Source organism: Canis lupus, chromosome 32, assembly GCF_048164855.1.
Source record: "Canis lupus baileyi chromosome 32, mCanLup2.hap1, whole genome shotgun sequence".
NCBI lineage: Eukaryota > Metazoa > Chordata > Mammalia > Carnivora > Canidae > Canis > Canis lupus.
In genome coordinates, this window is record NC_132869.1 from 9,773,094 (window position 1) to 9,845,182 (window position 72,089).

General features: G+C 38.1%; 1 long non-coding RNA gene across 2 annotated transcripts; it reads left to right on the plus strand.

The window, feature by feature from the left end:
- Positions 1-1,780: 1,780 nt before the first annotated feature.
- On the plus strand, positions 1,781-47,669 carry LOC140622996 (uncharacterized). Of its 2 annotated transcripts, XR_012022667.1 has the most exons (6): positions 1,781-2,067; positions 20,919-21,000; positions 26,198-26,289; positions 32,115-32,213; positions 43,569-44,648; positions 45,690-47,669. It is a non-coding gene; the product is annotated as an uncharacterized lncRNA (long non-coding RNA). The 2 variants fall into 2 exon arrangements; XR_012022666.1 differs by lacking the exon at positions 26,198-26,289.
- Positions 47,670-72,089: the final 24,420 nt, after the last annotated feature.

A 72,089-nucleotide genomic window follows, 5' to 3' on the forward strand; every position in this document is an offset into this window, starting at 1 on the left:
AGTGGTTTAGTGCCTGCCTTTGGCCCAGGGCATGATCCTGGAGTCCCGGGATCAAGTCGCATGTTGGGCTCCCAGCATGGAGTCTGCTTCTCCCTCTACCTGTGTCTCTGCCTCTCTCTCTCTCTCTCTCTCTCTCTCACTTGAATAAATAAATACAATCTTTAAAATATATATATGGCTTACCTGTACCCTTGAGAAATTGAAAATTAAGTAAAAGAATCACAGAGTGTAATACTTCTAGACTAAGTGCTACTGCAGAATAATACACATTTTTATTTCTAAATAGGATAGGATATAAGGATTAAGGAAGACAAAACAGAGAAGGTAGTTTTTGAGCTGGGCTATTCATATCTAATGACTAGGTGACTGCTAGGTAAAAATGAAAAGAAAGGCCATTTCAAGAGAAGTCTAGCATGAAAATTGTGGCTGGGAAGCATCTGGTTAGAGCAGAAGGGTCATAAGTACAGATGAGTGGTTGAAAGCAAAAACCAGATAGAGTTGCTGAGTGAAGTGAACACCAGTTGCATCTATACTGTTTATATTCTGTAGGCCATGGAGGTCCACAGGAGCCTAATATGACAATCCGTGTGTTCTTGCCTCTGTGTTCCTAACCTCTGAAGGTCTCCCTCTACCATGCTAGCTACACTAAGCCTTTACAGGTATGTTCTTCCTTACATAGCTTTATTGTGGGCAGGGCCCAAAGTTGATGTTTCTTTCTCTCTGCCTTCCTGATGAATCATTCCCATCTCAAATTCAGCTGTCACTTCCCTATTAATGACAAATCTGATCACGTCTGTGTATCTTTCTGTCATCTTGAATCTCTTTTCCTCACAACCTACAGGTCATCTCCACTAGAGTGTGTGATGGCTTTGTGATGTGTGAGAGTGTCTGAGATGAACTGCCTCCCCTACACTCCTTCCTAGTATGTGTCTCATTAGGGTAGGCTACAAGGAGAGCTGGCGGGCAAGAGGGAGGCAGCACCCGCTTTGCTGTGTACACAAATATCTTCTCCCAGTTACCCAGTCAAACTACTCAAACTGTAGCCTCGATACTGCAGTGAAGGATGTAATTAAATTCCCAAATCAGTTGATTTGAGTTTCTCAAAAGGAAGATTATCTTGGGGACATGGGTGGGGAAGGGAGGCTCACTTAATTGGGTAGAAACGTTTTTCTTTTTTAATTAAATTTTTAATTTTAATTCCAGTATAGTGTTATATTAGTTTCAGGTGTGTGATATAGTGACTCTACAATTCTGTACATTACTCAGTGCTCATCATCTATTGCACCCATACCCCCCACCTCCCTTCTGGTAACTATCAGTTTGTTTTCTATACTGAAGGGTCTGTTGTTTAGTTTCTCTCTCTCTCTCTTTCTCTCTCCCTCTCTCTCTTTCTCTCTTTTCTTCCTCCCTATGTTCATTTATTTCTTAAATTTTATATGTGAGTGAAATCATATGGTATTTCTCTTTCTCCGACTTGTTTCGCTTAGCATTAGATTTTCTAGATCCACCCATGTTGTTGGAAAGATTTCATTCTTTTTTATGGCTGAATAATAGACCACCTCTTCTTTATCCATGCATCTATTGATGGATACTTGGGCTGCTTCCTTTCATGATTTGGCTATTGTAAATAATGCTGCAATGAACATAGGGGTACAATGTATCCCCCTGAATCAGTGTTTTTGTTTTTGTTTGGTGAATACCCAGTAGTGTGACTATTGGATTACAGGGTAGCTCTATTTTTAACTTCTTGAGGAACATCCATACTGCTTTCCACAGTGGCTGCACCAGTTTGCATTCCCATCAACAGTGCACAAGGATTCCCTTTTCTCCACATCCTCGCCAACATTTGCTGTTTTTTGTGTGGTGGAAGCCCTTTAAAGACAGAATAGGCCTTCCCGGAAGATCAGCAACACCAAGCATGCCAGTATGCTTTCCCTTCCTCTGGACTTTTCTTTCCTTGGATTTCAAGCTTCAGCTAGAGCTCATGGAACTCCTGCCTCCTTGTGATCTCTCCCTGAATGCCTGCTCTGTGGACTTCAGGCTTGCTTAGCCAGTCTCCACAACTGTGTAAGTCAGTTCCATACATTAAGTAATATATATTTATAATTATATAAGTATAAAATTATGAGGTATATAGTCTATTTTATATGTATATGTACATATATACATACATACATATGAACAATTATATATACAGATGTAAGAGATATATCTCTCTCTCCTACTGGTCCTACTTTTCTGGTGGAATGGTTGAAACCTGACTGGTACAGAATATTACACACTCACTTTCAATTATCCAGAATTCAATGTGTTATCCTTTTCCTTCTTCATCTAACTGATGCACAATTTCCTGGAATTTGAAAAACAAGGCCAGTTTTGTCCTTTCTATCTTCTTCTCAATTATAACAGGAGCATCCCCTAAGTCCAAACAGTTTTCCTTTGAAGCCTATCTCTTCTGTTCTAAGCCAGGCTCTCCTTGTCTTAGGCTGAGATGGTTTTCCTATTTACCAAAATTCTTCCTGTCTCCATCCACACTTGCATTCAATATTGTCTGTCTAAAGGCCTTCTTACATCTTACCATTAATTGCTCTATTTTAAAATGGGCATACCATTGCTTACAGGTTAAAGCCTAACGGGTTTTTTAAAGGTGACATCTGAGGCTCTCAAAAAAATCATCACATAAGTAACATAGTAAACATGGTAGTCATAACAGAGTAAGCACTTCTATGTAAGGCAATCTGAAAAGTGATTTTTGCAAGTTTTCTCATTTAGCACTCACCCTATTCCCATTACTCAGATTCCCCCAGTTTTACTTACATTCATTTGTGAATGTATTAAGTCCTATGTAATTCTATCATGTGTGGGTTTGTGAATCCAGCACATAATAGTAATAATTGTAGCTATTAGCCTCATTTTACAGTTACAGCACTGAGGTAGAGAGAGGATAATTCCCAATTCATATATCAACTATGTGGGGTATCAGGGATTCGAATCCCTGATCTGACTCCAGAGCCCACCACTTACAATTCCCCACATGAATTCCACACCCTAAACCAGCCTGAGTTCTCACTGCACTTGAATCCATGGTGCTCATTTCCTTACTTGTTTATCTAATTTCCCTGTAAGGACCACACTTCCTCCCTCCTCTTTATCTATCCAACTCTTGGGTATGATTCAGGGTCTACCTTCTCTAAATAACATTCACCCACTGTTATGAGCCATGCACATTTCATGGTTATCTTATTGATTTGTGTGAACATCTCTTTTCTCCATTTAGACTCTAAAGAACCATGCCTATATTTCTTTTACACAGCTAAGAAGCTCTCCATAAACTATTTTATTAGTACTGTTGTGAAGGAAGAAACAAACACAAACACTGTTATCTCTGGAATATTAATACCCTATTTGTCAAGTATACAACAGATAATTTGGATCTCATTCATCCAGCTTTTACTGTGACTATTGAAAGTTTCTTCATGACAAGGCAAAAGCAAATCTCACTCATTTAATTAATTGGTCTAAGCATGTTTGTAATCTGATGGTCTTGTGGAAGTGTTGGAAGTAAAAATTCAAAATTCCCATAAGTGTGTCTGATTAGTGGGAGGCTTCCTGAATAATTTCACAGTTCTTTGCCCTTAGAAAGTAATTTCAATCCAAATGGGGCTCTGCCAGCTTTTACATTTATCCATGACTTATGCTGGGTTTTCACATGTCTCTGCTTGTGTATATTTGGTCTGGTTTTATTTTGTTGGAAAGAATTGAGTAGAAAGAAAAAGGAACATTGTTTCTGCCAGAGAAACTTGAGATAGATGGATTCTAACACATTTGTGTATCTCTAGTGCTAGGCATAATGAAAAGAACTGCAAATGTTAGTTGATTGAATATTTTTGTTCTACTGGTTTGAAACATTATTTGTATATTCCCCTATTATAATATTGATTGAAATAACATTGGTTATTTTTATCTCTCTTCAACAGACTATGTGTCCTAATACTTTTTTCTAATATCTAGCACAATCCCCAAAATGGTTGTCGGGTGAGTTAAAGGAGAGGAAAATGTAATTTCATTTCCTAGGAAAGCATAGCAATCACTGGTTTATAAGCTCAGGCTGTGGGGTTTTTTTCTCATTCTTTGATAATACCTCAGTTACAAATATTCCTCTAAACCATTCAATGAGGAATGGTCCTTTGATTTGAGGAACATAATGGAGACTCTTGTGGCAATGGAACTGTTCTGTATCTTGACTGTGGTGCTGGATTCACAAACCCACACATGATAGAATTACATAGGACTTAATACATTCACAAACGAATGTAAGTGAAAGTGGGGACATCTGAATATCTAAATAAGATCAATAGGCTATGTCCATGTCAATATCCTGGTTGATATTTAACTACAGTTTGCAGAGGTAACATTTGTCAGACGTTACTATTGGGGGAAGGGTACATGGGAATTCTCTGTAGTATTTTTCATTAATGCATGTGAAACTACAATTATCTCAAAATAAAGACTTTTTAAAAATTACCAATTTCTTTAGGGCACCTGGGTGGCTTAATTTGTTTTTAAATTTTAAACTCAAAGATACTTAGAAGTTCTATTATTTTCTTCTCATATCCTAGTGAATCGTTACTTATTACTTGAGTGATGTACTCCCACTTTAACCGTGGCTCTAAAAAATTAAAGAACATCTGAGACAGTGGCACCCTGTTATTTTAAAATACTTATTCTTATCTGAGAACCCCAAAACATTTAACTATGTTCCTACAAGCTACAGAAGTAGTATCTCTCAGCTTTTTTGAAATCTGGATTTTTTTGGAGAACTTAATTAATTCTATAGAATTTGTCTTAAAAAAGGATTCCCTGGTCAGTTTAGTGCCTCTGCCCTCCCCTTTACCTCAATCCTGTCTCCTTCTCTTGAGTGAGGGTGGGGATGGGAGAAATCAGTGTTTTAATCAGATTTATCAGAAAAGTTTTAGTTCTTTATACAATCACCATCCTATATAAAGATGAAATTTGTGTTGAGTTCAATATTTTCATGGAATAAAGATCACATAATGGGGCACCTGCGTGGCTCAGTGGTTGAACATCTGCCTTCCACTCAGGTCATGATCCCAGGGTCCTGGGATTGAGTCCTACATTGGGTTCCCTTCAGGGAGCCTGGTTCTTCCTCTGCCTGAGTCTCTGCTTCTCTCTGTGTGTCTCTCATGAATGAATAAATAAATAAAATATTTTTTAAAAATTACCAATTTCTTTACCAGTGGTTTCATAACACCTTGGGGTTAGTGCAATAGCATTTAGCAGGATTAGTCAGTGATGCTGTTAACTCTCCAGGATATCTTTTGGATACACAACTTGAAAAAAAATGCCCCAAACCCAAAGTGATACAGAGGGAAAGCTATGATGAAATGACCCCCGCTAGAGTTTTGCTCTCAGAACTACTTTCCACTTTCTCTTTTCCACACGTGCCGGCTGCTATATGCCTTGAGGAAAGCAGGAGGGCAGGACATTCAAATCTGATTCTGCATTCCTTCTGCAGAGATGCTACTAAGGTTTCCCTTTGCCTTCTAACAACAAATAAGAAATATGTTTCCAAATCAGATGTTAAAATTCCAGGAGAATGCTTAAAATATGGCATGGTACTGAGTCCACTTCACTGGGTGATAGCAACAAATAATAGTAGCATTAGTTGTTTATGGTGTCAATATTGTCACTGTGCTGAGAGCTTTCCATACTGTCTGGAACTGGGCAGAATCTGGAGCCAGAATCTGGCCAAAGCATTTGTTATTCAAAGAAACTATTTTTCTGTGAACTCTCTCCTTTAGCATAAAAAAGCTCTACTACATTGGAAATGGCCAGGAGAAACCCCTGGAGGATAATTAGGTGGGTGAGACAGCTGCTCTGCTCTGCCAGTGGTGGTAAAGGCACAGCTTTGGGAATGCCACTTCATCTACTATGACTCACCAAGTACAAACAGGGTGATAATGGGGTTAGTGTCAAAAAACAGTCCCTTCTGAGACAGTCTCCAAAACCTAGAGGGAAGGCAGACCACTATGGAGCAATGGCCCTTTTCTACCGAAACGGAAGCCCATGCTTATGTGCCTATTTACTTCTCTCTGGCCTCCCTGATCCTTATCAAAACAAAGTCCTTTCCTCTGAATTTGAGCTGAATTGAAGATGAATTGGATCCCACTTACAGTATCTGTGGTACTCCAGAAGGATACTCGCTTTCTTTCCAATGGAGATCCATATAAGGCAATGGCATCCAGCCTTAAAGGGTTGTGGTCAAGGGCAGATGCAAGGCTTCCTGGACTGGACACTGGCCATCATTAATCATGAATCAAGCCTTCATCTCCTAAGGGCACTGACTTTTTCTATATATAGATTGCTTAACCAGAGCTATACTTATCCCCTGGGGTGGGGGAGTTGCATAGAGAGCACTGAGTTCTCTTCCTATATTGACACCTAAATATTAGGCTTTGGAACAAGCAATTTATTTTTCATGACACAATTCCACAAAATTGATCATACATATATATTCATGTGGGGAAACAAAAAACAGAATTAAAACATGTGGATAAAAAAAAACATGTGGATATACATATTTAATTCTATTTTTCCATTCCCCACTACATTCCTGACTATTACTCCCTTCTTTCACATTAACTAAATGACATATCCGATTGACTTCTTTTTATGTCTCTCTTCCTGCTCCTGTATCTCTCACATATGTGTTTGGTTCCCAGGCGTCCTCTGGCTTATGAATTTCATCATCCAAACTTCTTATTCGAAAATCTTAAAACATTTCCTCTTAATTATATTTCCTTGTATGTATTCTATCACTCAATATTTCTTTCTGTCTCTGTCTCTTTCACACACATGTATACACATGAATTCACCAGATCCCAGTTCACTCTTGGTTCTCTGGGCTGGCATCTAGTCTTCAATAAGTGTGGCTGCTAATTTCCTTGCTACCAATAGCCACGGAAATCAAACAAAAATGGACTAGGGCTAGATGGAACTAAACTGTGGTGAAACTAACTGATAGAGTATTGGGAAGAAGGAAGCCTCCTGAGCGCTGTCAGACGGGGCCTAAGGAGTGCTGAAGCAGTAGGAGGAGGCGAACAAGCATGCCCTATATCAGCAGCCTGAGCTAATCATCGAGCTATCAAAAGCTTAATATATATGTGTATGGGAGGGGCAGGTAAAGGTGTTGTAGTTGGGAAGATATTAGAAGGACACTGAAGGAAAGTTAAAAAGAAACATTCATGAATTGAGTGCTTATGGATTAGGCATTGTTCCCTGCATTTTCAGATGCTTCTTGTTGACTTTTTACAAATGTCTGAAGAAGATGACTGTTACTGTGCAGATGAGGAAACCGAGATCCAGAAAAGTTAATCATTTACTAGATTTATACATTGTAAGGATTTAAACTCACTTCTTCTTGGAGCAGCCATATGAATATATATATTTTTTTCATTTGGTATATTCTTGTTCTCATTTATTTTTGTTTTGTGCTGAGCAAGATGGGAGAAGAGAAATGCTGTGTCTTGGTAATGGCAGGTAGTACTTCAGAACCACCAAAGCCTCTTCAACTGAAGAACAGAAATTATATGGAAACTCAGGGGCAGAGCTGATATCCTACTACATAAGAAAGATTGCTCTTTTTTGTGTCTGCCTTCCAGATACATGCTCCCTGAAGAGCTGTTAACACTTAACACTGTTAACAGAACAAGCATACAAAAAACCTTTAGATGAGGTTTTTGTCCATGCTTAATTAAGACTTCTAGAGATGACAATGACCTGGAGGCTGGAGCTGAGATGTGACAGCATCTCAGAGTGACAGCAAAATTGGAATGGAGAAAAGTGTGGCTTAATGACTCCCTATACTCCTTTGGCAAAGGCAATACAAACGTTGCATTAAGGTTATCATTCATAGGATTCCAACTCAATCAGTGGAAAAGCTACCCAAGAATTGTAATTTCTGCAGATGACATCAAGGAACTAACTCAAATTGTTTTAGACTCAACCAAAGAATCCATTGTTCTGGCATCAATTTACCTTTGAGGTAAATTTCTGAGCCTAAATTTCAAGATATCAATACATGAGAGGACTGCACATGGCCTGAATATCCTAGACCTTAAGCTACATGTGGTGGGTGGACAGAACTTTGGGTTGTCTCCTTGGGGAAAGAATGAGTGTACTATATGTGATGGAAAGAGTTAGTATTGGTGAACAAGAAGGATATATATATATATATATATCCTATATATATATTTTTTAAATATATATAGGATATATTTATTTAATATATATAGGATATATTTATATATATAGGATATTTTATATATATAGGATCTTTATTTTTTATATATAGGATATTTTTATCCTATATAAATATAGGATATATTTATATATAGGATATATTTATATATAACATATATTTATATATAACATATATTTATATATAAACATATATTATTTAATATATATTATATATAATATATTATATATTGCTTTGTATCCACCAAAACACTCCTCTTCTCTCAGGACCCACAAATAGACTATAACTGGATTCTAACTAACAGAACTATGGGTTTCAAGCACTTTCCTTTCTGGCTTTATAAAGATGAGTACTATGACCTTGGAAGTTATTTGTTAACGAAAGAAGCCATGAGATGGAAAAAGCCATGGTGGCTAAATCACCAATTGGAGAAGAAAGTGCCTCCTATCAATTGAAAACTTTTGTTTTGGATTTTCTGTGAACGAAAAACTTCTATCATGTTTGAGCCATTTCTTTATAGTCACTACATTTATATGTTTCTCAGACATATGCATATTGAGATTAAGCTCTTGAGTTTAAAGAAAATACTAGAAAGTGGAAATGTTCAGAAGGCATACTATCTGTGACACATCTAGCTGATTTACTAGAATTCTATTCTCAGCCAGGTCCTGCCTCATCCAGGTCACAGGAAATTGTTTCTTCAAGCTTTGGGGCATTCATCGCTGATCTTGACATTCTTGTGCTCTATGGATACTGCCTTGCTTTGAACACCCAGAAAGGAAAACGTGACCAAAACTCCTTTGGACACACAGCCTGCTCTCCTTAGGAAATCACAGCTCTTGGAAGCCACAGCTGGTTCCCTTGGCAGCTTTGTGTTCAACTATGTTCTCAGGCCACATGTGTTGGAGAGATACTGTCCCCAGTAAACCTCAGATTAAAAAAACAAATGTGAATTTGTTCTGCATTTTTGTAAGATGCTTCTGTCTTCTAACACTTCCTTAAAGCTGATGCCTCCTACGAAGGAGATCTGAAGGTAATCTATACTTCTACCTAAACTAGAGCTGTCTAACAGAAATATAAAGTGAGCCACATATATAATTTGAAATTGTATAGTAACATTTAAAAAGTAAACAGGTAAAATTAATTTTAGTAATATACTCAGCTCAATATATCTAAAATATTATTTCTACATGTAATCAAAATAAAACCATTGATATATCTTACCTTTTTTGATATTAGGTCTTTGAAACCTGGTGTGTTATTTTACTCTTACAGTACACCTTAATTCAGAATAGACAATTTCAAGTGTTCAGTAGACATATGTGGCTAGTGGCTACCATATTGGATAACACATGTTATGAACTAAAAAGAAATACAATTTCTTCTAGGGATTTAAATTTTTCTCTAGAGAGTCCTATGCTCTAGGGTATGAAAGTGAAAGATCATTTAGTTAGCCTATCTTCACCATTATATTCACAAACCATTTCTTCCTTCAAATTTCCATTTGAATTCATATGTTTTTCTTTCTTTCTTTCTTTCTTTCTTTCTTTCTTTCTTTCTTTCTTTCTTTCTTCTTTTTCTTTTTCTAGGTATTTTAGATATAACTTCTGCAAGGAAGTTAGAAGGCTGGAAAAGTATTATTAGACAATGTTTGGTGTCAGTTATCCTATCTGTGCCCACCTAAATGTAGTTTGACTTTGGGCAATTTCTCTGAATGTCTATTTTCTCAGTTCTAAATTGGAAATACTGATATTATTTTGCAAGGATTTTGTGAGGAATGACATAAGAGAGAACTCGTGATGAGCCTACTACAGTGCCTCGTACTTTATAAGTCACGTTAAGAAGTTTCCTTTTATCTTATAGGAAACAGGGAAACAGTGAAGATTGAAAATGAGAAGTGATTTGATCATATTTTCCATTTCTAAGGCAACTAAAGAAAACTAAAAATGTTTTGTTTTTCTTATAGCCAAGCTTAGTCCCGGAAAGAAGTGTTTGTTTCCAAATCTTTCAAATCTTTTCTTTGTATAAAAAAGAAAAAAACCTTGGCTAAGCTTCAGACTAAATTCCTCAGTATACCCAGAGGTTTCTTTGAATGACTAGATTTAACATCGCATTAGGCACTTCTACCTCTTGAATTTAGGAATATGAACTTTTCTTGGGATAATGTACACAATAATATCATAAGCATGAGTTAAAATACAACTTTTTTATTCTTTTTGGTGTTGCTTTATCTCCAGTAGGTTTCAATATGTCTTTTTAGACATCATAAATAGAGAAATGATGACTCTAGACCAGATGGTTCTAATGACCTTGTCTGTTCAGTTCCATAGTGTCTCCGAGAGGTAGCGGGGATTACATTAAAGATAACTCTAAAAATTTGGAATTGATAACTGAAAAGTAACAATTAAATGGATTTATTTTCAGAATGATCATGCCAGGAAAACTCTAGTTGAAACTTCCATTTGTATTTTATAAAAATACTTAACAAGTAAGTATGTCTCCTCATTTGAAAGAGCTTATTCTTTTTAAGATCTTAATGTTGGAGAAGTTTACCAGCTCTATTGCCAAATGCTATAAAGAACTAGAGGAATCTGACTCTGGATATATCCTATTGTTTGTCTGCAGCAACAAGGGCCATCCCATGCCTAAAGCCAAGGACATACACAATCTACTCATAGGTACAGGTTGCATGCAGATCCAGGAGAAATCGAAAACGTGATAATGTCAATATTTGACTATATACTAGCTGGAAAGGTGACCCTCATGTAGAAATTTACAGACTAATTAGGTAGCTGCTACATAATGACAAATATAAATAAACTATGCATAGTATTTATAACCTGTGTGCTTAAACCAATCAGTTACATTTAATTGGATCTTAGAAAACATTATCCGGGGCTCCTGGGTGGCTCAGTTGGTTAAGCATCTGCCTTCAGCTTGGGTAATAATCCCAGAGTCAGGATAGAGCCCCACATCAGGCTCTCTGCTCAGCAGGGAGCACGCCTCTCCCTCTGCCTGCTGCTCCACCTGCTTGTGCTCTCTCTCTCTCTCCATCAAATAAATAAAATTAAAAAAAAAACACTATCCAAATCTGAAACGTCTGCACATAGGAAATCCAGTGAATGATGTATGAGGGCTAAGACAGATCACCAGTGAAATATGTATGAGGGCTAAGACAGATCACCACGATTTTAACCATACACATCAACATTAGGCAAGTAGAAGAAATTTGAAAGTATAAAGTACTATTTAAACTTGAGGAGTTACTATTAAATAACTCATTTAATGACAGCACCTTGCAATGAATGCTTTCCTCTGGGAGAAGATTTTAATCGTCTGACCTTTTTCATAGTAAACTTTAGCAGAATCTGAGAGTTGGCTGGACCTCAGAAGCCAGAGCCCATCATAAAATTCCATCACATGTCTTATAGCAGTAAAAGTTTTTCCTACATTCTTCTCAGTCAAAGCCAGACTAAATATGAAAGGATACCATGCTTCCAGATATATCTATATCTACATACACATACACACATGTGTAGATAGATAGATGATAGATAGATACATAGATAGATACATAGATGTATATTTGTATAATGCCTCAGAACCCAAAGTCCTTCAGAAAATGAAACAACTCATTCTGTTGCAGTCTATCCTTAGTAATTTGTGCTTATTCCAAGAACAGAAACTCTCATGTAGGGACTCCTTGGTGGCTCAGCGGTTGAGTGTTTGCCTTTGGCTCAGGGCGTGATCCCAGTGACCTGGGATTGAGTCCCGCTTCGGGCTCCTAGTGTGAAGCCTGTTTCTCCCTCTGCCTATGTCTCTGCCTCTCTCTCTCTGTCTCTCATAAATAAATAAATAAAATCATAAAAAAAAAGAAATGTTCATGTACTAAAAGAGTTCACTGAAAGTAATGATTTCACTTGCCAACATTGTATACAAGGATGTTTTCTTGTGGCAGTAGAGGTTTATGAAATGTCTTAATGTCCTTTTTGAAAATGAGATTTCTGATGGAGTCTTCATGCTATCTTGACTCCTAGGACTTTTTCCCCATGTGAGCAAAATGCATATACATGCAAATCAATTCCAGGCCCATTTGCCTAAATCCTCAAAGAAATCATTCTGAAACTAAGATAAGTTGTGTTTATTCAAAATGAAAATTTAGTAACAAAAGCTTTGTAGAATGCCTATTGCCAATAATTAACCAATTAAAAATTCTAAACTTCTAAGTATAAGATGCTATTGTTAACACCACAAAATATATACATTTTCCAAGCCATCCTTCCTGAAGGACAAACATGAAAAAACAATAGTCATAAACTAGTATTTCCTTGGTTCTGACCTCCAACACTTCACCCAGAAGTAACAGAACTCCTTATGGGGTAACAATCAGGTGCTTTGTGCAATGAGCATCTAGCCTACTACATGTCTGTTCTTCTCCTCTCCAGATCTAAGCCACCGAGCTGGGGTCCCTCATCTCTACCTGTCCAAGGCCAGCACAGAGACTGCTAGCACTCAGTGCTCTGAAAGGCATTCCCAAATTCTGGCACTTATATTTTTAAAACCTGGAACCCTCAATATACTTAATAAATTTCAATAAAACAACTCTTTGGTTTTAGCTGCTTCATTTTATTGTTTGTTTGATTTTTTTAAATCAAAATTATCCTAAATTTCATGCCTAGAGGAGCTGAAAATCGGTAGCACAGCTACAGTGTTTAGAATTATTACTGCTCTTGGTATGAATTCGGTATAGTCCTAGTTACCCTTTTTCTTAGGATGAGTTCTTTCCAAAGGGACTTCTTGGTCACTTATGCAAACAGACAGCTGAGGAACTTGAATCATTGGTCTCTAGGTAGAATCAGGTCTCTGATTTTAAGGAGCAATTTTGGCTCCAGCTTGTACTTCATTGACAATACAATGAAACCTGTCTTCTAAAGCCATATAAACCGTCTAGATGTGATGGGCACATCAACTGATTATTATTCCAATATACTGTGCTAATTGACCCAGTGAAGGAGTATCTTAAGAGTCATTTAACTACATTTGGAGATTCCCAATGGACTTCTTGGAAGACAAGAAGCACAATTTGAGGCTTAAAGTTTGAACATGTTATATTTTCATTTCATTTTTAGTGATGCCAAATTTTCCCTTCCAATCAAGATGAATTAGAGAAATATGTGAAATTAGAACCCCAAAGCCCCAGGGCTCCAGTTCCTGGAAATGGGTGGTGATTGGCCATAGAATGACCTGGGAAAGACTGACAAAGTTACTTCAGGACAAACTCCTAGCAGGTGCTGTGGAGACTGTTACCTCAAGCCTTTAGCTGAACCTTTCAGTCTTATCTTAAAGTTTAGGAATCATCTGTGGACCATTGTCACACTGGGTTGAGTCATTCTGATGAGATGTACAGAGATTGCTTAGCAGTGTCTCCATGGGTGAGGGGCAAAGTGATACAACAGAAATGCCAATATTTTCTCACCCTGTCTTGTTTCTGAATAAATTTCAGGCCACATATTTTCTACAAGATTCATTGGACAAATTTTGTCTCTACTCCTAATATTTCCCAAAGACTTGATACAACAGTTGATTTAGACACTTAATAGTGAACTTATAGCCCAAGTGATTTTATCTGGGAAACTTGGGTGTCTTTTATAGTATTCTAAACCATCAAAGAAATATATAGTTAATAGACAAATGCTCATATTTTGATGAATATAATTTGAATTTTATTGAATTGAAAACTGAATTTTGAATTTTATTTCAAAGGTGAGCTGGTTAAAAATACAGCAGACGGTAACCCACTGAAACATAGCTAACTTAATTGTTAACATAAACCCAAGAATTATTATATGGCCTATTATGGCAATTATAAAGTGAATCTTCTACAACATTTTGTTTTCAGGATTGAGGAGGAAGATCTGAAGTGTGGAGTATCGGCTCAGTATAGGCATTAACATATGGCATCATCTCCAAATCTTACTATGAAACCCTTGGGGAGGTATCTTTTCAGAAGCAAAACTAAGGAATGAAGCATCTCTGAGACTTCTATACATATCCAAACTGAACTTTAGCCAGTTTCCATTAGGATTGGTCCTTGTTTTTTCACCTTCTTAAAATCACACATACACAGAAACACATGCATACACAAACACATGTGCACTATCACTCACACAAAGCCTGGTGGAGCAGTGAGAAATGTCTGGTCTCTGAAAGACATTCTGTTAGAAAGAAGCAGAGGGAACCCAGCTTAGGAAATAACATATAGAGAAGTCACTGTGTTAACCAACTCAGCCTACTGGGAGTGTTTCCATCGCCCAGGAGGAGGTCCAGAGAAAGGAGACCAAATTCTACAAGGCTCACTGGTGTTTTGTTTTGTTTTGTTTTTTTTCAAGATCATTACTCCCAATGTTGCAAGAGCATGGATTGAAGTGAGTTGCCTATCCGTTACTCACCTCCTGTCAGCTGTCACCCAGCTCACAGATTGGAAAGCACACTAGGGCATTGGGTTTAAATTGGCCAAGGGGTAGGAAACATGGAATGGTCATAAATGGAAAGTATTCAGGCTCAGAACAAGTTGTAGGGGAGCCATACAGGAATCTGCGTGAGGTCGCCTAGAAATGTTCACATAAAGAATAACAAAAGTGGAGCAAGAAAGAGCCAAAATGTCCAAGCTCATGAATATCCTTAAATTTGAAGAGGGATTTCAGTAATTAAGTGTTTATCAAGTTTCTGGGAGTCAGGAGTGGGAGATTTTGTAGTACCTGTTAGGAGATAGATATAAAGTATTTCCAATCTAAAGACAGAAGTTAAAATTAAAAATGGCGATGGAAATAAATAAATAAATAAATAAATAAATAAATAAATAAAAAAAAAATTAAAATGGTGATGGGGTTGTTTTAAACAAAGGACTTTGAAGTTACTTCTAAAAGAACCAAATCAAAACAAAGCAAAACAACAGCGAAGGGACACGTCTTCTGTTTCCTTAAAAAACTTTCCCCAAATCAGACAAACAAATATAGATGTGAGAGAAATACATGAGAGAGGACATGTGCTTTGAGGCTGTTTTTAGAAACAGGCCAGAGGAATAGAAAACTCCCTTTTAATAATTTACTCTAATGAAACATCATCTTAATATTTGCCATTTAAGTTATTTTAATAAACTGATGTCTTTTGTTAAGTTCTGGTTTGGAATAATTATAATGGTAATATTTAAGTGTTTACCATAAGTGTCAAAACAAACCGAAGGGGTAGGTACTATTTTAGTCCTATTTCACAAGGAGAGAATTGAAGTTAAGCAACTTTCCTGGGATCATACAGTTCGTTAAGAAGTAGCTGAGGCTTGAACCCTGGTCTATCTCTTACCAAAGAACATGCAGCTTACCATGGGTCTAAACATTCAGTCAAAGCCAATGCTTCTTAGTCTCATTTGAACCCTCCTAACTTTCCAAACCCATAATATATTATATTTAACCTTTTGGAAACACAGTGAAAAAAAGTTTTTGTTGAAATTGCAAAACAAACCTTCCTCCAAGAGATAACATTGTAAACCTTCAAGGCATTGGCTACTAGAAGTGATGCTCACTAATGAGTGATGAGCAGGGTACCATGGCAGCCAAGCAAATGCCATTCTTTTGTCTACAAGACTTATCACCTTTATTTCAGGGCCTGAGAATGTGGGCTGCCTAGTAGGTGTATTACATATTTTGTATTCAGTAGATATTTTTGAACTGCAACGAACATCTTGCAGCAAATACTGACTTAAGTGTCACCTGATATCTGTGAGGCCATCTACACTAGTCATTAGTTACGTGTGTCTCAAATAATTCTAGGCCGTTTTCTATTTGTTAGCTCCTTTGATAGCTCTAACTTATTTCATGAAGGCCAAGGATTACACATTTGTATAATTAAAAATACTCCAGCAGGTAGAAATTTCTATGGTGATACTAAGCATTATTACTGTATGTATTGACATTTCCTTAGTAGTCATGCTTAGGAGTCTCTGTGTGTTTTTAACAGACACTGAGGTCATATTTTGGGCCAAACAAATAACATTTGATTTAATCTTATAGCAATCGTCACAGGTAGATGTTAACTTTGCCCTGCTTTTACCAGTAAGGAATCTAAGGAGTAGAGAAGTCATGCATATTGATCCAATATTCATAGTGAGGAACTGACTCACCTAGAACTTATCTCTGTCTGACACTGAAGCCCATTCTGAACCACCTTTTCTTTAAATCTCTATATTCCTATTTCTGTTATAACAAATTATCAGAAACTTGGTGGCTTAAAACAGCACGAATGTATTATCTTACAGTTCTGGTGTCAGAAGTCGGAAATGATTCTTAGAGAACTAAAATCAAGGCATTGGCATACACCTTGGTCCTTCCAGAGGCTCTAGGGGAGAATTTATTTCTTCCCTTTTCCATTTTCTAAAGGTCACACACATCCATTGGCTCATGGCCACATCACCCAGACTTCACTCACAGCTCCTTCCCTGTCTCTGGTCCTCTTGTCTCTCCTCTTATAGTGGCCCTTATGATTTATTTGAGTCTGTCTAAAAGATCCAAGATAATATTCCCTTCACAAGACTCCTAATGTCATCACACCTACAGAGTCCCTTTTGTTATTTAAGATAACATATTTATAGATTTGGGGGATTAGGGTGTGGATATTTTGGGGGGACCATTATCCTGTCTATCACATGTAAAAACATCTTCATACATTGTCAGGAAATGCAGAAGGGTCATTTTGGCTTATAGATGTGGCCTTTTGTTTATTTTTTGTTTCCTTTGCTACTATAAAGTAAGCTCTTTGAGAAAAGAGACTGTGTCATGTCAGCTGGCTGTATCTCCGTGACAGAGCCAGCAGTATGTGTGTGCTTCCATCTACACGGTATGAATTCAGATCACCCTCTTGCCTCTGTCCCCTTAATCCCTAATCCTACTTCATGAGAAAAGAAACTCTCCAACTATTACTCAGGGAAGGGCTTTAATTCCATCATCAGAGACAGAGCTACAAAAGGTAAATAATCTTGGAAACATAAGATCGACCTTAAAATTACACAAACTAGCAAAAATATCAAATTGCCACCAGTTCTGATGGTGGTAGAAAAAGGCTCTAGATAACGAAGCAATGAAGAGAAGGAGTAGGGAACAGAGAAGATAAAGGACACTGAGACAGAGGCACCCAAAGAAAATTTTCTGCCTTCACAATTTAGCCAAGGTCCAGGCCCACTGTCAATAAAACTGGTAATTATTAGTATTGTTCAATGATATTTCCACTTCTCTTTTTCTGGCACATGGCAGAATCAGAGTTCCCAAATCCTTGAAGTTAGGTGTGGCTAAGTGACTTATTATGGCCAATGGAACCTACTGGCATCAGGACAGGCAGAGGTACAGAATGAGTAGAAGTGACATGTGTCACACCCAGGTGGAAGCCTTCAAGAGCCAATGCGTGAATTTCCTCAATGCTGGCCACGATAATTAATAATGCTCTATATTGTGAAGCCTCCATTACCCTATGCCTCTGAGTGTCAGCATGTGGAAAAGAGCCTCCGGGTGACCCAGGATGGTCCTAAAACATGAGTGAGGAATAAACCTTTGTTGCTAATAACCAGAGCTTTGGGGGATCTGCTACACTGCAACTAAAACCAGTCTTTCTTAACTGATTAAAAAAAAGAAAACAACATGGCTCTTTTCTGGACTTGCTCACTGCTGGAGTGAAGCAACAGGAAAACAGAAAGGTAGAGGTCATTCGTGGCCATAAGCTTTTCTCCAGCTCCTGCCAGGAACATTGCATTAAATGAAAATGAGTACTCTTCAGAAAACCTGAAAGTATAATGTAAGTAAGCACACATAAGCGCTTTACAAATTATAAATCACTTTGCAAGTAGCTATAACAATGTTTATTTCTCACCTGCAACTATAGCCATGATTACACGTTTTCTTATTTTGTGAGTCCATAATATTTACTCAGCTCCACCAAAAAAAAAAGTACTTACACTCTATGTAGACAATTCAAAGAGATTAGAGACACTTCCTAATATGTGTCAAAAAAGATATACATGAGGAAGACGAAGGCCACTTGATAGAATCTATACAATTTAAAATGAGTGTTTCTCTGTTATCCTTTTTATTATTCATAGCCTCCAGATATAAGAGAGAAAGTTCTATTAGCCCATGCCATGAACACAGAAAGTGGAGAACAGCATGGGACTAGCAGCTTCCTTGCAAATAGAGTAGCCACTGGGCAACGCCTACTACCTTCTCCCTTTGCTCCTCTTGGCACCAAGATGGGCAGCGATACACAAACTCTGTAATTGTTTTGTGCGTTGCAACCTTTTTATAAGGAATAAACTTGAAGCTTAGCAACACATTTTTCTACTGGAATGTGACATTATTAGGTCTTGCTAGTCTCTATGCCTACAAAATTAAGAAATTATGAGTATATTTTCTAAAGGGAAATTGAAGTGTATAAAAGCTTATTAATTAATATTTAATTTGTAAGTCCCTATAATTAGAGAAAAAAAAAGACAAGCAATGACAATATAAACTCTACTTTTATCACTCAAGGGGGAAGGTTGGCTTACCACAGATAGCCTTTTAGGAAGAATAGTCACATTAGATGGAATTTGCAACCCTCACCTATGGTTTCTGGTGGGAACCTTCTCTGGGGGCAAAAATTGGAACTTGGTCTTTTAGCTTCTGACCAGCCCTACTGCTACCAAACAAGGAGTAAACAAGATTTTCTCCTATGGATTGCCATTGGGACAAATCTTTCTGTTCATTCTGCTTAGTAAAGCTCCTCTATAAGGAGTTTTCAGGGCTTCAGGCACTGTGAGCTGTTTCTCATCCAAGAACTACTTTCCTAAAGGGGAACCACAGGCTCTACACAAGGTACCTCCACACCACACAGCACTGTCACGCTTATGGTATCGTTCATTAGGTTTTTTTGTTGTTGTTGTTGTTGTTGTTGTTGGTTTTTGTTGTTGTTTTTGTTGCTTTTTAAGATTTATTTATTTATTCATGAGACACACACACACACACACACACACACACACACACACACACACAGAGTCAGAGAAACAGGCAGAGGGAGAAGCAGGCTCCATGCAGGGAGCCCGATGTAGGACTCAATCCTGGGACTCCATGATCATGCTCTGGGCCAAAGGCAGGCACCAAACCTCTGAGCCACCCAGGGATCCCCGCCACCCCTCATTAGTTTTACCTCAAGGCACTACAACTTTCCTATCATCATTCATCCTTCTGGAGAAATGTTCCCTACCTGAGTTTTCTGACTATTCTCTTCTTTACAAGGTCAACTTCCACAGGCACCATCTACCCTCTTCCTTTCTTGATACGGGTCACTCTCCAAGTCACATTTCTTTGGCTCTTTCTTGACATGGTTTTATGTCCGTACTGCTTCATTCTGTCATGTGCCCCAATATTCAGACACAAAGTAAATATTCACATTGACAAAGTGACTGCCATTTCTATGAGTAACTCCAGTCAAAAAACATATACCTAGAATTGTTACCATTTAGAAAGAAATCATACAGACATGCCACATGCTTATCTTGAGGTGCACTCACGATCCTTGGAAATATTTTATGTACTTATACCCTCCTTGGTTCCCAAAAGGATTCAGAGCAACATCTTCAAAAATAAAACTCATGCCTTCTTTGGAGTCCAGGAGAGTATATGTTGCTGGTATTTGTGAAAGGAAGTGGAAATCCTTACATTAGTAAGGCATCTTTCCATGTTTATATTAAGGGAGCAAAGAATATTTAACTTGAAAGTGTTCCTGAAACCTTGTGTAAGTTTCTTCCAGAAAAATGATCTGTATCTCAACTTACACTACCTTTTTGAGAATTCTCACATGCAAACTCTTTCTAAGTAAGATTTTTAAAAAGGAATATTCTGGAGAGACTCCAATGGAAGGGAGAGATAGGGTAACTGCTACAGAAAGAGCTTCTTGTCTAGGGTTGTCTGAGGTCCTGGATCATCAAGATTTCTGAACTCTTGTTGTTTTCTCAGCTATTATAGCTTGGAAAGGCTTGTTGAGATGTCTACTGTTCCACATTGGATATAATCATGTCCCATAGCTGGACTATTCATGTTCAATGAGGCCAGGAACTCAGGCATGTGACTTCAACTATTTAATAAATAGAAAGCAATGAACAGTTCTGGGGGTCAAAGATCACTATGATAAGTTTTGCTTGCTCCTTTGAGAGACATAAGTCAATGTGTTCAACAAAACCACAATTGATTGACTTTCTCTTGGGTTTAGGACATGAATATTTCATTTCCACAGCTCACTCAGTCATCCCTTAGATTAAACATAATGTTTGACTTTGCAAGGTCATTTTGCCACCATGAATTCTTTCTAAACTCTTAAATAGAGACAAGATAATCAGGGGAAGTGATCAGTCCACTCCTTCAAGGAAAGAGTTTTCAGAGCAGAACTAGTAAGACCCTTGTCAGTACTATAAGGAGTTCGTGAGTTTTTACTATTGCCATTCTTCTCTTTCCCACATTTGATTACTGACTAGAGGTAAAATAAGTCCTTCTCAGGATGGAGCAAGAGGACTTGGCTAAGGACTTGTTTCCTTATAATTTTGTCTTTCATTTACTTTCTATAGTTCTACAGCCAGCTCAGAGGATTCCAAAGCCCTTGAGACTGAAGCACAAGATCTTGAAATACTACAAATAAAGTCAAACACAGTGAGTAATCTCAGTTCAGCACAACTAAGAGGGCACAGGTCAGGCCTGGAAGTCATTAGATGAAAAAATCAGACCAAAAATTAAGATGAAAATATTGGCAGCTGGTATAAACACCAAAAACCCAGAAAATTGTTCCTTTAGTCTTCCATGCCTTCCTAGACCATTAGCTCTTGCCATATTCACAACTGCAAGAGGGTCCTCCTCTATGCACAAATCATATAGGATCCTGGGTACCTGCTACAGTATATAGTGGCGCGTCATTCAACCTGACCCACCTTTTCCTTAGGGCATGAGCTTATTCCTCACAAATGCTAATGATGCCCTCATCTAGACTAAGTGAGTCATAGTCCAAGGAATCAGACCCACTGACACACCTCCAAAAATCTCAGTACAGGCCTGGATACTTACAACGTATCTATACAATACAATATGATATCAAATAGAACCATTAATCATCTCTGTGTGCACATAACCATCCAGACAGAGGATATTTCCATGAGAAAAGATAAGGGAGGTTGCTTAAGCTGTCTCAAAAGTCAGTGAAGGTTGAGCAAGGATAAAGGGAGGTTTCCCTATTAGGACATGGAGGGAAAAAGGGAAATTCCCTAAATAAGAAAAAAATTGGAATAAGGCCACTCAAGTAGGGAGACAGCCTTAAAAAGACTGGCCAATGTGAGCTGACACTGGAGTACAGACTAAAAGAGAATACCAGACTCTCATTCCCAGAGGTCAGCTGGTGCCTGAGGCCTAGCATTGGGGTTATTAGGCCATGGCTGGAGCCTCCCTGGCTCAGCTTCTCTCCCCATGGGTCTCTTGCTACTCAAGAAGCCAAGAGCTATTAAATCCAACTGAACAAGACAAATTATGTAATCTTTCTCTCCAGGGATTTTATGATCAGGGGAGATGTATAGAGAGAACTCAGGAGGCCCACCCTCAATTTAGACATTGGATTAGTATTCCCTCTCTTATAATTTCATTCATTATCTCCTGCATAGAATTCACCTGACTTTAGGTGAAAAAAGAGAGATGGCCTGAAAAATACTCAGACATGCTATAGTTAAAAATGAGCTAAAGGTTTCAGCCAAAACCATCCTTTTCAAATGAAGACCTTAGTATAGGGATGCCTGGGTGGCTCAGTGGTTAAGTGTCTGCCTTTGACTCAGAGCATGATACTGGAGTCCTGAGATCAAGTCCCACCTCGGGCTCCCTGCATGGAGCCTGCTCCTCCCTCTGCCTGTGTCTCTGCCTCTCTCTCTCTCTGTGTCTCTCATGAATAAATAATTTTTTAAAAAAGACCTTAGTGCAGCCAAAAGAGGAGTCTATTCTAACAAATCTGAAGATATTTACCATAGTTGGAAAAACAGAATAGTTTCTTCTCAGTGAAATTATCTTATTCCTCTCTCAATGTTTGTAACTGTAGAATCTTTAAAAAGCTAACCCATACAATATTATCCCACAGCTGAACACCAAAAGTAAGTTATCAAAATTCAAATAGAAATACATGTCCTTGGACTGTTATAGCAAATAAAGATATAACTAGCTTTTGCTGATGGTATCTGGCACTGAAAAGTCACCCAGCTAATACAAAGCATCAGTGGGGAAAGTAAATGCAACCAAGAACATTAACATTGACACTTAAGACCATATAAAACCAGGTAACAGGCAAGAAAAATGTTCCCAGGAACCCTAATTAGTTATGATAGCAAACAGACAAAACCAACATCTTAAATACCTAAGTATACGGGAATGATTAAATAAATAAAAACATATAAACAGTATAAAATAGTATAGTGTATTTTTTAAGTGGTAGTTTTTTTCTGAATCCTTAAATCATATAGTTGAAATAATACAGTATTTAGCCTTTTCAGGTTGTCTTCTTTCACTTACTAATATGCATTTAAGGTTCTTCAATGTCTTTTGTGGCTGATAGAATATACCACGCACAGCTGAGAAAAACATATGCTCTGCTTTTATTGAGTAGAGCATCTGGACACGTCTGTCAGGTCCAACGTATCTACAGTGTTGTGCAAGTCCTTAATTTCCTTACTGAGCATCTGTCTGTTCTTTTTTAAAAAATTATTCAAGAGAGAGAAATAAAAGAGAGAGAGAGAGAGAGTGTGTGTGTGCATAGGAGGAGGGTTGAGGGAGAGAGAGAGAGCCTTAAGCAGACTCTGCACTGAGTCCAGAGCCCCATGCAGAAGTGAGTCTCATGACCCTGAGATCACAGCCTGAACTGAAACCAGGAGCTGGATGGTTAACTAACTCCATCACTCAAGAACCCCTCATCTGTCTGTTGTTCTATCCTTTATTAAAAGTGGAGTATTGCAGTCTCTTATTATTATTTTATTCCTTCAATTCTATCAAAGTTTGCTTCATATATTAGAAGTTCTGGAGTTTACTGCATAAACATTTATAATTGATCTCATGTTTTGCTTTAAATACCTAATTTTTAAAAATAAACTTTATTGGTGAATAATAACAATTCATCAGTTTTAAGTGTTTAAGAATATATAAATTCATGAATTTATAAGAAAATTGATTAATTATAAATGTGTAATTTGATGAGTTTTCTCTCAGTCTCTGGTTTCTTTTTATTTACTTAATGGTATCTTTTAAAGAGTAAAAATTTTTGCTTTTGATGAAGTATAATTCTTGTATTTTTCTTCTATAATCTCTATTTCTTGTATTCTAAGAATTCTTTTCTTTTTTAAGATTTATTTATTTTAAAGAGAGAACATGCACATGAGCAGGGGGAGAAGCAGAAGGAGAGGGAGAGAATCTCAAGAAGACTCCCCACTGAGTGCAGAGACCAACGTAGAGCTCAAAACAGGGCTCTATCTCACAACCCTGAGATCGTGACCCTGATTTGATCTGAGCCAAAATCAAGAGTCAGATGCTTTACCTAATGAGCCACCCAGGCACCCCTTAAGAACTCTTTTTATAACATAAGTTCACAAAGATTTTTCTCCAGTTTTATTCTAGAAGTTTTGTGATTTTTAAGTTTTAAATTTAGATCGATGATCCACTTTAACTTAATTTTTGAGTGTAGTATGGGATAAGGGTTATGGCTGGTACTTTTACATAAGTCTATCTGATGTTTTCAGTACCATTTACCAAAGGATAATTCTTTATTCACTGAATTGTCCTGGCACCTCTGTCAAATATCAGTTGGTCATATGCACTTGGGCTTATTTCTAGACTCTTATTCTGTTCTACTTATCTGTGTGCACCCTCATGTCAGTAAAACATAGTCTTAGCTTTATAGTGAGCCTTCCTATCAGAAAAGTCCTCTTACTCTTCCCTTCTTTTGGAAAATTATTTAGAGTATACTAGATTCTGTGTGTTTCCCGAAAAAAATAGGATCAGAATATCAACATCTACATAAAAAATATTTTGGAATTTTTTTTGAGATTTTATTGATTCTACAGGTCAGTTTGTGGAGGCTAACATCTTAATGATGTTAAGTTTTCTCACTTATGATCATGATAACTCTCTCCATTTATTCAGATAGAGTTTAATTTCTCTTAGCAATGTTTTATGTTTTTTAGTGTATCAACCCAGCAGCAACTTAAACTAAAATCTTAGCTTAAGGCAATGGTTCTTAAATGTTAGCATACACCAAAGTCAACTGACTGAGTTGTTGAAAACAGATTCCTAGGCCCCAATCCCTGAGTGTCTGATTCATTTGGTTTGATGAGGGGCGTAAATTTGGCATGTCTCACAACTTTTTAGGTGATGTGAATACAGTAGCTTCAGGGGCAGTATTTCAAGAACCACTAGCTTAAGGGTTTGTTTGTTTGTTTGTCTGTCTTTGGTTTGGTTTGGGGTTTCGACCACACATATAGTACAAATTAGAGCTTCCAATTCATGTGAGGAATTTTTGTAGTTATGGAATCTTAAGGAAGACTTTTTTTCCCCCTCAGTTTACTGTTCCCAATGGGTGAGTGGTGAATTTTTGCCAGTTCACTTTTACATCACATCATTTGAGGTATCATGTTAATGGGAGTTTGTCTTCTTAAGACCTCCATGTTATGGCAGTTCCAGGCTTGTTCTCTTTTCTTCTGCATCTTGAGGGACTGAAAAAATGAAGTGGTTTTACAGATTCATTGGAAGCAAAGCCAGATTCAATGTCCCACCTATCTTTCTGGATTCCCATTTTCACTAGTTTTCATGTTGTTGTCAGTTCATGGACTAATTTTTATTTTAAAAAATCTATGTTTTATCCAGCCTGGTTAGTTGTTTCTAATGAGAGGATCAGACAAGGTATCTAGTCAGTCACACTGTTAGAGACAGACATCTTTAATTTTTAAATTTCACGGCAATAGAGTTTTCATTTTTTTAATATATGCTTTTTTCTTTGGCAGTTAGTTTTATTTACCTATCATTTATTCCCCCTTATTTCTTTCTCACTCCCACACCTTTAAAAATTCTAAATTCTGTGATTTCCTATTGAGTGTTAGTCATATATGAATGAGGTGAATTCTGACTAGACTGTTTATTTCATGTTTATGTAGATGTGTAGCTATGGTTCTGTTTCCAGGAAAAAAATGATTTCTCTTTATGGCACATGGTATGGGAATGGATGAATATTTTTAGCCTCTAATTATGACTAAACTGAGAGGTATCCTGTAGGATTACTCACAGTGTAACAAACTTTTCTTCTCTACTGCCTTATTTATAAACTGCTCTGACAAGTGTGCCTTCCCTGTATAATTTCTTGTTTTGTCACATTGCCTTACATTTTTTAGATTTTCCATGAAAGAAAATCCAAGGAAGTCTGTTACCATCTTGCACACTTCACTCCCACTGTGGCAAAAGGAAGCCTGTTGTTTTTCCCCTTAGGCTGTGCCGCAGGAAGTGGAACTGTGCTCCACCAGCTTCTGTAAAGCCTGCAGCGCAGGCAGGCTTCGCATCTCCCTATGTTCTTATTGCCTATTACAGTTTTTAGGCAGCTTTTCATCCTATTTGTGGTTCAGAGTTTTAAAAGTCTGTTAGTTTAATCAGATGGATTTAGCATGCCTGGTTTTTGTTCCCCTCTTGCTTTGCAGTGATATCTGGGAGATGGAGAAATGTCCAATGCTGTCCTGTCATTTTAAAGCTAGATCTGAGTAGCTTTAAAAAAAATTCTGTAGCCACTTATATTTCCTCTTTTGTTAATTTTATGTTCACATCCTTGCACCTTTTTTTTTTCTTGTAGGTATGTTCCTATTTACCAAAATGCCCACTTGTCCAAAAAAAAAAAAGAAATTAAAAAAATGTTTTCTCTTAGGAGAGTGCAGTAACCAAGATGTAAGTAGCAAAGTTAGAGCCAGTAGGATGATGCAGCTTTAGACCAGTGGAACAGTCTGAAATGTTCCCACTGAGTCCCTGGTCTACAAGTTTTCTTTGGTGAGATTTCACTAGGTTCATTCTTGGGCCTAGTTCATCTGGTTATTTTAGGTGCCATTTGAGAAGGATAATGAGAGAATGAGGGAGGAGAAGGGTAAGCTCCCCTGAGCGACCTTGAAAATTCTGTAACATCTGTTTTCTTCTCTTTTCTTTGCTATCTTCCTACCATCAACACAACTGGCAAGGACCACTTGCTTTGTCACAGAATTTGAAGAAAATAATTAAATAAAATTCACTTTAATGTAGAATGATTCAAAGCTTACGTACACTCAGGGCTAGAGTTGCTTCTTTCTTGCCCTGCTATTCAGCATAGGGGTGAGACAAATCAAAACAAAAATCTGCCCCTGATCCATATGTGTAAAGATATCAATGAGCTGATGCGTATGTGAAATGCTATCCCTTTTCTCTTTCCACTTGCATTACTTCTAGGTCATTTGAGCTAAAATTAAATAAATCCAGTCACTGACTGCAAATAGGAAGTTACACAATAATAAACTTGCCTTGTAGCTCTTCATATGGGCATTCTCTAAGCAGACATGGATTTGGATGCCATTTCCTCTTGATAAGTATAAATTGGGGAGAAGGCATTTATGTATTTATTGTAATATTAACATAAACAGTTTATATGAATATATAAATAACGTTTCACTTTTTTCACTACTGAATGCCATCAATTGCTGAAGTATTTGTGCTCAAACAGAAAAGCACAATGTTGTAATTTTATAATTTCCAGATCATAAAAAAAAATGGGAGATAGTATATTAATCATCCCAAAGCAGTGAGAAGGGAATGAGGAAAAAAACAGAGTGAGAATTTTCAAAAGTTCTTAACAAATCATAGATGGATGATCATGTTACTTCTCTACTAGAATATTTATTCTGCATATAAGTGCCTTTTTATATGCAATTCACAAACATTAAAAGACATTCTATAACCTAAACTACTGTGAATCTGCTTGCCAGACATATATGGCCATACACTAACTGATTTTGAAGTAGCTAGATTTTTTCTCTTATAATTTCAAAATCAGTTTGGCAAAAATTAGGAAAATGTAATGAAAAGCAGAGGAAGATACTTCCAAAACTACATAAAAATGCACTTGGAAGTTAGCTTGGGTGATTCAAGATAAAAGCCTCAGAAAAATTAGCCTTTGTATTATGGAAAACACTTGGAAAATATTTTTGAAATTTTGGTGACACCCCGTTCTTCATGAAAAAAATTAATCATAAGTGATGGAGTGGAAAACACAAGGGAATTTTCAATGAAATGTTTTCTTTCTTACTGATGCAATATTTGAAATGGGAGCACAGGGCATATTTCTAAGCAAAGTAGTTGTCAGCAGGCATGACTCTCTTTAGCAAATTACCTGTGGTCTCATGAACAAATAATTTGGGACATCAAATGAAAAGACAAGAACTCAGTATCTGTTCTCAATTAAATGGTGTGGTCTTTGTGACTGATTAAATAATTTATTAGTCTTTTTCATGTTCTTTCTTCTCCATTCAAAGCAGCCTAATGAGAATGAAACACTGCTCAGGAACTATCAGGACACTGCCAGTTTATGAATCATGAGTTACATCTGTCACCTCAGTAGAAAGTTCTGTCTCCACTTAACAAATGATAGAACTGGTCTTGGTCACTGAAGTAAATAAGCAAGTAGTTAATTCTGTTGTTCTTTAGAGAGGCTCAGTGTGATCTTCTTCTTTTCCAACAAACACACTTATATCCAAAAAAAGAGGTAAGAGCCTTTGTTGAAGTCACACAGAGTCCAGATCAGACCTGGGACCAGAAACCACAGCACCTCCCTGCTGACCTAGAGGCTACCTCTTGGCTGTATTACTTGACTTTTTCTTAAGCCCTCTGCTCTTCAACTTGGTAGCCTGGAAAAACTCTTCTGGTTATGACAGTTGGAAAAAGCAACCCACCGCTGTATTATAGGATTTTGGTCAAGCAGAACCAAAGACTGAACATGACATTGACTTCTATCCAAAAACAATGATTGTTGGTGGTGTTCCATGCATTCCCACTGTCTGGCCGGGACATTTTACATCAGGTTCTCCTTGGTCTGTAGGGCTTATGAGATAGTTAACCTCTATGGACAGAACTCAAGAACTAGACATCCTGGTTCAAAGGGCAGTCCACAGGGAGAAAAGTCATGCAGCAATACTGAAACAAGCTTTGGACACAGAAGCTTGTGATTAAGTGCACTTAGGCAAATATTATTTACAAATTGAGCAACATTCCTACTGGTCATGCTATTGATGACTAATATACCCAAATCAGTGTGAGAGCTTCAAAATCATTCATTAAAGTAACAGAAAGGGATTTCTTATTTCTTCTCATTAGTTTTTCTTATGACCACTTCTCTGATGTTCACCAATACATGGCAAATCATTTTAATTTGTGAAAAGTTAGGCATAAAGAGATTGGTAAGAGAATATTCAAATTGACCATTTCAGCTATAGAAATTATTTAGAACCAAGGTGTGGCTAATTCCAAAACAAAAACCTTCTTTAGTCCTTCAGCCCAATTTTTTTCTTTGTACCAGTAAAATGCATCCTTCAGAAATAAAGAGGAAAAAAAGCATTCACCATTCCCTAAGATTTATATTCTTCTTCTTATACACAGTCATCTCTCCTGTTCTATTGCACTTTGTCGAACTTCTTTCCTCCTTTTTTCCCTCTTCCTCATCCACTGCCTTATTCATTTATTTGCTCATTCCTTGAAAAAATAGTTTTTGAGTCCCGAATGATAATCTAGGAGCTTGGTGATCATCACATCAAAGTAGATAGAAATCCTTGCCTTGGTGAAGTTTGCACTTTTCCTGAATGTTAATCCGCAGTACTGGGATAGTTTTGGAACTTCTGGAAGCCCCTGTCCTGTTGCTTTGGTCCACAAATGCTGGCCCTCCTCCACAGCACCTGTCTTTTCTCTGATGGAGGTGAGTGGCATGCCTGGGGCAAAAGGCGACCTACACACAAGCACTGCAGAACATGGGAACAGTGATAACAAACGCTTGATCCTGAGAGAGGACAGCACAACCAAATCAAGCCAAACCAAATTTAAGTCCAGTAACACAGCCCTTTTTATTCTGCTAGATAAAGCCAGGGGTTATTGCTATGATTCAATCTGGCATTAGAAGAGGGCAGGATTCAAAGCCACACAAACCTGAGGATGCATTTTAGTTCTGAGGACCCTGAGTAGGTTAAATAACCCCCTTAAGTCTCAATTCCCTCTATTCTTAAGTGAATTTAAATTAAAATAATTTGCCTTGTGGGTCTATCATTATTTTACTCATTCATTCATTCATTCATTCATTCATCCAATGAGTATTTATTAAGCACCAGATATATACCAGGTCTTATTGTAAATATTGGGACTATAACAATGAAGAGACAAAATTCTTGCCCTCTTGGAGCTTACATAAAGAGAATATTGTCTATTTTCATGGAAGTCTTGGAACCCAGCATGTATGTCTTCATTACGGTCTACTTTAACTTGCTAGACAGATGAGCTCAGTTGGGCCACATGCAGCAGGGAAACAGTTTCAGTTGGTGATGTCTTTTCATAAACTATAGTAAAATTATCTTGTACCTCTTGGAAAAGATGTCACATGAGTGTAAATAAGAGCAGAGAAAGTATCAACTAGTAATGATACTTTCTGCTGGGTGTTCAATGAGGCATAAGATTTGAGAAAGAAGCAAGGCTGGGGAAGACTTTTGGGGCTGGGTATCAGCTGTATCACCCAAGCAGCAAGACGCTATCTAGTGCCCAGGACACCAAACTCCATCACTGAAGGATGCTATCTTCCAGTTCCATAGCCCCTTTGGTGCCTGGTACATATACAGTAAATGCTCAGTGTCTGGTATACAGTAAAATGTTCAGGATTCACTGACTGTTGAATAAGTTTAGGTTTTTTATTTTAGATGATGATAGTTAATACTTAGCACTCAGTATGTATCAACACACTCTTCTAAGACCTTCACACGTATTAACTTATTTAATCCTCAAAATAATAACCCCAAGAGGCACAGAGAGGATACAAATTTGTGCCAGTTTTAGTGACAGAAGCAGAATTTGAACCTAGGTGGTCTGGCCCCGGTTCTGTGCTCTTAACCACTGTGTTACTACTGAATCTCTTGGTTGGTGTAATTCTTTAAGTTATTTTAAATTTTATATTTTATTTAAAATGTTCATTATTAAGTTTTTATTCTTTTATTCATATAATATATATATCATATTTATATAATTCAAAATCCAAAAGGCACAAAGAAGCATAAAACTAGATTTCTCCCTCCTTGCTCTCATCCTTCAGCCAATGAGTTCTCTTTCCTAGGGGCAGCCCTTAGGTGTCTTGAGCTCTAATTCTGACTCTGCACTCTCCAGACTTGTAATTTCAGCCAGAACACTTAACCCTTCTGTGCCTCAGTTTTCTTATCTGAAAAATGGGCATAATAATGACAGCTCCTTCATAGAGTTTTTATGAGGATTAAAAGTAAGTTAATATATGTAAAATGCTTAGAAGAGTAACTGTTACAAAGTCGATGTTGTTATTAATCTTGGATATCCTTCTAGACATTTTATTCATATGCAAGATATAGGCATATATACATACACATATATGTATTCCCTCCTTCCTCTTCCACCTCCCCTTTTTTGTTTTAGGGGCAGGAGCAGAGGGGGAGAGAGAGAAAGAATCTTAAGCAGGCTCTGTGCTCAACATGGAGCCCAACCTCACAACCCTGAGATCTTGACCTGAGCCACGAACGAGTTGAATGATTAATCAAGGGAGCCACCCAGGTGTTCCACTTCCCCCCTCTTTTTACAAATAATTTTCTGCACATTACTTTTCTCACATTACAATCTTAAAACTTTAATTTAAAATAAGTTCGTGAATATATTTTCTTTTAGATTAATGCATTCTCAGCCTTTCCAATGTATCTCTGCTTGAAGAAAGTTAACTGGTTTCCCACTACTGTTCTTTTATGAGCTCTCATTATTGACAGAAATTGAGGAGGAACAGCCATTCTGAGGGCAACATGCGATTGACAGGCATTAACAAAGTCAGTTAATGAAAAACAAGTGGTGGTATGGATTCTGAACTTTTGAAACTGGTTCTCATCTCTGATACTGTGGTTCTGGCAGTATCAAGAATTTTTGCATCATGGGGTTGGATGGTAGCGATTTGGCTGGAAGGTGAGGGCCAGGATATGTGTCTTAAAGCTGCATTTGCATAGTAAGCATGCTGTTTTCACCTGGATTTAATATTTATTTAGGGTGAGGGTGTTTGTGACAGAAGCAGAATTTGAACCTAGGTGGTCTGGCCCACCTAGGGCCAGAAAATTATGGGGGAGAAACTGTTTTCTTCCCTCTATGACCCATGCCCATGCCAGATGGCACCACTGTCCTTGGCTCTACCATTTGGAAAAACAAAACAAAATTTAAAAACAAATACAAAACACAGAGAAACATAAGCCTGATTTGCCTGCAAGGCCTCCTGCGTGTAGGAGATGAGCTACAGCTTTGGCCCAGTTGGGAGCGCATTACAACTCCAGAGAGTCAGCTACTGAGAAGACAAGAGAGAGGGGTTAGTTTTAATTATGATTGAATCTTTATGGGAAGGGTAATTGACTCTTACATGGGCAAAAGAAGTGCTTCCAGGAATAGGAAGGTCTAGACACTGGCTGTTGACCAAATCCTCTCTAATTTGCTTTCCATGGTACCAGGACTCAGGAGGAGTGGCTTATGCAGGATTACAGAGGCCTCCCATTCCAGGAACAAAAAGACTGCAGCTGCCAGCAGAGAGCACCACAGACACTGAAATGGTATGGCCTGCACCTCCCGCAAGAAAAGTGAGGGTGGTGGTGAAGGGGAATAGGAATCTACAACCACAGACATACATAGACTCTCTCAGATCCTGACTTGTTCTTAGAAATAGAAAGAAAGTTGCAGGGACAGCTCAGCACTGCCTTTAGTCTCTGGACTAAAGGGGACCCTTACAAACTCCCCAGATATTTAGGACAGGAACAATCTGTCTCTCCAACCAGTCTGAATGGCTTTTAGATCACAAGTTATCCAAGAATGTCTGGGAAACCCTGCAGCTGCATGCTGTCTGGTGAGGAAGGTTCAGGGACACCACACTAGACCATGTCCCACCTTGGTAAGCTAGAGGCCACTGAGTAACCCCAGGGCCCCTTGGCCCTGGGCCCTCAATCTTCAGGATCTTCCAAATCAGAAACTCCATCTCAAACTCAACCCTCTTCACCCTTTCCCAAACCAGCACTGAAAGGCTCCTTATGCAACAGGAAGTCCCCAGGGAGGGGAAGAGCTTGGCTGGGACAGTATCACCTTCAGGGACTGCTGCTTCACTGGCTTTGGGGACACAGCGTTTGCTTCACATGGAATGCGGACGCTGTGTGGTTTCCTAACTGTTTCAGCTGCTCTGAACAAATGAGCTTCCTGCTCTCAGGGAATCGAAACCACATAGTTTCACTCTGTCCTGTTGTGTTGTCAGCTGGCTTTTAGCATTCCCCTGTCCCCACACAAACCTCAACACAGATCCTTTGCATGGATTTTTGTACAATAGGAGCTTTCATTCCTGCTTTGGCACCTGCAGCCCTGGGTTGACAAGTGCCATGAAGCAGAGAAAGCATTTACCAAAGAGTGTGGGGCTGGGGACCCTGCTCTGTGCAGCAGTAGAGCAGAGGCAAGTAGGAGTAATACACATGCTTGCAGAAAAGGGAGGGGAGCTGAATCTTGGGGGAAATATTCCTGCTGCTACCCTGAGTGCTCTGAATGCTTACTGCATTTGCACTGTGCCAGGTGCTAAGAGCAATACCCCCATCGTTGCCCTTAACATGTTTGGAGCTTCCAGAGGGAAAGAGACCACAGAACCAAATGTACAGTCAAGATTTCTGTTTATAAGCCACAAAATCCATCTTTAATAAGAAGGCTAGCTCCGGAGCCAGGCTCCAAGTCCTCCATTCTGTCCTTCTTAGTTACTAGCTATAGGGCTTCTATGGCAATTCCTTAACCACTCTATGCTTCATACTCTCATTTGTCTATGAAGTCTTCAGCAGTATATGTCACTTAGAAGGATTACAATGGCGAATATATGTGAACTGATCGGAGCAGTGCCTGACTCATATGAAACATTCAGGAGATGTTAGCTAGCATCATCAATTGATGTTCAATTAAAAGGCCATGGAAGCAAATTTAGAAAATAGGTAGTCATCAAGAGAGGTTGAGAAGCACGATTCATACCGAAGTTTATAATTAGAACACTACCTCTAGCACTACTGCTACCCCAGCTGGTCACTTCCATGGCCACTACTGAACATGAATGTATTTGAAATCAACTATAAGTTCATTTTTTTTCACTTCTCTAAAGTCAAGGTTCTATATGGAAGCAAATAATTGCCACAGCCCAATTTACTTAAGACCTCTGTGTCAGGGCTGGGCAGAAGTTGCAGGTTCTACCTCTGCTTTCTAGACTGGGTGGTTGTGTTCTGTCTTCTATAAAGGCTCACACAATAGTGGATCCCACCACTGTGGAAAGGGAAACATCAACCAAAAAAAAAAAAAAAAGAAAAGAAACGAAAAGAAAAGAAAATAGACAAATGTCCTTACAAAAATGAGAGTTCTGTAGCAAATGTAGGGCCACAGCATTTACTATCTCTTCCTGGAGGAGTCAGGAGCTTCCTCCTAAGCCTGGACCTCCTTCAGGGCCCTCTTAGTTTAGTAGATGGCCTCTTCATGAATTTAGTTGCATAAGCTAGAATCCTAGGTACCATCCTTAACACACCCTCTCTAACCTGATACTTGCAGTTCATCACCATGCCCATTAATTTCATTGCCTAAACATCACTGAAATCCACCCACTTTCCCTCATCTTCCTCATCCAGGCCACCAACACTGTGCTGTTAGATTATCACACTAACTTCAGTTCTGATCTCCCTATATTAACTCTATCCTCTATTTAGTCTATTCCTCTCTAACAGCCACAGTGGTCTTTTCGAGATGCAAATCTGAGACTCCATCATCCTTTCAGCTTTTAATAGTTTTGTAAATCTCTTAAGTTAAAGATGAAACTCATTAACGTGCAGAGTTCTGCTTGCTTTGGATTCTACCTCCTTTCTCAATTCAATGTCCTCCCTCCCTCCGTACCTCCACTTAACCCAGTGCTCTTCTTCTAGTCTCTAGTATCCATATGCCCCCTCTTGCCAAATGCCCTTACCCATGTAGGGCACTTTCCTTCCCTCTCCTCTTTTTTATCCCCATCATTATTCAGTGCTTACATGAAGTGTTACTTCCTCATGGGAGCCTCCACCGACCTTCCTGACCAGGACAAATTGTTTCATTGAAACTCTTACAGCATACTGAATCTCTCCTAGAGCAGCTTTCACCACAATTGCCAACTTTCATTTGTGTGATTATTTACATGATGCATGAATACAGGAACCATGTATGATTTAGTCTACCACTGCCTAGCATCTCCCATTTGTTGAATGAATAGATGGATGAAAAATGGCTCCTCAGTGGAGGTACATAACCCTTGATCTTGAGGGATGAATAAGAATTTGTTGAATAGAGGAAAAGGGAAATAAAAACATTCCAGAAGAGGAAATAGGGTATAAAAAGTCTCAAGGCCAGGGGTGCCTGGTGGCTTAGTCAGTTAAGCATCTGTCTTCCACTCAGGTCACGATGCCAGGGTCCACTTGTCCCTCTCCTTCTCTCTCTTCCCCTACTCCTGCCTCCATATGCTCTCTCTCATTCTCTTTCTCTCTCAAATAAATAAATAAATAATCTTAAAAATAAAATCCCAAGACAGGGCACCTGGGTGATTCAATTAATTGAGCGTCATACTCCTGGTTTCAGCTGGGGTCAATATCTCAGGGTAGAGAGATGGAGCTCCATGTCCCCATGGCTGCCTCCACACTCAGCAGGGAGTCGGCTTGAGATTCTCTCCCTCTGCTCCCTCCACCCCTGGTCTCTCTATCTCTCAAATAAATAAATAAATAAATAAATAAATAAATAAATAAATATATACACACACACACACCTATACAAATACACAAATACATATATATTTGTATACAAATATATATATATATATATATATATATATATATATATATATATATTTAAGTCCCAAGGCATGTGAAGGAAAAAAAGCGTGTTTAGAAAAAATTTAACATGGCTGGTGTACAAAACAAGTGATGGGAGATGGGAGATTGGCGGAAATGGATAAAGAAGGGAAAGATGGAATAAAAGTGGCAAATAAGGCTGGTGAGCGTCAATGCCTGGTTGCAAAGGTCCTTGAAAGCATGCTAAGGAATTTAGACCTGCTTTTCTCTGTGAATGTGCAGAAGATCTGTATGTCTAAGCAGACAAAAGTCATGATCAGAAATGCAAACGAAGGTTGAAGCAAGAATATACCTTCTGTCTTTAAAATTTTTAATATCAAATTAGCAACTATTTGTACTTCCACAGCAAAATTTTACTCATTCATTGTAGAATTAAAGAAAGTTAAAATTATAAAAACACCTAAAATGATGTTTCAAGTAAGTGCAATCTTAACTATCAGATATTTTCCCTATTTCCAATAATTGTCCCCCAGATGATTATTATTCACATTCTAGTAACAGATGTCATATGACCAGCATGTAAAAACTGGTTACATAGAAAATTGGTTACCTGATCACTCAATAAAGTGCCTCTAATTTCAGTTCAATATATTATTCCTACTACATTGATGATAATAGCTATGGTAGGATTTAGTTTTATCCAGTTCTTTTTTCTTTAAGATTTTATTTATTCATTTGACAGAGAGAGAGAAAGAGAGAGAGAGAACAAGCACAAGCAGGGGAAGCAGCAGAGAGAGAGGGAGAAGAGGGGTTCCCACTGAGCAGGGAGCCTGACATGGGGCTTGATCCCAGGACCCTAGGATCATGGCCTGAGAGAAGCAGACATTTAATGAGCCATCCAAGTGCCCTGATCCAGTTCTTAAAATAAAAAACTGTGCTTCTCAAATTCTTTGGTCTTAGGGCCCCTTAACACACTTAAAAATTACTGAGGACTTCAAAGTACTTTTGTTTATGTAGGTTACAATGATAAATATTTACCATACTAGAAACTGCAACTTAAAATTCTTTTAAAGATTTTATGTATTTATTTATTTTAGAAAGAGAGAGAGAAAGAGAGCATGAACAGGGGCAAAGAGCAAAGGGAGAGGGAGAACCTCAAGCAGATTCACGTGCTGGGCATGGAGCCTGACACGGGGCTGAGATCGTAACTTGAGCCAAAATCAAAAGTCAGATGCTCAACTGACTGAACCACCCAGGCATCCAACAACTTAAAATTTTAAAAGTATTTGTTAATTTATTTTAAAATAGGTTTTTCTTTATATGTCAACATAATTAAAATCTTTTGTGAAAACAGCCTTATTTTCTAAAACAAAAAAAAATCTCATAATAGAAGAACAGTTGGATTCTCTTAGTTAATCTGATTTTGATCTGTTCAACATTTAATCTGCATTTAATCTGTTCCAATATGTTGTTTTCATTGAAACATATGAATGAAATCCTGCTTCAAACAGATATGTAGTTGGAAGAGGGAAGAGTGTTTTAATACCTTTTTTAGATAATCATGACACAATCACAACCTGACAAGCACTGTTTCTTAAGGATCAGCTGCAATATGGAATATGAAACCATATCAATGAATCTTCCCATGCATTTGTACACTGAAATGCTGTCACCTTTTGGCACTTTGAATGGATCTTTTACCCTTGAGTAGGTAAATTGCTAATTCATTGTATTGTGCAAGTCTTCCAAGATTTTCCAAGATTTTTACACATCTAATATATAATCTGTAATGTTATACATAAACATATTACATCTATAACATATAATGATATAATGACCCTATATCAAAAAATTATATTCATTATACCACTAATCTTATCAGAAAATAGTTTTAATACTGGGAAGCAGTCAAGCTCCTGGTGACAGACACAGATAAGTTTTCAAAAATCTAATTTTACTTGAAAGCTTAAATTCTATTATTAGCAACAAATTCCACAGTCGTGTTCTTTCAGGTAACAGGCTGACTTTGTTAATTTTGAGAAAATGTCTCCCAAATACCCGTGTCTGGATAACTATAATTTGTCATTTTTTCAATGAAAAGAGTGTCCCATTAAAAGCATATCTAGTTTAGTTTGAACTCAAATAAGTGCACACCTTCGTTTTTAGACAATCACCATACTTCAGTGTGCAGGTGAGGCACTTTATCCTTTATTTCCAATTTTGTCACATAGCATAGTAAAACAAACAAAGGTACTCAAAAGTGAAGATTGAATAAGATTAATCTTTTCTTCCTGCTTCATCAGGACAACTTTACGTGAAAGCAGAATCATTTTTTTTCCACTGCAAACATAGTAGTGAAGAATACAATGGTTGCTAACACGTTTTGGTGCTCTGCTTTGATTTTTGCTTATGCACCAGCAGTTTTACCCATCACTGCTTTTGTACATCCAGTGAAGATGTCAACAGAGATCAAAAGGCAAATAATATATTATTATTATGAAAAGTGTTTTGGCTCCATGAACCATGCAGAAGAATCTGGGACATCCCCCAGAGTGAACAACACTCTGAGAACCACCAATATAGAAAGGTAGAACCCTAATGATTTGTTTACAATAAATAATGTGGCTCAGCCTATAGCCTAATCTAATTCATGGTTTTACTGTGTTCACAAAAGTCTACCTTTGCATGGGTTTTCACTATTTCAAGAGCAATGTGGTAAAGGAAATGATGACAAGTCAAATGAAAATTTAAAAACAAAAAAAGCTTTCTGGTGACTCATCAGTTTTTGGTCATTACAAAGGCTCCCTTGCTTGTACAGCAAGGAGTCATTTACTTCAAGCCTATCTATGGTCATTATCACTAAATGATCCATTTAGTGACTCTCTCAGCAACCAAGTCCAGTCAATGACAGTGGGTAAGCAACTTTGAAAGTTTGGTTAAATGTCATTGCACTAAATAGCTTTTCAGATAACCAGAGCTGAACAGAATAGCAAGGGGTGATATGGGCCTTCCCTTCATTAATGGAAGAAGTAATACTTCAAACAACATTACTGTCAAAATATTTCTCTAGTGATTCACTTTGTAACACGTTTATTCTGACTGAGCAGGAAAGTCTCCAAGATTTCACCTAACACCTTATCAAAGTGACACATAAAAAAGTCAGACCAAGACTTTTCAAAGGAATTGCCCAGCCCATGCTGAAAGCTATAGGGAAAGTCAGCTGATTAATCCCAGGCATTTTGAAACTTGCCAACAAGCAAAGGCAGGCACAACATCTGAAAGGCCATTTGAGAATGGTTCTGCCAACAGGGCAGGAACAAGCCATGTTGACTCTTGTGGTTTCCCCATTTCATGTTGGAGCAAGGGCTTGAGCCTCAGTTTCCCACAGTGGGTGGGTTTCTATGAGTTATGATTATGTGTGAATATAAGGTCACTTGATTTGTCCATAGTTACAAAGAAAGGGAAGGAAGAAATATTCTTCTATTCTAGTGGCATAAGAGCATAAGAACCATGCTTTAGTCATTGATCCCTAAAGTATAACCATTAGCAAGGCATAAGTATGCAGTCCTGGCACAGAGAGGAGCATTTCCTATTATTTTTTTTAAATAATCTTATTTTTCCATATGTTTGAGGTCACAGATGTGCAGGCATGGGGGGTTAATGTTAGAATCTTGGGTATTTCCCTTACCTATTTCTCAGTATAATTCCAATGCCCTGTGCTGCTCATTATGGTAGGTATGTCCAGAAAGTCAAGTTATTCAATAAAATCAGGACCATCTGAGTCAGTATCATCTTCCTAAGAAATACCTAATTATAAAACCCCAACCCTAACAAAAAAAGCCCAACTCATTACCCTGGTATAGGCCTCCATAACCAAGACCTTGCCTACCCCCATAAATGCCTTTGCCTTCATTTCTTCATATGTCTTATAGGTTTCAGAAGCTTGGAAGTGCCTGCAGTACCCTTACTGCCTTCTTGAACACCTATCCCCAATCTTCTTCTTGGCACTTGCTGTTCTAGAATGCCCTCTCTCTTCTTCTGGTAGAATTCCTAACGTTTTAAGACTTGGCCAGATCTCCTAATGTTTTAAGACTTGGTATCATCAACCTTCTACTCCCATAATATTCTGTGCTAGCCCCTCATGCTACCTTGTCACTTTGTTCACTCACTTGTCTCTTCTATTACTCAAGGTTCCTTAAGGGCAGACATCCTGTCATTAACTTCCAAAAATCTAGCAAAAACACAACATAAGAATGTCTCAATGGATGCTGGCTAAATATACATATCGAACTTCAATCATCCCTTTTACATTCATCTTAAACAATTAATTTGAGTTTCTCACTATAAATGAGTCCTTTCTTAAAATATAATTTTATCCATAGTCCCAAACTATCACCTCTGTTTATAGTTGATCCTTGAAAAACACAGGTTTGAACTATGTGGGTCCACTTATATGGAGATTTAAAAAAAATAAATACACTCCAGTATATAAATGTATTTTCTCTTTCCTACAATTTTCTTAACAACACTTTCCTTTCTCTAGATTACTTTATTGTAAGAAAATGATATATAATACATATAACATACAAAATATGCGTTAATTGATTGTTCATATTACTGGTAAGGCTTCCAGTCAATAGTTGGCTCTTGGTAAAAGATTTTAGAAAGGCAAAAGTTATACAGGGATTTTTGACTATGCATGGAATTGGCATCTCTAACCTTCACATTATCCAAGGGTCAACTGTACTTTCTCCTTTGGAGATCTCTCTCTTCATTTCCAAAATTAAAAGATCTTTCTTCATTCCTCCCCCCCTCACACATTATCTGCCTTCTCAAAATATAAATAAATAATTTAAGTTACCTCATTTATAGGTATGTAGAACTAAGTCTTTACAAATATCTGGATATTTAAAATATTTTTTCTTAATTATCTTAAAACTAAATCAAGACAAGCTGGGGTTTGGGGTCAGGGGAGGGCAGGCAGGGGGAGGAGAATGGAAATGAGCTTGCCTTCCATGCAGTCTGATGTGTCTTGGAAAGGTCCAGTTGTCACCAGAATGTAAGCTCTGATTTTGGGCAGGTCTTTTGCAGCCTCTTTTCTGACTCCGCCTGCCCCCTTGCTTCTTCAGATTGACCTTGTTTGGGTCCAAAGAAGTACAGAGTAAACATCAATTTGAGGCAGCTCATCCTAATGATGATGGCCGTTAGGACTTCAATTTTCCTTTTAAGCCTTGAAAGCATTGAATGTTACAAATGGAAGAGACTTGAGAATTTTTTAAGGAGGGAACTGAGCCCGACAGAGGTGAAGTAAATAATTTGACTACAAGTTCTCCTTATCAGGAGAGGAAAGGAGTAAACCAAAAAGCAAGAAAAAGACCTCTACAGAATGGGCAACCTGTATACCTTTAACTGTGTGCACCTCTTCCAGTCATAAGGAGAAAGAAATAAGAAAGCTGCCTTACACTTTCTTTTTAAACCTACCCAAATGTTAATATTGCAATAAATAAAGAGCAATACCTGTGTTCTCATTCAAGTTCTTGAGTTAATAATCTAAATCAAAAGAATTATAATTACAGAATTGAATAAAATTGCTTTCATTTTAAATGTAAAAACACATGGTTTATAAATATTTTTATCTTTCCTGAACCAACCTACTTGCCAACATGCTTGTCTTCACTGGGCTAGAAAACTGGGGGAACTTTATAGAAATATCTGAATAGAGGTACATGAATATCTTTTCTATCTGTGTTAGGTGCTCCAGTACAGCAGTTCTACCTAAATCTTAAATTCTTTAGGTTGCAGACATCTTATCTATACACCAAACTTGTATTTATTTTAACCATTTTTGCCAAGGACACCACTTCTTCCTTTTTTTTTCTATTCTTAATGACAGTAGACATGAGCATAATATCCAGTTACAGCTCTCCAGGCAAATGCATTAGAAAAAAAATGTAAAAGAGAATGAGAATATTTTATCCCTGTAGTCCTTATGCTGATGCCCATCAGGCCTGCTTCCTGATTCCCTCCAGGACTTGGCTCCCTATGCCAGAAAAATGTAAATTTTCTGAATCATGATCACAGCCCCAGCTAAATAATGTTCCACTACAGTGGTGGAATATGTGCAAACCAAATGTTTTCTCCAACATTATGGTACTTCCCATAATCCAATGTGAAGGAAGGTCAAGAAGCATCAGCCCCAGGCTGACCATCTGCTGATGTGTCTCAGGAATGACCAAGAATAAATTCACCTTCTCCCTGTGAGATAGGAGTCTAAGACTTTGTCCCAAGACATGGGTATTCTCATAAAGAGGCCTTGCTGGAGAAGCTCTTCACTCCTATGATAGTTTAAAGCCTTCTAGAATCGTTCCAAGGAAACCAGATGCCCTCAGTAAAGAAGGAAAGAAGCCTCAGTAGCATGAAGGTGCAGCTTAGAACAGTTCTGTGGATAATTCATACAGAAAGAACACCAAACACTCATTCCATCAGAACAGACTATAAGGATTGTCATCACTTAGGTCAGGAAAATGTCAGTATTTCAAATCTGGATAGAATAGTATTAGCATCAAGCCAAAAAGGTCAAGCAAGTCAGCAGTAAATAGGTGAAATGTGTCTGAAGCATAATTTTTGATGAAACCAGGTTGACTCAATACAGAGATTTTAAATATTTAACACCAATCTTGTTATAAATGTAGAACAGCTGCTTTTCTTTTTTCCTTAAAAAATTATTTTTATCAAGCAAAATAATTCTAAGAATGCATTTTCTAGTAATTGAGATGATTAACCTCAACGTTCTATTTATAATATACAACCACACGGAAAAAAAAGAGCATAAAGGCAGGATAGTTTACTTAATTCACAAATTCTTTGTTATTTCCCATAGAGTGAGCCTCACATCTGGAAAAGCTCATGCAATTAAAAAGTTTGTCCCAAAAAAGACTATCAGAAGAAATTCCAAATATATACTGTTTTTTGCACTGTTGGTTGAATCTAATGGAAAACTTTAGAATGCAATAATATATTAATAAAGGAGGTAAAAAATGCCACATTCCATATTATAGCTTCATAGGACCTGAAGAGACTGAAGTCTGCTGAAGACTGTTTCCTTCCCCAAAGTTAGGATTGCACCAAAATAATTTTAGAGAGTTCACCGCATAACTATTTAGGAATGGAACTCTATGCTTCCAGTGGTCATGTGTCCTGGTGATTCTTTGCAGCCACGAAGGCTTCCTTTGTTCCTAACTTGAATCCATCCCGTTGTCAGTTAAGCCTATTATCTTCTCCCTGAGCACAAAGCCACTAGACGAAGTCACAGATCCAGCAGCCTCCTGCTGTTCCCCCAATCCCTACAAATGCACAGTGGTCACCACCAAGGGAACTCCACTTTCTTCTCTTTTTTTTTTTTTTATTTTTTATTTTTTATTTTTTTTTTATTGGTGTTCAATTTACTAACATACAGAATAACACCCAGTGCCCGTCACCCATTCACTCCCACCCCCCGCCCTCCTCCCCTTCTACCACCCCTAGTTCGTTTCCCAGAGTTAGCAGTCTTTACGTTCTGTCTCCCTTTCTGATATTTCCACTTTCTTCTCTAGGGAGGTTGGAAATGAAGTGGCCATAGTTAAGAAGCGAGAAAGGTTAAGGTAAAGAAGGAGGAAATTGCTTTTCCTTGGCAAGAGAGAACAATTCATGACAATGCCACATCACAAAATTAGCTAACACGTCACAGTAGTTAATTACATGGCTTTGGAGGAATGATTGTTTTAGGCATCTTACTCCTTGTCTTTAGGAGAGACCAGTATTATGGCTTGACGGAGGAGGAGACAGTTCAGTTCAGTCTGCAGTAGCGATGGGAGTGATACCAGGCAGAGGCTTATCATTTTTGCCTTTATGATTTTTCCTGACCTCCCCATCTATGCATGGCTTTACCTTTACTTCACTGTTGTTAACTAATATAGCACTGTGTTTATTTTATGCTTAACATTTATCATGATCTGTAATTAATTTTTTAAAATTGGGGTTTTTGCCCATCTTCACCCTAGAATATTGTTCAGGAAGGCAAGTACCCTGTTTCATAATCTTTTATCTGTATCGCAGGTTGGACCTATACTCAATAAATATGAAGAAAATGAAAGAATGGATGTGTAAACATATACCAGTCCTTTGGACCAGTTTTTCCTCCACCCCATTGCTTTGGAGTACTCAATCCTCTCCTCACCCATCCCTCTCCATCAGGAGTCCTGAGAAGCAATTGTACTAGCCTGCACTGCCTTTCATCCATGGAGAACTGTGGACAGAGCTTGCCCTCCAGTTCCCCAGGGCATGTGCCTACCCAGCCAACACCAGAGTTCACTTGCTTGCACCTTCCTAGTGTTTCATTGGGAGCACATCCATGGTCTCAGGTTTCTGTTTGCAAAGCCAGACCACAAAAATTAAGTTAATTGAGACATCATAGCAAAAGGATTTTTCTTCAGAGATGAGTTTATCAATTTCCTTAGTCTCAGGGATGTTGGCCTATCCTTTATACCCAATCCTTTCCTCTTCCTCTGTACAAAAATGAAGGAAAGTCTGCTATGGAAGACAGAAACAGAGGGTTGTGTGGGCATTCAATTATCTGCTTAAGTGAAAGATGAGCTCAAAGCCACAAAATGGCTTCCCTTTAAAGTAAATGATATAAAGGAAAAGCTGAAGCTGAAACCAGTAAATCCACCTTTCAGAAAAGCAACCTGTAACTTGGAGTTAGCAAATATGGACTGCCATAGCTTGCAGAATATTAGAAACCCACACAGTGAAAGTAAACAAAATAAGATTTGCATCCTAGTGTGGTCTACTTGTTAGGAACTGTTAGCTTCATTTAGGCCCTGACTTGGTGATGCTTCTACATTTTCCTATCTTTATTTGCAAGCTATAGTGCACGTGGTATAGTGGAGAGAGCAGGGGACACAGCACACAGAGGGGACTTGAAAGATCTCTGATTAAAGAATAAAAAGTCAAGTAACAATAGTGTTGTCCCAGTGCCACTTACATGTGACCTTGGAAAAATGATTTAATCTCTGAAAATCTCAAAATCCTAATTTGTAAGATGCTCTTCTCTGCCCAACTCAGAGGTTTGTGGGCAAAATCCAAATGACATAATGATTCTAAAAGACCTTACAAATTATAAAGGGGAATTTAAATGTGAGGAGTATTATTATTTTTATTATTATTTTTTTTAATTATTATTATTTTTATCATTATTACTGTGTAAGGAAATATATTATTGAGTTCCTATTCAATAAATACCCACCTAAATATGTGCTAGAAACTAGGTATGGCACTAGATTTTTCTTTTCTTTTCATCAATTTTTGGTATTCCATAATTTTAGGAGAATAACATATTTTATTTATTTAATTTTTTGAAATGATTATAGCTCATTTTATTTCGCCTATTAATGGGGTCTACTGGCTAGTAGTAATCGCCAAAGGTAAGCTGACAGCAACTTCAATAAATCTAAAGGGAATAATGCATTTTAATTGTAAAAATGTAAATGAAACAAGTGAATAAAAAGCATTTAAGTCCTTTACCTATTCCCCATTCCAAGCACACTCTCAGGGACAAATTCGAGCCACAGTTTGATGTGCAATGTTACTGAGCTCATATAGTATGTCCACCATATAAAATGCATGTATTACTTTTTCAAAAATGCAATCACATTATGCATATTATTCTAGACTTCAATAAACCATATCTCATAGATATCCTTCCTATCTCAGTCCATACAGATAGATCTGCCTCACTGTTTTTAATGGCTTCATAATATTTCATAATGCCATTTCTCTCAATGAGCACAGCTGATAACTCTAACAGTAAAGTTGATTAAATCATTTTAATTAGATTAAGGGTATGGGGGGGAGGAGAAATATTATTTTTCCAGCAGGAGTAGTACTGGCATGACTAGCAACCTGCAGCCTCAGAGGTGACTCTATGAATTCTTCTCACCGGCTAGCCTCAGGTAGAACCGCTCTTCCTCCTTATATCTCATTGGACTTTCTTCTGTTCAGATACTGTAAGAATGTTTACAAAATACGATTTAGCAAAGTTTCCTGGATAAAGTATTAGGTGGAACAATCAGTCTTGGTTCTACCTGATGGTTTGATGTGAGAAAAAAGTCAGAGTTTCCCAGGACCATACTTTCCTTTTCTTTTCTTTTCTTTTCTTTTTTTTTTTTTTTTCTATAGTGGCATCCCGAGATGTTCTTAATGCTCTCACAGGACTACTGTGAGGCTCAAGGAGACCATGCAGTGGAAAGCCATTTGGGCACCTACGGAGAGACACTATGAAAATCCTGGAGATTATGTTCATAGTTGGAATACCTGTGGAGCCCATTTGTCCCCACACTGTGAGTCTGCCCATGAACACCTCAGAGACCTTTAAGATACATATTATTATCTCCAGTTTAGAAGGATACTGAAGCCTAGAGAAATTAAGAAACTTGCCTAAAACGCTACTCCTCTTTAGTGACAGCAGAGGGCTTCAAACTCTGATCTGCCCAGCTCCAAACCCTGTGTTCATGTCATGAAAGAAACCAAGTCGCCAGCTGTCAGAGGTATTAAGGTATTCTCTACCTGGTGACAGTTCAAGGTGAAGTTCCTGGAATTCTACCCTCACGGCTGGTGGCAGTGCTTCCTGTCTAGGGCCTGTACTAGCCCAGAGTGTTTTTCTCAGTCAGACAGGATTCAAGGTCTTCCAGGAGGAATAAGTGGGATATTTACAAGTTTTTGTCATGTTGTGGCCATTCTCAATTCACACTGGAGTTTGGGAGGTCCTGGCAATGGACTTGAGGGGTCATATGGGTTCGGTGGAGCTTTACTTCCTTAATCGGGTTTTGCCAAGCACAGTAAAGGAAGTTTTGTTCTATTCTCAAAGCGTCTCCTTCTAGGGCTTCAGAAGTCCAGTCAAAGTCATGAAGGAATGTCTGAACACACAATGGTGACATTAGAGGCAGCATTCTGGATTAATCAAGACAGATACTTCTTTGACTCCTCTCCAAAGATTTCCTGGTACTGAAGGCATGTTCCAGGTTTAAAGAAGTAGAGGGACTCCCAAAAATCCATCTGGCAGTTTGAGTAGACCCCCACAGGCTGGTTAACAAGGCACAAAAGGGTTTCTACCACTAGGCACACTCTTAGTCTACTAACTGAACCAAATTGTTTTGTACAGTGCTAAGAAAGGCTGTGAAAAGGTGAAAATGATGAATACTGACAACAACCCAAGAGGATTCTAGTGCAAAAACTGCACAGCAATGACACTGCATCATTCCTGGTCTTACAGACAAATGTAGTACACATGGAATAAGTACATGCCCAAGGCTGCCAAGCTGTCATCTGACCTCTGACACATGAGTGTAGGGTTTTCTACCTTCAGGTTACGGATGCTCGCTGCCTGCTTGTGATCATCAGTGCCTATCATGGTGGCTCATCAGGCCTCCAGACTTCCCAGGCAGCATGAGAGGTAGACTGTCCTTAAACTGCCACACATCTCTGACTCCTGCAAGCCAGCATGCACCGACAGCCACTGGGTACCTGACCACCAGGAGCTCTTTGCACTGCTCTGCGATGGCCACATCTTTCCCACCTACGCAAACACATCCATGGCCATCGAAGTAACTTTCAGGGAATCCTGCACTATATATCTTCTAAATTTGTGTGTGCTATCTCAAGAATACGCATTCTTGGGAGCCAAATGAGCACAAGGTAGTGTTCTTGTGTGTATCATTTGTTAATGCAGTCACTCATTCATTCATCAGCAAACATTTGTTGTGTGCACCATAAATGCAAAAGGCGTTCAATAAAAATTAGTAAACAAAGATGTTTGACTTGATATAAAAATACATTTAGAAGGCTTTAATGTTTTCATATTTGATTCTTACTCACTCGAATCACCATTCCCACAAGAATATTTACCAGTTGGTAAGCTGGAAAACATTCTCAATCTCCCTGGTTTTCCATTTCAAACCTATAGAGGAGGTCATGCCTCATAGCATTGTTGTGAGACTTTAATAATTCCATCTTTTGAAACTTTATAAATTACAACACAACATGCAATGTCATTTCTTAATGCTACTATGTGTCTAGTACTATATTGTCCCCACTTTATCCAATATTATATTTACAAAAATAAAGATTTCTCCAAAGAGAGTTATGCAAATCTTTGCACTATTGGCTGTGTCTTTTGTCAGATTTGTTTTTCAAGATATTAGAACAGATAATGAGAATATTGCTTCCACAACAGATTCCTCTGACAGTCCATTCATCTAGAAAAAACACCCGTCAAGACCAGGATAAGATGACATGTACTAGCTTTTCTTTACCTTCTCTTAGATTCCATCTCCATGAACAAGAACCATTCATGGTCCAAGCTGTATGTACTCAGTTTAGAATGCCAGTTCCTGATGCTTTTCCTTGTACTTCATCACCATAAAACTTGGGCTTCTGGAATATCCTCCTGACACATCACTATATAATTCTGAATGGGACAAAGCAGTATTTGATCCTCTCTTTCAAACCTCTATTAATGGTCTGCAACTACTTTTTTCATAAAGCGTCTACTTATACTGGTGGAACACAGTATAAAAAAAATTTAACAAAATTCAAAGCATTTTAATTATTTCAATAAAGAGTTGCCTTTACAGATCATTCTATTATCTATTTTATTTATTTTCAGAATAGTTTGGGCCAACTTCTAAAACCAAAATTATTTTTCCCAGGTACTTCCTAAATTTAATTGCTATATATCCAACAATATTATTTTTTTAAGATTTTATTTATTTATTCATGAGAGACACACAGAGAGAGGCAGAGACATAGGCAGAGGGAGAAGCAGACTCCATGCAGGAAGCCTGTTGTAGGACTCGATCCCAGGACCCTGGGATCACGACCTGAGCTGAAGGACACTCAACCACTGAGCCACCCAGGTGCCCCTCCCACAATATTACACAATAGGTAATTATTTGGTGAGTTGGACAATTTTGCAGAATGTCACCTAAATTTAGAACCCTCTAGAATAACTCCATAGAAAATGACATGTTTTTTTAATTGTTGATGGTATGGATTTTGTATCTGATTTTCTATTTTTGCTTTGGATCCTAGTTAAGATTTCAGCGTGTTTAGCAGCTTTATGGTCCTCTTCACCTCCCACACTTCTTCATCCACTTTCTGCTCCTGAAGACAGGTGGCCCTGTGTGGATGACAGGAACTGTTTTCATTCCCCTTGGTTTCTAACTCTTTCCAGCCAATGGGAAAAAAACAACAGGATATGGTAGGGAGAACAGAGAGTGAACTCAAGATATTTATTTCCCCAGGTCTGTCCCAGTGAAGTCACTCAGTTTTGCTATGTCCTTTCTTAACAAAGGTCTCTGGTCCTCCAAAGGACCTCTTGAGACAGCCTTCTCCACAGATTCTCTCCTCTGGGTTGTAGCAACCTCCTCCTCTCAAACTTTCAGGCCTGGAAGTAAAGCATCCTTGAAAGTACACCTGCAATCCCACCAGTTTAAATAAACTCTCCTCAGATTATCTGCTTTGAATGGGTCATCTATTTTTCATTAAGACTTTGATTAATACAGACCCACTAGTTCACATCTTTGCTATCTTTTATTCTGGCTCCTTCTTTCTTCTTGTAAATTTTCTAATTTAATGACAACCTTTGGTTAGCCTAAGACAGAAATTTTTTATTTCCTGCAATCACAAACAACTAAAGGTACAAAGAAATTTGTTTTGGGAACACAGATGCTGTCCAATCAGAAGCCAAAACTTTTCAACTTTACTTCCTTTCCCCTTCTCATCAGATTTCTCTCTTATATTAATTTGAAATAAAGATCTTGAGTTAGTAGGAGTCCATAGAGGCTGACCTCTCTGAGAAATACCCTGACAAAGACTTGAGCTCAAAGTACAAAATTAGGTACAAAATTTGCAGCATAATTCAGAAAATGCCACTCCCACGGTACAGTACAGTTGACCACAGTTCTAATAAGTTTTTTTAAACACCAATTTACATGCCTTTCATTATAACCTTATTAGCATGACAGATGTAACCATGAAATTTCGATAACTAACCATACAATTTCACTAGCAATATTCAGGAAGACTTTCCAAACATCTGCTTCTATTTATCTCTGTATTTTTCTCAGATTCTCTTTGCACTCATTGGCTGACCTTGACATCACAGCCAAACCCTAAATCAAAGCATTTTATCATTGTCCATTTTTTCCCCAAAGAAGGTCCTTAGTTTTTATTATCCAAGCAATAACAGATTCCATTTCCAGGACTTCTCATCTTTTCTTTAGCCACATCATAAATAACAGAAATTTTATGTTGAGAAGTAAAATTCTGTTTTACATTTGGGAAGAAACAGAGTCAATAAGTTGGATAAAACTTCTGATTACTCTAAATAACATGTTGGTACATCTCCTTTCTGAACTATATGACAGGTAGAAGAGTGGGCATACCACATTGGAGTTGTAAGTTTATCAAAATTTGATCTTAAAGAACACCAAGGGGCCTGTCAAGTTTGAAAAGCAGTCAGATGTCCTCAAAAATAATGAGAATCTGATTATATGTATGTAAGGGCATGAAATTCAGGGATCTCAGAAGGTTAACCACAGAGGGATCACATGGTCCTAAGTAGAAAGTATCAATTTGTCTTTCAACTGTTGCCCCCAAAGAAGTTCAATGATTTATCCAAGGTCACATAGATGGATTTCTGCCTAAGTTAACCTTCTTCCTGTTTTCCTAGGCACTGTGTCTAAGAACTGAGTGCCTGACTCATTTTTTTTTTTTTTCCTAAGCCCTAAAGGGAAAGAGTTATGTAATTCTCCACAGGTATTTTGGCAGCAGCTTCTTGGGACATCTGACTCAGGGCTCACCTCCATTATTCTCTAAGGAGTGAATACACTTGCTTCATCAGGCACATCACACAACCAGAGCAAATGGTCACTCCCAAAGCAAGATGATGGCCTTGTGGGACTGAAAGAACAACAGTCTATGATCCACTTTCAAATTATATTTACTGTTATCTACTATGCTTCAGGCACTATGCAAGGTCTTCCTTTAGAGGCCATCTTCCTGAGGCAGGAGATTTATATATCTGATCTAACTCTACTACTAATTAATCCTGGGACCTTAGACCAAACTTTTGAGTCTTTTTTCTACATAACTGAAAAAAGTTACTTGCCCTTCTTATGTTCTAGAATTATATAGGTTAAATGAACTAATGAATGTCAAAACTCTTTTTTGAAATGTTGTCACTGAAATATAGTGCACATACAGAAAATCACATAATCATAAGTGTATAATTTGATACATTTTCACAAACTAAACACATCAGTATAACCAGTTCTAGAAACCAGAAGCCCCTTATAGTGCTCCCTGATGGCCATCAACCTTCCAAAGGGTAACCACCATTTTGACTTCTAACATCCTAAAAACTTGTTTTTGTATTGTATGTAAATGAAGTCATATGCTATATGTTCTTTTTATGTAGGTTTTCTGTTGTTGTTGTTGCTCAGCATAAGCAAACATAAGCTCAAACACAAGTTTGTGAATTTTGTCCATATGTGTGCGTTTATAGGTTCTTCATTGTCATTGCTATATGGATTCCATTATATGAATAGTCAACATTTTACTTATCATTTTTCACTGTTGATGGGCTTTTGAGTAGTTTCTAATTTTGGTGTACTACCAGTTATAAACATTCTAGTATATGTCTTTTAGTGAACATATGTACTTGTTTCTGTTGAAGAGTAGAATTGCTGGCTCATGGGGTAGATGTATATTTAGCTTTAAGAGATACTGCCAAATGGCTTTCCAAAATGGCAGTTCCAATGGGACAAGCACTGGGTGTTATACTATATGTTGGCGAATTAAATTTAAATTAAAAAAAAAAAAAGGCAGTTCCAATTTACACTCCCAAATACCAACATTTGGTATTTTCAGGATTTTTTCATTTTAGTTAAATAAATTAGTTTTTGTGTAACCTGAGTATCATCACTTTGAATGACTGAATTTTTTTTCATTTCAGAGCTCACATTATTACACATTAAGATTTCATATTTCCATACCGTATGCCTGAGGAAATTTTTACTATTTAACTTTGGTATATGCAGCATCTGGATCTGTGAAAGTTAACTAAAGTTAGATACACTAGAATAAAATGTCCATATTTACACTATTACATAGCAATTAGAGCACCCTAAGTTTGGCTGAATCTATCTATATTAAAATAGATATTTCTCAACTGGTATTATATCCTAGCAATGGTATTACAAAAGAGTAATGTAACTAAATAATTATCCAGTCTGACATCACAAGAAATAGAGCTTTGGCTTAAAGAGCTTCTTTAGTAGGTAAACTTCCAGTTTGAAGGAGTCTTGCAGATTCCCCTAGCCTAAGCTCTTATCCTAGGGAGGAGAACACTGAGGCCCAGAAAGAGACTTGCCTGAGATGCTGGAGGTACTTGATATCATAGCCAAGACCAAAACCAAAAGTCCCAGAGCCTTTCTTGACCTTATTACCATCTTCCCTGCTTCAAATTGACCAAGGTTTCTCAAACAGCTGAGGAAAAGATGCTGCCACACAACATATGGCACAGAGAAAATTTACTATGGACAGAGCAATAGAGGAAAAGGCTGAGGTGAAGGCAAGTTAGGAAAGAGGGCTGACAGCAGATGAGGGCTCAGAGAAGCACAGGGGAAGAAAGACCATACAATATTCAACATGGTCACACCCTCAGGCTGCCCAGAATGAGATAGGAAGATCGCAGGAAAACACTCTCTGTCAGTTATCTATCCCTAGACACAGCAGCCTTCTGAAAAGTTCCCCACAGGGCTCAGCCTCCTTTCCACAACAAGGTTTCACCCTCTGCCCAGACTCTTTCCACAGCATTCCCTTGTGCCATTTCTCCCTTCATCCAACTAATTCCCACACATCCTTCAGATCCCTGGGCCTTCTAACTTCAAGGCATATACTGAATGTCTGGCACTTGGTAGATACATCAGTAATGACTGATGAACGAATGACAATGCTATCTAGCACAGTCCTTATACAGTAAAGGAAATAGAAATCCTTGCCTTGGTCAATTCATTTTAGCTTCTGTTCTTGGTGGGGGGTGGTGGGGGCAGGGATAGGAGGCAGAGAAGCTGTTGTTGCTCTTAAGTCATTTAAAAACTCTCCCCAACTATTGATCCTAACATTCAACCACAGCGGAGAACCAGCAGGCTTGAGTAATTGTTATTCTGGTTGCACATGAGAATTTTTTTTTAGGAGATTAACACTGACTTTCTAAAATAGAAATGCAATTATGTAACTTTTAATTTGGAGATAATTTGACTTATGTAACAGATTTACATAAAAGTTGCAAAGAGAGATACATTTCTAATGGTAAGAATAAGTGAGAATGGATCACTTATTTATAATTATTTCAGAGGCTAATGTGGTTTTGCTTCTCTACTCTTTCCTGCAAACCACTTCCTACCACCATCACCGTTCATCAGAAAAAAAAAATGGGGGGTAGAGAAGACAAAACAAAATGAAAACAACTTCCATTACAGTATGGTAGAATGACCAGGGGAAAAAGGAGACAGTATCAAACTAAAGGGGATTAGATGACATCAATGCAGTGGTTTTGTTCAGGAGATAAGGAATGTTGGAACACGAATGGCAAATTCCTGTCCTGAGGGACAGTTTCAATTCTGTAACTGTCAAGCATGAAAATATAATAGGGCTTAATCTTACCAAATATAGACCCACCCCTAGCCAAGTACAGGTAATGTACTTTTGCTTAATGGTTGGTTTGCCCTTCCCTGCCCACTGTCATCCATTATCACATTGTGAAAATTTTGCCTGAGAAACCGAGAAGAATAAAGTACAAGGAGAATTAATAAACTAGATTCTTCTGACAGCTTAAATAGGTCCTTCATCATCAGGTCCTTTAGGTCATATTCTATGAACGTCCTAGGGGCTTGAGTGAGTTCATAGATTTTGATACAAGTATCAGGTGGCAATTGATAAAGAGAGTAGAAAGTTAAGAGGGCTGGCATCCTGGCTACTGAGTTCCGTGAATTTGGGCAAGTCATTTCACCTCCTTTTGGCTCAGTGTCCTCATCTACAAACCAGGAGTAACAACAACAGTATTTACTTCATATAGTTGTTAATAGAATTTAATGAGTTAATTAATACATGTCAAAGGCTTCAAACTGATCCTAGCATTTAACAAGGGTTTAAAATGTGTAAATTATGATTGTCATTAGCTGCTTGGCATTAGAGTTGGTTCTGCTACTCCGTCCATGCTTGTTCTGAAAACATAAATTTGTCCCAGTACAATCAATATATCAGGGAACAATTTGAGCAAATTTTGAGTTTGTTATGTGTACCCACTTGAATTGAAGTATGGAGAAATACACAACACACACACAAGCACTCACCTCATGTTTGTCTAGAAAGATCTACCAACTAATCCAGTTCACCACGTATGTGATGAACAATATCCACCCACACACATTGTTACAACTTTTGTTCTGATATCAGTAACCTCTTTCTCCCACTTCCCAATAATTTTTACCAGTAACCCTTGAGATGCCCACTCCATGAGCAAACTTCAGTCTTTTTCTTGGTAAAGTGCTCTCTGTATTATAGCACTTTTTAAAAAAAACATTTAACATGTATAAAATTGATTTACTATTTTTATTAGATCTCTATCTTTCTTACGACTCAGTGATGGAGTTTCTAACCCCATTTTTTCTATAAGCCCTGTGGTTTTTATTGTTCAACTTTGCATAGTGTTATAGGAACACATATGTTGCATTAGAGCAGAACTGATATTAGCATATTTGCCATTCCACAAATCAGTGATGTAATTAGTCAAATTAAAAACATATATAGGGGATCCCTGGGTGGCACAGCGGTTTGGCGCCTGCCTTTGGCCCAGGGCGCGATTCTGGAGACCCGGGATCGAGTCCCACATCGGGCTCCCGGTGCATGGAGCCTGCTTCTCCCTCTGCCTGTGTCTCTGCCTCTCTCTCTCTCTCTCTCTCTCTCTGTGACTATCATAAATAAATAAAAATTAAAAAAAAAACATATATATTTTCTACTTATTGTATGAGTTAAGTAGCATCACAAAGACTACTTTATTAATACAACTAAACTCAAATAGTATTACAAAACATATATAAAGATGCTTCTTGTGAAACTTTTAGAGCGAAATCTAAGACACTGTTCCATTAATACAAAAGTAGTTTCATATCTGTGGCCTTACTCCTAGGCCTGACTGGTTGCTTCCTTCTCACTTACTAGGAATACTTATCTGGGTTTCAGATTTCTGCCACTGTATGTCCGCAAGCTTCTGCCTATACATATACACATTCAAGCAATAATTTCTGTGATTTTCCTCATTTCTTCATTCAACAACACTACAAAGCCCTATTAGGTCCCAGGAGCCGAGCTGAACATGAAGGGAAAAGGAGAAATTGAACACAAATTTTTTTTTACCTAGACAAACCCAACGCCTTCATATTCCTCATTGTTATTCACAAAAGGGTTCCGTTCACTCCTGTCATTGAATTAAACAAATAAATACATTTTTAAGGAGTAATTTGGCAAGAATATCTGTTACATTCTTTTTTGTTGTTGTTGTCCCTACTAAGAGGCATTTGCAGTAATAGCTACTGGCGAAATAGCTTTATTTATTTATTTTTAATTTATTTTTTATTGGTGTTCAATTTACTAACATACAGAATAACCCCCAGTGCCCGTCACCCATTCACTCCCACCCCCCGCCCTCCTCCCCTTCTACCACCCCTAGTTCGTTTCCCAGAGTTAGCAGTCTTTACGTTCTGTCTCCCTTTCTGATATTTCCCACACATTTCTTCTCCCTTCCCTTATATTCCCTTTCACTATTATTTATATTCCCCAAATGAATGAGAACATATAATGTTTGTCCTTCTCCGACTGACTTACTTCATTCAGCATAATATCCTCCAGTTCCATCCATGTTGAAGCAAATGGTGGGTATTTGTCATTTCTAATAGCTGAGTAATATTCCATTGTCTACATAAACCACATCTTCTTTATCCATTCATCTTTCAAGGGATACCGAGGCTCCTTCCACAGTTTGGCTATCGTGGCCATTGCTGCTATAAACATCGGGGTGCAGGTGTCCCGGCGTTTCATTGCATTTGTATCTTTGGGGTAAATCCCCAACAGTGCAATTGCTGGGTCGTAGGGCAGATATATTTTTAACTGTTTGAGGAACCTCCACACAGTTTTCCAGAGTGGCTGCACCAGTTCACATTCCCACCAACAGTGTAAGAGGGTTCCCTTTTCTCCGCATCCTCTCCAACATTTGTGGTTTCCTACCTTGTTAATTTGCCCCATTCTCACTGGTGTGAGGTGGTATCTCATTGTGGTTTTGATTTGTATTTCCCTGATGGCAAGTGATGCAGAGCATTTTCTCATGTGCATGTTGGCCATGTCTATGTCTTCCTCTGTGAGATTTCTGTTCATGTCTTTTGCCCATTTCATGATTGGATTGTTTGTTTCTTTGGTGTTGAGTTTAATAAGTTCTTTATAGATCTTGGAAACTAGCCCTTTATCTGATATGTCATTTGCAAATATCTTCTCCCATTCTGTAGGTTGTCTTTTAGTTTTGTTGACTGTATCCTTTGCTGTGCAAAAGCTTCTTATCTTGATGAAGTCCCAATAGCTCATTTTTGCTTTTGTTTCTTTTGCCTTCGTGGATGTATCTTGCAAGAAGTTACTATGGCCGAGTTCAAAAAGGGTGTTGCCTGTGTTCTTCTCTAGGATTTTGATGGACTCTTGTCTCACATTTAGATCTTTCATCCATTTTGAGTTTATCTTTGTGTATGGTGAAAGAGAGTGGTCTAGTTTCATTCTTCTGCATGTGGATGTCCAATTTTCCCAGCACCATTTATTGAAGAGACTGTGTTTCTTCCAATGGATAGTCTTTCCTCCTTTATCGAATATTAGTTGACCATAAAGTTCAGGGTCCACTTCTGGATTCTCTATTCTGTTCCACTGATCTATGTGTCTGTTTTTGTGCCAGTACCACACTGTCTTGATGACCACAGCTTTGACAAAGACCCCACCAAAAAGGAGAATTATAGACCAATATCCCTGATGAACATGGATGCAAAAATTCTCAACAAGATACTGGCCAATAGGATCCAACAGTACATTAAGAAAATTATTCACCATGACCAAGTAGGATTTATCCCTGGGACACAAGGCTGGTTCAACACCCGTAAAACAATCAATGTGATTCATCATATCAGCAAGAGAAAAACCAAGAACCATATGATCCTCTCATTGGATGCAGAGAAAGCATTTGACAAAATACAGCATCCACTCCTGATCAAAACTCTTCAGAGTGTAGGGATAGAGGGAACATTCCTCGACATCTTAAAAGCCATCTATGAAAAGCCCACAGCAAATATCATTCTCAATGGGGAAGCACTGGGAGCCTTTCCCCTAAGATCAGGAACAAGACAGGGATGTCCACTCTCACCACTGCTGTTCAACATAGTACTGGAAGTCCTAGCCTCAGCAATCAGACAACAAAAAGACATTAAAGGCATTCAAATTGGCAAAGAAGAAAAAAAAAAATTGGCAAAGAAGAAGTCAAACTCTCCCTCTTCGCCGATGACATGATACTCTACATAGAAAACCCAAAAGCCTCCACCCCAAGATTGCTAGAACTCATACAGCAATTCGGTAGCGTGGCAGGATACAAAATCAATGCCCAGAAATCAGTGGCATTTCTATACACTAACAATGAGACTGAAGAAAGAGAAATTAAGGAGTCAATCCCATTTACAATTGCACCCAAAAGCATAAGATACCTAGGAATAAACCTAACCAAAGATGTAAAGGATCTAGGCCCTAAAAACTATAGAACACTTCTGAAAGAAATTGAGGAAGACACAAAGAGATGGAAAAATATTCCATGGTCATGGATAGGCAGAATTAATATTGTGAAAATGTCAATGTTACCCAGGGCAATATACACGTTTAATGCAATCCCTATCAAAATACCATGGACTTTCTTCAGAGAGTTAGAACAAATTATTTTAAGATTTGTGTGGAATCAGAAAAGACCCCGAATAGCCAGGGGAATTTTAAAAAAGAAAACCATATCTGGGGGCATCACAATGCCAGATTTCAGGTTGTACTACAAAGCTGTGGTCATCAAGACAGCGAAATAGCTTTAAAAAAAGAAATATAATAATTCCCTTTACCAACTCGTTTACTGCCCATTGTAAGATTTCAAGTACTAACTTGTGCTGTTGTTTTTTAAGATACTTTAGCTTTAATCGCTAGAAATTACTTTTTTTTTTTTACAGAATTTTAAATAAGAATGTTCTATGTCAGTACATCAACACCATGTCATATTGAAAAGAGTGGTTTCTCAAACAGAGGTTACTGACTTTTCTCACATCTCCACTTATATCTGAACAAGAGAAAATACATTTAATTTCCAAAGAGGTGGAAGGAGGATCAGGATAAGGGGAAATGAATGGAGAACACCTTTCCAGTAGGGAAAGTGGGTATATCATGAGGGGTCTCTAAGAGAGTATTCCCAAGAGCTTTTTGATATCTATCTGGTTGACATGACGAAGACTTCACCCTGTGTAAAAGGCCGTAGAAGGCAACCTAAGACCACAGGAGGGATTGTGTCTTCTCTTACTGTTTGTATCACCTTAAAGCTCTGAGTCAGCTTTAAGTGTTTCACACATGATTAAAGTGAGTTGTTTCCACTAATTGAGCTCCTACATGAGGCTCCTGGAATTCAAATTTTCTTTTAGTATAACCTTGGACTCAATAAATCATAAATTCTACCTAATCCCTTTAATCTATGGTGGAAATGAGGAATTTGAGCAAGAAACCACAATGTTTGAGTCTTCAAACTTTTATTAATCCAAAATATGAATTTTAAATGTCTCCAATTTCCAAAAGTTTCAGAACTGGTAATGAGGTCTTCAATATTCTGTATACCACATTCTGCCACACAGCTAAATGGCAAGTGGAAAGAAGTCAGAAACCCAAGTGAGTGGGAGCACTGTTTAGTTTGAGTGTTTACTGGCAAGTTCCAAGGACTGGGGTACGCTCTCAGGAAGGAGTCCTGGAAAGCAAGCTTAGTAAACAGGAAAGATGAATCTTCTGTTGGTCCTCATTTCGATGACCTGCTTACATGTTTCAACTGCCACCAAGCAGAATGCCAATCCACTGAAAATATTGTGTTATATATAAGAACAGAACTGGAAATAGGACATAAATATTGAGTAATGAATATCCTAGACCTCTCCTCTTAAAATATACATAGACTGAGGCTACTAAAATTAAAACAGTTCTTAACCACAGAAGAATTAATCCAGCCTAAATTTCTGGATAAAATTCAGTGAGAAATATGTGCAAAACAAAATTGAGATCATTCCTGAATAACCAAGTTAAATCTTTTGAGACACTAAAAGAAAAACACTCTCTCTTTTTGTCTCTCTCTCACACACATTCCTAAAATCAGTATCAAAAATTACTGAAAAAAAAGTACAAGCATTTAAATTTTACAAAGTAAACTCAAAATATATCTGAAGTGTAAAGAATTCTGTTGATACTAAAGTAAGAATGCACAAAGTTTAAGCAAAGTTCCACCCACACCACCCCTCCAAATGTTGGTTTTTATGATCTGTGAACAGATGTTAATTACTGGGAAGAAAGTGCCAAATGGATCAGAAATCTTATTTTAAAATACTCAAATAGAAAGAATGCTTTTCCTCTAACTAAATAGAACTGAATCCCAGCAATCAAAAAAGCAAGTAAGTGTAAAGAGAATGCACAGCAGAGGAGGAAAGGCCAAAATACTACCCCCCTATTTGTTAATTGGTCACATCAACGTTCACTGCTTCGTATTTTCTTAGAAGGTAAAAATTAAATTATCCCTCTAATATTCCTGAATCCCTAAAATTCATACATGCACTTACCTACATCTTCCAATACCCTGAAGTTTTACAAGGAGCACTTTCATTCTCATTTAACAAACAAGATAGTGTATTAAATTCCTGCCACCTGCTGAATATTGTGCTCAAATGCCACTCAGTATCATTTCCAAGATATGGTGATGGGAGAGGCATCTCTGCTCACCTGAATTGAAAGCTCTGATTTGGCCTTCTAGCTACAATTGGAAAGCAATCTTCACATGAACTCTGGGAGCTGCCCGACTATGTTTAGAGAAATAAGCATCCACGGTACTTCTTAGGTGGTACCCAGCAGGCACTCTCTGTTCTGAACTTGGCTTCTCTGCTCACACCATGTGACATTTAACTCCCTCTCTGAAAGAGGTTTCTTGTGAAGGATCAAAATGACCACAGGAAATAGCAGTCACCCTGCGATCAGAAATGGCTAAATCCCTGGAGATTGAAGGTCTACTGAGGTAGACTGCACAAGTCCATCTATAGGAACATACAACAGGTGAAAAGCCAAAGATAAAGCTAGTGGTGACCACGATTATTGGAAACGAAGCTGAAGGACAAGATTCATGGGTCTCAACCCAAGCCTAGCTCTAGAAAATAAATCAGGAAAAAATAAACTTGGGACAAGATTCAGCATAAAAAGAATTCTGGGCCTTGGATGTTCTTCTCTAAATAGAGTTCAGATGAGCTTTAAAGCACTCCTATTGATGGACAATCACAGTTGTAACTACAAGGCTTCTCACAGTGACGCCAGTCAACCCAGAAGAGAATGGGTCATTAAGGCAGCACAACAAGCATAAGCTTCATCAAATACCCACCTGAGCCTTTGCTTAGTCCTTGATTTAAATGTAGAGTCTCCATCCTAAAGCACACTAAATGGCAAGGTCTTCTCCTCACTCTTCCTATCCCCAAGCAAAATTACAGTTCCTCCCCCTCCAACACTTTATCTCATTATAAAAGTTTTCAGTCTTAGAGACCTTTGTATAGTTTTTGTCAGGCTTGTATAGTTCTGCTTATCAACAGGTCCTGAGATCATTAATTGACAGCCACGTGTTCCTCATTCCTGAACCAATTCTGATCAAGCAGTAGTCCCACCAGTACACTGGACACAGGAATTTGTCTTTTCCTGTCAGCTAGTAGTTCTCAACTGGAGTGACTTTTTTTCCTCCACCCCGGATGTATGTCAATGTCTGGAGATATTCATGGTTGTCACAGCTGGAAGAATATTACTAGCAAGTACTGAGTAGAGGTTAGGGATGCTGCTAAACACTCTCCAATGCACAGGGCAATCCCTCACAACAAAGAATTATCTAGTCCTAAATGTCAACAGTGCTGAGGTTGAGAAATGCTGCTGAAGACCTAGTCTCAGGAATGGGCCATGGGACCTCATGCCTCATACTGAGTTAAACTTCACTTTAGCTTCCTATTGTGTTCTCTTTATTGGCTTTATTTCTGCCTCATATATCTGTTCCATGCTCTGATTCTTCCCAGCTGAATTCAGAATCTTGCCATGAACATTGCCAGCTTAATTCTGGCCTGAAACATCAGCTTTTGCCAGGCCTCTCACCTGGATCTTTAATTGGAGTTCTATCCATGTGGACCCACAAAGTCATCACCAATCTAATTTTTAGTATTCCTATGGCAAGAACCCCTACTGCCAATCTCTACCTACCAAATCATCCATAAGAACAAGAATAGTGAAGTCAGCCTTATTCTCAGCCTTTGGATCCTGTATTCTGGGCTGTTTGCTGCCCTTCTCAGGGACCATTCCCAAAGCTTAGTCAAATCATTCAACCTGGGTGTCATTTATCTCCCATCCCCCCAAATCTGTGTCACTGAGGTTCCAGAACATCTTGAGGCTGAGGTGACTTCCTCAGAATGCTTTGAGAGGATAATATCTAATGAAATGATACTGAGCACTGTGCTGAAAGCACCACCACACAATTCAGACGTTTTAACCCAAGGTTTAGAACCATGATGATTCAGGCCAGGACACTATTCTAGATAATAGTGGTTATTTTTTAGAAGCCACCAAATTATTGTCTCTCCTGCTCTTTCTCTTTAGTAATTATTTTAAATTGTAATATGATTAGCCATCCCCCAGCCTTCCACTGAAGAACAAGCCCATGACTATTTCTCTAGAAGGGGCAGCCTCATACACTGCCAGGGTTTTGTACTGCCCGAAGGCATGGTATACAAGCATATCCATGCCTCCCTGCCTTGGCAGATAAAGTAATTTCCAGGGCAAACTTGGCTTCTTGGTCTTGTTCTAGATTGAACCAAAAGACAAAATGAGATAGACAAAACAGCAGATGGAGAATAGCTGACAGGGATCATTCAGTCCACAAACAAAAAGTATGGGTTCTCAGTGCACTAAGGCCCACCTGGGTGGAGTGGCTGTGACATATGCTTATTTGAAGCAGGTAGAGATGAGAGTTCATCAAACCAGGGCAGGAAGCAGCATTAGAATGCAAGAACCATGACCAGTCAAATTAAGGTGTCAGTAGTGGGCCTTAAAGGCTGTGGAACTTCATCCTTCCTGGTTTCAGCCCCTGTTCTTAAATATGCATTGCTGCTTAAAACACTAGTCCCACTGGGTTCTGAAAATACTCTGGAAGGGAGGTCCCCAAGAAGTACCTTAGGCACAAGAAATGATCATCACAACTCATCCTTCCCAAATTGTTGATTGTGAAATCAACAATTTTCACAAAGTATCTGCATCACTAGAAAACCTCCCTGAAAAAGAAAGTGGAATAAACATAGAGGTAAAACCTAATATATCACAACTATTTGAATGTTTCTGTAGATCTAAAGTAGTATCTTCATATTTTCTAAATATAATTTTAAATAGCAAAAAGCCTCCTTTTGGGACACTTAGGTGGTTCAGTCAATTAAGGGGCCGACTCTTGATTTTGGTTCAGGTCAAGATCTTGAGGTCCTGGGATCAAGCCCCATATCAGGCTCTGCACTCAGTGGGGAGTCTGCTTGTGGATTCGCTCTCTCCCTCTGCTCCCGCTCCCCGCTTGTACATGCTCTTTCGCCCTCAAATAAATAAATACATCTTTAATAAAATAAATTGCACAAAGCCTTTTTTTTTTAATTTTCCTGGATTCATGGAGAGATGGCTCCCAGCTTAATAACAGTTGAACACACACATGTCATATGGCTTTCTCAGCGGTAGTGATAGATCTTCCTTAAGCTATCCAAACCATTCCACATCAACATCCTTGATTGATGTTGGCAAAAAGCAGCTTCCCAGGGTTTTGGTTCCTCCTGAGCTCTGTCGCACTCAGAGCCCATGTGCACCAAGGAGTTACAGGTACACGAATCTGAGCAACATGAATTACACTCAGATCACCAGAGAATACAGATGGTCTAGGGTGGTGAATCAGCAAACCATGAAAAACTTTCAAGCTGTAGCTGACAATGAAAATACCACCACAAGACTTGCAATACACAACTGATAAAACAAAGCTGTGTGCTTTTCCTGTGTGGGCAAAATCCAGATTTACCAAAGGAAGCACATCAGCTGTAAACACTCTTTTACCAGCTCCATTTTAACTGATTCCAGATTCTTTGGGGATTGATGAGGCCATCACTGGCATCACTTGCTACACACTTCTGAGCTCAGACAGTTCCACATAAATTGGCCTTCACATTTCAGGTTATCTCTTCACTGTACAATTAAGTGAATACAGGGTAGGAATCCAAATTCTATTTAAAAATAGGCCAGTCTCTTCTGAAAACGTTCATATGAACCACTAAAAACAAAAATTAAAAGTGAGTCTTAGAAATAATTTTTTGGAATAAGTTTCATTCAATTCTATCTTTGGAGTCTATGAGGACTCTACAAATGCTGTGCCGACCCCAGTGTCATCTCCAACAGGGTCTTCTAGGCAACTGTGAGTTATGTCTCTTTGAGTGTGGTTACTTATATAACATGCCTATATTTCTGCTTTTTTTTCATTAATTCATAGCTTGTTCCTATTATAGTAAAAAAAAAATCATCATTTGACCGATTTTGCAAAGCTTTCCTTTGACTACACTGCGTACATTTTGATTAGTCTAACAAGTGGATGTCAGAGGGACTGGAAGTCCCTGGGGTGGGCCCTTATACAATCTTCAATGGCCTGTGTATCATAACTGTTGCACCCAATTAAGCTGAACGGCATTATATGCAACTTATTGCCTACGTTGAGACTTCTTTACCATGTCAGTCTAATTCAGGCCTTTATCTGCATCAACAGAGAAAGCTCTACCAGCTGTTGAGACTTCTTCCCATGGGAAGGAATGTGCATTCTCACTGCACGCCTGGACTCTCTCCATACCCTTATTCGCTCCTCTCTTGACAGCACATACAAACCACACCCTTTAATGTCAGCTTTATAAAACATAAAAATAATGTTTTCATCTATCTTTGTCTTATTTCTCCAAGTGTGTTAATTTGAGCAGGAGAAGGGGATTTTTCCCTAGCACTCCTCAACATTTGGTGCATGGTTGAGAACAGCTAAGAAATAAATGGCTGGAATGTGGGGGAATAAGATAAACATGTTAAGAAATATTGAGGGGCTTTGGCTCTTTATTGAAGAGATGATCTGACCTGAGTGGGCTGTGGAGGCTTTTATTGGCTTACACAGTTGATTTTTGCATGTAGCATTTTTTAAAATTCTGTGACTCAGAAAAGAATCCTTAAAGCTTTAGATCACATGATATTTCAACTGTGATGGACGGTTATAATTTATCTTGAAGTTGATTTATATGGGCTGTTTTTTATATGTGGCTCTCTGTTTCTTTCTTTTATGAACTCTCACAACCTAAAAACAGAGTTACATGTTACATGTTACAGAGTTTGCCTTAGCAAAGACACAAATCTCGGGAAAAGTTTCAGGACAACTAGACCTCAACAATGTGGTGCCCAAGGGTCTCCAAAAACCTGGGACTCAGTGTAGGCATGTGCATAGGAATGACCTCATCAATTGCACAGAGCCTAGCAAAGGCCTAGACTTCAGTGGGCACAGGCAATCCCATGGGGAAACCTGGCCTTACGCAGTACAAGCACAGGTCATAGCATATATGTGCTAGTGATTCAGGGACCTCAGCATATGCTAGTGGTCCTCAAAGCCACACATTGAGGAAGTAGTCACTCTGGAATTGAATATAGGCTGGTTTTATGCCAGAATTCAAGCTTTTTAACAACCTATATTAGTTTGCTTTTGCTGCTACAACAAGTTGTCACAAACTTAGTGACCTAAAACAATATGAATATATTATCTTAACAATTTTAATGGCCAGAAGTCCATAATAGACCTACTGGGCTAAAATCAAGGTCTTGGCAGAGCTGCATTCCTTCTGGAGGCTCTAGAGGAAAATCCATTTCCTTATCATTTCCAGCTCCTAGACTCCACCAATATTCTATGGCTCCTGGCTTCCTTCCTCCATCGTTAAACACTAGCGTAGCATCCTCAAACTTACTGACTCTAACCCTCCTGCCGTCCTCTTATAAGGACCCTTGTGATTATACTGGACCCATCTAGATAATCCAAGATAATCTCCCCCATCTCAAAATTCTTAATTGTATCTATGAGTTCCTTTTGCCATATAAGGTAACATCACAGTGTCCAGGGATCAGGATGTACACATTTTGGAAGACCACTATCTCTCTACCACACCAGCACACATCCTGCTACTCCTTCACTTAGACACTGCATTTTGGATCATGGTCTTTGATGACATACTATGTCCCATATCCTGGGAATGTAATTTTTTCTGAAGTAATTGCTTTAGGGGTTGGAGTTTGGCTTCTCTTCGAAATGTGGCGGGTGTGGTCCACCAGTGAAAATACTTTTTTGAAACTTTTAACCAGTTAAATCCATGAGCGGTAATCCAGCACTGAACAGTGTATTTTCTGTAGGAACCACAGCAGCCACAATCAAAGCAAGCCCCAGCTATAAGTACTGGCATAACCCCTCACTCTGCCAACAAGAAACCCCTCAACCTAGCACTTAGAAAAGAGGTCAGGAGGACATTAGTTACTTTGGACTTTAAGAGCACCAGAACCTGATTTCAGACTTTAATTCCTTTGGGTTTTGTCAATTTAGTCTTAAATTTATAAAGGGATTAGTATTTGGATTTTAATTTTCCTGAGGCAATTACGCAGAATGAATTATATTCAAATTTAAGGCATCTCCACATGGTTAGCATTTTATTAATTGAGTATCTTTCTGCACTTAAATTTTATTGCAGAACTTCTGATGGGCTCTATTGGACAGCTGTAGTAGGACAGGACTTGGGAAGGGAAAAAAATAGGGAGAACGTTTTTGGCTTTGAAGTCAATTTAATTCATGCATTGTTCTAGCCCATTTCAAGGCCTCCTGGGACAAACTCTCCTCCCTTAGGAGACCCATCCAAACCAGCCATGTTGGGTAAACTGATTTAAGTCCAGCCAGGATTCAGTGTCTGCGGTCCCATATGTGAAGCAGGCTGCAGCATGTTATAGTGGTGCTGGGTGTACGCTCCAGGACTCTAGGGGGCTCCTTCACTTTGCAATCCACTTGAATGGGGCCTCCTGCCGTGTGGCAGTCAGGAAAGAAGCCACATTCTCTAATACCAGGTTTCTTAGTTAAGAAGGTGATACTTTGGACTCTGTTTGACCTATTCCTACAGATTTTTTTCAATTGTATCTAAATTTGGGAGGAATACAAAGGTGTTAGTTATTGGACTCCCTGACCTCCACCCCCACCCTAGCAATTCATTTCTTTCTAGATTGGCATATTTGTCTTCTAACTGATCTCTCTCTTTCCAGTCAGTCCTTGATGTTACCTGTTTTATAGGCATTTGAGTTTGCTCTAAAACAAGAGATCTTAAATCTTTTTGTAATGAGAACCTCTTTATCAGTCTGGAAAATCTGTGGACCCCTCCCATAACAATGTTTTCACAAGCATAACATAAAACATTGAGGATTACAAAATTAATCAGATTAAAATACAGTTTTCAAAACATGTTGAAAAATTTGAAGGATGCCTGGGTGGCTCAGTGGTTGAGCATCTGCCTTTGGCTCAGGACGTGATCCTGGGGTCCCAGGATTGAGTCCCACATCGGACTCCCTGCATGAAGCCTGCTTCTCCCTCTGCCCATGTCTCTGCCTCTCTCTCTGTGTCACTCATGATAAATAAAATCTTAAAAATAAAAGAAACATAAATTTGAGATATAATGAATATGTACTTTTTAGTGCATTAAATACCATCTAGTAGTCAACCAATAAGTACTGTCATTTCTTTTTTTAATTTTTTAAGATTTTTATTTTTTAAAGTAATCTCTACACCCAACATAGGGCTTGAACTAATAAACTGAGATCAAGAATCACATCCTCTTCTGACTGAGCCAGCCAGGTGCCCTAGTACTATAATTTCAATGTGCTGAGCAACACAGACAATATTTCAAGATATCTCTAGTCACTATAATAAAAAATGAAAATAACTGTGACATCTATTGGGAACAAAATTATAGGTAGCAATAATTCTGATGTTTTATGTTGTTTCAAAAATGAAAGAAATGCCACATTTCAATAACAGGTTAGTAAAAATAAATATGCCTTTTTTTTCCTTTTCAAATTCATGAGCTCCCTCCATGGAAAGCCCAGTTACAACCCCTGGGCTTAGAGTGGCTGCCTATTGCTTATCTGCCTTATAAAAATCCAGGCGCTCTGCCTGCCTTAAAGAACCTCCACCAGACCTCATTCTTGTCCTTTACACCTCATTAGTCTCATACTGCATTGCTCCTTGCTTTTCTGAAGCAGACTAGATTTTTAACACTCATCCACAAAATTCAGACTTGTGCATATGCAATTGCTTTAAGTGGTAACTCCAGGTTCTGAGCTTTACCCATTATGCATTAAACTGTACATGTTTTTGTTAACACTCTTCAGTCTATGTATATATGAAAATGCCATAGCATGTTATCTAATTGAACAGATGTGAAGACCCACTGAGTTTTCATAGAAAGGTAAGCTCGGTGAGAGCAGAAATTTCACCTGTCTTATTTATCTTTGTATCCCCAGTGTGGGGCATTTAGAAGGGGCTTAACAAACACTTGTGGAATGAATGACTGATTCACATTCAATAATAAATTCAGGGCAGCCCGGGTGAGTCAGTGGTTTAGCACCGCCTTCGGCCCAGGGCCTGATCTGGAGACCCAGGATGGAGTACCATCTTGGGCTCCCTGCATGGAGCGTGCTTCTCCCTCTACCTGTGTCTCTGCCTCTCTCTGTCTCTCTCTCCCTGTGTCTCTCATGAATAAATAAATAAAATCTTTTAAAAAATAAATAATAAATTTAGATTTCCTAGAGAAGCAAATACACACTAAACAGGATGAATTATCTGAAAAATGAGAGCACATTCTTGATGAAATTGCCTTTAATTCTTGGAATGTCTATTTCCTTATTATTAGAAAATATAAAGGTTTCTCCTCACAAATGCTGCCCAAATTAACAGGGAATGAACAATCACCTTATTTTTTCCTTACAAAAGATGAATTGAAAGTGTTATTCAATACCCTATTGCCTTTAATGAACATAAACATAAAGTTTGAACTTTAGGAACTGTTCCAGACAGGGTCTTCATAGCTACCTCCTGTTATGATGTTCCAGATGCTTTAACAAGCATAAATGCCCCCCCCCCAAAAAAAAAACAAGCTCAATGAATCATGTTAACCCTTCCTCCTTCCATATTATTCAATAGCTTGGGACTTCACTATTTTTTCCTGAAATATGCAGATAATTTTATAAACACACACACAAAAATCAGTTAATTTTTATCTTAAGTGTTTAAAATATGTATAGGCAACGCAGTTGTTTTTAAGTGAAGGCCATTTTGAATGGGGATTGGCAGAGATGGATTTGTTTTCTGTGCAGTGACAGAACACAACATTAATATGTCATAGTTTGTTTTTAAGACCTTAAAGTGTTTTCTAAACTTCAGAATGAGATCCATCCGTGGGTTATGAAATAGTTTTAGTGGGTCACACACATTTTTTAAAAAGATTTTATTTATTTATGCATGAGAGACATATAGAGAGGCAGAGACACAGGCAGAGGGAGAAGCAGGTTCCATGCAGGAAGCCCGATGTGGGACTTGATCCCAGGTCTCTAGGATCCCACTCTGGGCTGAAGGCTGTGCTAAACCACTAAGCCACCGGGGCTGCCCACACATTTTTAAAAGTAAAACAGAACAAAGTAGAAAATATCAGAATGTATTATACATAGTAAGAATAAGTAGTGTTTGGTGAAACTTTTAGTGTATGTGTACATGTGTGCATGTGTATGTGTATGTGTAATGTGTGTGATGTTAAAACGTGTTTTTTACTATATGTCATAGTAAAAATATTAAAAACCCTTAATTATGATTGTTTCATAGAGTTTACAGATTAAGAAAAAACTTGGCTCTAATACAACCCCACACAAGGTCACAGGGTTATAGACCATTAAAGCAGTATTCCATCTCCTGACTCTAATCCATTCCAATCATCTCTCATAGGTAGAGGATTTTGTTTGTTTGCTTGAATTTTCTTGTTTTGTTCTTTTTTTATCCAGAATGAGCCAATTATGGAAACAGAATTACCTGGTTAAAGAGTCCATAACACCTAAAGACCTTTGCCTTGGGTGTTTGTGTTACTTCAGTTAGCTGAGCTTTACTATGGCCTTGAAGCCCTATATGGAATATATTTGTAAAGATTTTTTGAAAATTCCTGTATCACAGAGGTATAATAGGAATGACATAACATATGAATTGTGCAACCAGCACAATGATTGACCCATTAGAACTGCTCCATCGATATTCAAAACTAGACTTATATATCCTTAAGTTTGCCTTTCATGTGTATTTAGTAGGACAGGCAATAGCATAAAAATATAAGTTTATTTTGAAGATTGCAATATCCTTTATTCTTCAAAAGGGACCAGATAAGCAAAACTCTTCTATTATAAATGCTAAACTGATAGTAATACATTTCAATGCAGTCAAGCCTATATGTTTAAATAAATAAGTAAAAATACTTATTATTTATGCTGTGCTTAATTATACATAAATATGATTTTTTATTATCTGATGGAGAAAAATCATATTTGAAACATAGGATCTTAGAATTGAGTTTAGGTATGAGAAAGAATTTCCTGATACAATGGTGTTAAGCAACAGGACAGAAATTTGTGGCATCCTCGTCCTTAACCCTTTGTTTTTTAAGATTTATTATTTAAAACTGACCTATCTGTGCTAATTGGAGACTAAGGGATAAACTGTATAATAGTGTATTTGCATGTCGAAGTCCATATTCTGTGAGTCATTTTTAAATATTTTTTAATTAAACTCCAACTGTCAGTGTTATTTTCTACAAGGACACATTTGTAAATTAATTACATTTAAATTAAAAAATTAGGATTTCAGGGCAGGTTGTCCATAGGAGACCTATGAATCAGTCCCCTGTGTTCAGATCATATACTGTTGGAGGCTGCTTGCTATCTCAAAATAAAGAAGAAAAATCAACACAGTAAGACTATTTTCACCATAGCCAAAAAGCTCATCTTCTCCTTGAACTTGAAGATGATCTCCTGTACCATTCTTTGACAAGCAGCAGACTGTGGAAACAAGGCAGTGTTTTTCCAGAGATAAACAAGGCTAATGGATATTCCATGATGGAAAGCTGCCGATTCTAGATGTTGCCAGCTCCCATTCAAAGGAACTTACAGAAAGGTTGTCTGGCTTTCACTCACTTCACCCCAAGGCATCAGATTAGATTACCCAATACAGGCAATAAACGTACCTCTTCCTTGTTTTTCTGACTGCCTAAGCTCTTTAATGGGGAATCCTGAAGTAGAGGCCTGTTCCTGCCACTGCCTAAGGTCCCATGCAGCAGGGCCCTACTTGATCATATGTTATGAATCGGTCAGGAGACCCTGATCTGCTGAACTCATGGGGGAAATGGCAGAAATAGGCAAACTTCTGTCCCCCATTCTTAAATTGTTTTAAAATAACAATAGCCAAAAACCATGAAGACTCCATCAAGAGAAAACAAAACACTAATGATGCACTTAAGTCCATTATTACTAAAGAAGCATCCAACAAGTTGCAACTAATCCATTCCACCAGAATGAATTATGTATCCAAACTATCCTACATCATTAGCCAGAGGGTTAATGGGAGACCCTTAGGGTGATTTTGCTTAATGCCTGAAAAACAAGCAAAGCTGTGGAGCCTTTTATAAAAACTTCGGTCTACCTGTCCAAATAAATCAGATCTCTGATAAGAAAACTAAGATTCCCAGCCACCGTCAAACCACAACCATGAATGTAAACAGAAGAAAAAGAAACATAAAGATTTTGCTAAGTCTGCCATACAAGTTACCCCTTGCCTGTAAACTCCAGATTGCATAAAGTATGTTGCTTTGAATTAAAATTGGCCTGTAAGACCAAGGAAGATCGGAGAATGAACAAAAATTCCAATTAATCTTGCTCAGTGTGGCTATTTTAGTAGTCTTGAATAGTTGCTCACTAAATATTTGATGAATGAATGAATGACTCTACTGGTGCAAACCAAGGCACATCCATATATGATTGAATGAACCAAACATTCATTTTGCAGACTGGTAAACTTCATGCAGCCTTGTTTGTTCTAATTATTTGAAAGGCACAAACAACTAATATGCCAATATTAATATGCAAGTAACATTAACCCTAAGATTTGCTTCTGCTTTGTTTTTCAATCCTAGTCCTTCTTATAATTTAACTAACTGGGAGACAGGACAATATGCATGTTCTGCAATACTTAGAAGACTAAGCAGGAAAACCTTTTACACTAGAGTTTGACCATGCTTATTTCTGAAAGGCTATGATAGAAATGTGCACTAAGTGTTATAGAAATATCCATTCACTTACCCATTCAGCCAATGTTCTACTATAGCATATGCCATGCACCATGCTACGCAGAGAAACAAAATAGTTTTTATTGGCCACATGGAATTAAAAGAAATTATAGTTGAGTTGGTCTCTGAAGTGTGAGTATAAGTTTTCCCTGACCATAAAAGTCTTTATTTAGGTCTTCAAGTGATAAAATGTACCCAACCATACCTTGCTGCAGAATCTAGTAGTAAGAGTGCAGGCTAGAGTCACTTGCCCACTTGCAAATGTTGACTCCTCTACTTATTAGCCATTTACTGGCTACTGACTTAACTTTCTTCTCATTTGTAAAATAACAATAACAACAACAGTACCTACTACAAAGAGTTATTCTGAAGCTAAAGTAAGAAAATACGTTTAAGCCTTAACAGGAAATAATAATCTATTATAATTATTATTGTTCTCCCAGAAGAGGAAAGATTGTGCTAACACTACAGTATCTGTAAATGCTATTGCAAACTGATCAGTTTTCAAATAGGTTCCCACCTGTGTCTCTGAAGAGCGGCAGCTAAAACAAATGAGTGAGATTTCCTGCAGTCCTCTGAGATACAATATTTATTATTTTTATCCTGGGCTACAATGTAAGCTACGGGATATTTGTAGTATAAACTGTGGGGCTATACTGACTGATGAGTACCAAAGTGTTAAACCCTGGATCAGAAA